At 43.1% G+C, this 72,089-nt stretch overlaps 2 protein-coding genes across 3 annotated transcripts in view; both read left to right on the top strand.

The window, feature by feature from the left end:
- The first annotated feature begins 19,257 nt into the window (after nt 1-19,257).
- Nucleotides 19,258-47,045, top strand: ogfod1 (2-oxoglutarate and iron-dependent oxygenase domain containing 1). Its single transcript, XM_067997419.1, has 13 exons — nt 19,258-19,512; nt 21,240-21,388; nt 22,275-22,321; nt 25,604-25,704; nt 27,216-27,332; nt 31,835-31,926; nt 33,580-33,708; nt 35,710-35,823; nt 39,621-39,700; nt 40,884-41,221; nt 42,565-42,693; nt 44,636-44,694; nt 46,553-47,045. The coding sequence occupies exons 1-13, from the start codon at nt 19,359-19,361 to the stop codon at nt 46,712-46,714; spliced, it is 1,671 nt and encodes a 556-aa protein (XP_067853520.1). The 5' UTR covers nt 19,258-19,358; the 3' UTR covers nt 46,715-47,045.
- A 9,520-nt stretch (nt 47,046-56,565) lies between these two features.
- The window catches only part of LOC137333501 (natural cytotoxicity triggering receptor 3 ligand 1-like), a 22,723-nt gene continuing 7,199 nt past the window's right edge, over nt 56,566-72,089 (top strand). For both annotated transcript variants that reach the window (XM_067997678.1, XM_067997677.1), the window contains exons 1-3: nt 56,566-57,114; nt 57,442-57,747; nt 69,525-69,821. In XM_067997678.1, coding sequence (XP_067853779.1) covers nt 57,051-57,114; nt 57,442-57,747; nt 69,525-69,821 — 667 coding nt within the window. In that variant the 5' untranslated portion in view covers nt 56,566-57,050. The remainder of the gene's footprint in view (nt 57,115-57,441; nt 57,748-69,524; nt 69,822-72,089) is intronic.

The raw sequence follows: 72,089 nt of genomic DNA, 5'->3' as shown, positions 1-72,089 counted from the left end.
CTTTTATCAATTATCAAAAAGTTAAAATATCTGTCAAGATTTGACTTGGGATTGGCCAAACTCAATCTCCTTAGGGTTCATAAAACCAACAAAAGAGAGGACATATTAATGGGAATAGGAGTAGGCCATTCAACCCCTTGAGCCTGTTCCATCATTCAATTAGATCATGGATGTATCTTAACTCCATCTACCCCCCTTGGTTCCATAGCCCTTAATACCCTCGCCTATCAAAAATCTATCAATCTTAGTTTTGAAATTTTCAATTGACCTAGCCTCAACAACTTTTGGGGAGAGAGAGTTCCAGATTTCCAATACCATTTGTGTGAAGAAATGCTTCCTAACATCACCCCTGAATGTCCTAGCACTAATTATAAGGTTATGCCCCCTTGTTCTGGACTCCCCCACCAGAGGAAATACTTTCTCTCTATCTACCCTATCAAATCCTTTAATCATCTTAAACACCTCAATTAGATCACTCCTTAATCTTCTATACTCAAGGGACTACAAGCCTAGTCTATGCAACCTGTCCTCATAATTTAATCATTTAGCCCCGGTATCATTCTGGTGAATCTGCACTGCACGCCCTCCAAGGCCAAAATACCCTTCCTGAGGTCCAGTGCCCAGAACTGAATGCAGTACTCTAAATGGGGTCTAACCAATGCTTCATATAACTGTAACATAACTGCCACTCCTTTGTATTCTAGCCCCCTTGTGATAAAGGCCAACATTCCATTAGCCTTTTTAATTATTTTTTGTACCTGTCCGCTAGCTTTTAGTATTTTCTGTTCTTGGACTCCTAAATGTCTGCTCTTTCACAGTTCCTACCTTCTCACCATTTAGAAAATACTCTGATCTATCTTTCTTAGGTTCAAAGTGGATGACCTGAAACTTCCCCATATTGAACTCCACCTGCCACAGTTTTGCCCACTTACTTAATCTATCAATGTCCTTTTGCAACTTTCTGCTCCCATCTTCACTATTTACTATGCCACCTAACTTGGTGTTGTCAGCAAATTTGGATATATGCCTTTCTATTCCTTCATCTCAGTCATTTATAAATATAGTGAAAAGCTGAGGCCCCAGTACAGTTCCCTGGGGGACACCACTAGTCACATCCTGTCAATTTGAGTACATACCCATTATCCATATTCTCTGTCACGTACCTCCAAACCAATTCCCTACCCATGTCAATGGGTTGCCTCCAATTCCATGCAGTCTCATTTTTGTTAACAGTCTCTTTTGTTAAAACTTATCTAATGCCTTCTGGAAGTCCATATAGACAACATCCATACACACTCCCTTATCTGCCAAATTAGTTACCTCCTCAAAAAATTCAACTAGGCTTGTTAGACATGATTTACCCTTTTCAAATGCATGTTGGCTCTCCATGATCAGCTGATATTTATCCAAGTGCTCAGTCACTCTGTCCCTAATAACAGATTCTAGTAACTTTCCCACAACAGACCTTAGACTAATAGGCCTATAATTTCATAATTTATCTCTCCTACACATCTTAAATAATGGAGTGGCATTGGCTATTTTCCAATCCAAGGGGACAATTCCTGAATCAGGAGAGTTTTGGAAGATCATGATTAATCCATCTACAATTAACTCACCTACTTCTTTTAATCTATCAGACTGGGCTGGATTCATACCCAGGTTCCAGAGGTGAGAGGACAGTACTGAAATCTAGTACATTGTCCAGTCCCTGCTAAAAAATAATCTTATATTACACTATTTGTTGTACAACAAAGGTACCTGAACAGGACTGGATTGATAATTAATTCTTTGGCATAAGATGGAAACTGATATTCTACTTCTCCTTGACAGCACTGAACCACATACGAACATATATACATAGATATGAACATAAGAATTAAGAGCAGGAGTAGGCCATTCGGCCCCTCGTGCCTGATCTGCCAATTGATAAGATCATGGCTGATCTGATTGTGACCTCAACCCTACTTTCCTGTCCACCTACTATAACCTTTGACTCCCTTGTTAATCAGGAATCTATCTAACTCAGCCTTAAAAATATTCAATGACCCTGCCTCCACCGCTCTCCGGGGAAGGGAGTTCCACAGACTCACGACCCTCTGAGAGAAAAAATTTCTCCTCATCTCTGTCTTACATTGGAGGCCCCTTATTTTTAAACAGTAGCCCCTAGTTCTAGTCTCTCCCACAAGGGGAAACATCCTCACAGCATCTACCCCTTCTAAATCCCCTCGGGATCTTATATACTTCAATAAGATCACCTCTCATTCTTCTAAACTCCAATATACACAGGCCCAATTTGTCCAACCTTTCCTCATAAGATAACCCCCTCATTCCAGGAATCAGTCGAGAGAACCTTCTCTGAACCGCCTCGAAAGCAATTATGTCCTTTCTTAAATAAGGAGACCAAAACGGCACACAGTATTCTAGATGTGGTCTCACCAACGCCCTGTACAACTGTAGCAAAACATCTCTACTTTTATATTCCATTCCCCTTGCAATAAATGACAACATTCCATTTGCCTTCCTAATCACTTGCTGTACCTTAATACTAACATTTTGTGATTCATGTATGAGAACACTCAGATCCCTCTATACTTCAGAGTTCTGCAATCTCTCTCCATTTAAATATAAACAACTTTTCTATTCATCCTGCCAAAGTGGACAAGTTCACATTTTCCCACATTATATTCCATCTGCCAAATTTTTGCCCACTCACTTAACCTATCTATATCCTTTTGCAGACTCCTTGTGTCCTCTTCACAACTTACTTTCTTACCTACCTTTGTGTCATCAGAAAATTTAGCAACCATACATTCGGTCCCTTCATCCAAGTCATTGATATAGATTGTAAATTGTTGAGGCCCCAGCACTGATCCCTGTGGCACTCCACTTGTTACATCTTGCCAACCTGAAAATGACCCATTTATACCTATTCTCTGTTTCCTGTTAGCTAACCAATCCTTTATCCTTGCTAATATGTTACCCCATACATCATGAGCTCTTATTTTGTGTAGTAACCTTTGATGTGGCACCTTGTCAAATGCCTTCTGTAAATCCAAGAATACCACATCCACAGGATCCCCTTTATCCATGTTGCTTGTTACTTCCTCAAAGAACTTTAATAAATTATTCAACATGATTTCCCTTTCACAAAGCCGTATTGACGCTGCCTGATTGCATTGAGATTTTCTAAGTGTCCTGCTATAACCTCCTTAATAATAGATTCTAGCATTTTCCCTATGACAAATGTTAAGCTAACTGGGCTGTAGTTTCCTGCTTTCTGATTCCCTCCTTTCTTGAATAGAGGAGTTACATTCCCTATTTTCCAATCTGATGGGACCCTTCCAGAATCTGGGGAATTTTGGAAAATTAATACCAATGCATCTACTATCTCTGCAGCCACTTCTTTTAAGACCCTAGGATGAAGTCCATCAGGACCTGGGGACTTGTTAGCTTTTAGTTCTAATATCTTTTTCAGAACTCTTTCCCTGGTGATTGTAAATGTTTTAGGTTCCTCCCTCCCTTGATTCACAATTATTTCTGGCTTTTACTTGTACCCTCTACAGTGAAGACCGACATAAAATATCTGTTCAATTCATCCACCATTTCCTTATTCTCCATTATTAATTCCCCCGACTCACTCTCTAGAGGACCAACGTTCACTTTACTTACTCTTTTCCTTTTTAAATACCTGTAGAAACTCTTACTATCTGTTTTTATATTTCTAGCTAGCTTTCTCTCGTACTCTAATTTATCCATCCTTATTATTCTTTTAGTCTTTCTTTGCTGTGTTTTATATTCTGTCCAATCTTCTGACCTGCCGCTAATCTTCATGGAATTGTATGCTTTATCTTTCAATTTGATACTATCTTTAACTTCCTTAGTTAGCCACGGATGGTACGTCCATTCCCTAGATTCTTTCTTTCTCACTGGAATGTATCTTTGCTGAGTGTTATGAAATATCTCATCAGTAACAGCACTAGACTAAGGTTATAATGAGTAGTATAGAGGGAATTTAGTTGCTCGGCACTGCCACGTCGCTGATGTCTTAAAGCGATAACATTTTCTGAGAATTATGACTTCACAGAGGGACACCGGCAACACTATGATATCATTAAACATTGTTCCCATTGGTCTGCCTTCAGATACCTACAGATAAGTTCAGTGATCCTGTGATCCCAGCAGTTAGATGCTCTTGAAGGGAGCGCAGGTTGGAGATTTGAGCATGGCTGTCGGTTGGGAGCACAGCATCAGTGAATTTACCCGATAGTTAAGTGTAAAACAAAGTCTAGGGGGAGTACCATTTTTTTAAAAAGTACTTCACATTCTTATATTGAAAATTTATTTGTCATTCTTTAAAATACATCAGTTTTGTTACTGGCACAAAACCCTTGAGAATGGTCTCTCTCTCCGATAGGCTGCTTCAGTGACTTTCGTTGTAGGCAGTGTCCAATGACTGAACAACAGGGGGCACAACTTTAAATCAGGCTAAGTGCTGCTCTGAGCAGAATGACCCAGAAACCACACTACAGGTTTGGAGTGCAGCTTTCTCACCTGCAATGAGGTTTCCTGCAGTCCTGAGGCTCTAAGCAGCTGAGGCCAGGCTTGCACTCACCTGAGATGCCCTCATTGTTAAACAGAGCTATGGACACTCCCTGTATATGTTTACCATGGCAAATTATTTACTCGGCAACGGTGGGAACAAACCCATTGGCAGATCTTAGGAGCGAAGGCAGGAAAAGTTGAAAATAGAAGAAGGATAAGATTGTAAAGTTCATATCTAAATTTCTTTTAGGGTTCATTGTTAATGAAGATTAAATGAAAAAGTAGGTTTATTAAGATTTAAAAGAACTTGGGCGTGAATTTCCAAGTATTGAGTTGCGCCACTGTTACGCCAATAAAAACAGTGGTCTGGAGAAGTATTTACATGTGGGTTTCCCCGGTAAGCTCATTTGCATAATTGGAGTAGTAATTGGCGTATATCTAGTGTAAAACGAGTGTAATTTGCTGCAGTGCATGGAAGCTGGAGTGCAGCCTTTAAAAAGACAGTTCAGCTCACACACTTCAGCATCAGGCTGGGGGACAACCAGGTAAGGAAGGAGCAGTGCTTGGCTCACTCACCTGACTCTCAGATAACTTCACTGCATGTCTCATTAATCTTTTTATTATACTTTTCAAAAATATATCTCCCACAGGGCCATTTGCACCAAGCAAGGCAGCAGCCATAGCACCAAGCCAGAGATGGTAGCACAGTGGTCATTTCACTGGACTAATAATCTGGAGACACGAGTTCAAATCCTACCATGGTAGCCGGGGAATTTAAATTCAGTTAATTAAATAAAATCTGCAATAAAAAGCTAGTATCTGTAATGGTGACCATGAAACTACTGGATTGTTGTAAAAACCCATCTGGTTCACTAATGTCCTTCCTGGTCTGGCCTATATGTGACTCCAGACCCACAGCAATGTGATTGATTTTTAACTGCCCTCTGAAATGGCCCAGAAAGCCACTCAGTTGTACAATCCCGCTACAAAAAGACATAAGAATAAAACCGGACGGACCACTAGGCACCGGACACGACAAAGGCAAACCAAGCCCAGTCGACCCTGCAAAGTCCTCCTCACTAACATCTGGGGACTTGTGCCAAAATTGGGAGAACTGTCCCACAGACCAGTCAAGCAACAGCCTGACATAACCATACTCACAGAATCATACCTTTCAGCCAACATCCCAGACTCCTCTATCACCATCCCTGGTTATGTCCAGACCCACCAGGGGTAGCGGCACAGTGATATACAGTCAGGAGGGAGTGGGCCTGGGAGTCCTCAACATTGACTCCGGACCCCATGAAATCTCAGGGCATCAGGTCAAACATGGGATTGATAGGAGTGGCCACCACGCAGTCCCCGTGGAGACGAAGTCCCGTCTTCGCACTGAGGACACCATCCATCATGCTGTGTGGTACTACCACTGTGCTAAATGGGATAGATTCAGAACAGATCTAGCAGCTCAAAACTGGGCATCCATGAGGCGCTGTGGGCCATCAGCAGCAGCAGAATTGTATTCCACCACAATCTGTAACATCATGGCCCGGCATATTCCTCACTCTACCATTACCAACAAGCCAGGGAATCAACCCTGGTTCAATGAGGAGTGTAGAAGAGCATGCCAGGAGCAGCAGCAGGTGCACCTAAAAATGAGGTGCCAACCTGGTGAAGCTACAACAGAGGACTACATGCATGTGAAACAGCGGAAGCAACATGCTATAGATAGAGCTAAGTGATCCCACAACCAACGGATCAGATCAAAGCTCTGCAGTCCTGCCACATCCAGTCGTGAATGGTGGTGGACAATTAAACAACTAACGGGAGGAGAAGGCTCTACAAACATCCCCATCCTCAATGATGGCGGAGTCCATCACGTGAGTGCAAAAGACAAAGCTGAAGTGTTTGCAACCATCTACAGCCAGAAGTGCCGAGTAGATGATCCACCTCAGCCTCCTCCTGATATCCCCACCATCACGGAAGCCAGTCTCCAGCCAATTCGATTCACTCCGCATGATATCAAGAAACGGCTGAGTGCACTGGATACAATAAAAGCTATGGGCCCCGACAACATCCCTGCTGTAGTGCTGAAGACTTGTGCTCCAGAACTAGCCGTGCCTCTAGCCAAGCTGTTCCAGTACAGCTACAACACTGGCACCTACCCAACAATGTGGAAAATTGCCCAGGTATGTCCTGTCCACAAAAAGCAGGGCAAATCCAATCCGGCCAATTACCGCCCCATCAGTCTACTCTCAATCATCAGCAAAGTGACGGAAGATGTTGTCGACAGTGCTATCAAGCAGCACTTACACACCAATAACCTACTCATCGATGCTCAGTTTGGGTTCCGCCAGGACCACTCGGCTTCAGACCTCATTACAGCCTTGGTTCAAAAATGGACAAAAGAGCTGAATTCCAAAGGTGAGGTGGGAGTGACTGCCCTTGACATCAAGGTAGCATTTGACTGAGTGTGGCATCAAGGAGCCTTAGTATAATTGAAGCAAATGGGAATCAGGGAAAAACTCTCTATTGGCTGGAGTCATATCTAGCACAAAAGAAGATGGCAGTGGTTGTTGGAGGCCAATTATCTCAGCCCCGGGACATTGCTGCATGAGTTCCTCAGTGCAGTGTCCTAGGCTCAACCATCTTCAGCTGCTTCATCAATGACCTTCCCTCCATTATTAGGTCAGAAGTGGGGATGTTCGTTGATGATTGCATAGTGTTCAGTTCCTTTTGCAACCTCTCAGATAATGAAGCAATCCGTGCCCACATGCAGCAAGACCTGATCAATATCCAGGCTTGGGCTGATAAGTGGCCAGTTACATTCGTGCCACACAATTGCCAGGCAATGACCATCTCCAACAAGAGAGAGTCTAACTGCCTCCCTTTGACATTCAACGGCATTACCATCGCTGAATCCCCTACCATCAACATCCTGGGGGTCACCATTGACCAGAAACTTAACTGGACTAGCCACATAACTACTGTGGCTACAACAGCGGGCCAGAGGCTGGGTATCCTGCAGTGAGTGATTCAACTCCTGACACCCCTAAGCCTCTCTACAAGGCACAAGTCAGGAGTGTGATGGAATACTCTCCACTTGCCTGGATGAGTGCAGCTCCAACAACACTCAAGAAGCTCGACAACACAAAGCAGGCCGATTGATTGGCACCCCATCGACCAGCTTAAACATTCATTCCCTCCACCAATGGCACACCGTGGCTGCAGTGTGTACCATTCACAGGATGCACTGCAGCAACTCGCCAAGGCTTCTTCGACAGCACCTCCAAAAACCCGCGACCTCTACCACCTAGAAGGACAAGGGCAGCAGGCACATGGGAACACCACCACCTGCACGTTCCCCTCTAAGTCACACACCATCCCGACTTGGAAATATATCGCCGTTCCTTCATCGTCGCTGGGTCAAAATCCGAAGGCAGTGAATTTCTTGAGTGTATTCGGGACAGGTTTATAGAACAATATGTTCTTGAACCAACAAGAGAACAGGCCATCTTAGATTTAATAATGAGTAATGAGCCTGAATTAGTCAATAATCTAATGGTAAGGGAGCACCTAACTAACAGTGATGATAGTATATAATATATAATGTGATAGTATTTGATATTAGATTCAAGAGGGTGAAGGGTGAGTCACAAAATGAGGTTTTAAATTTAGCTAAGACTGACTTTGGAGGGATGAGGCAGAAATTGACCCAATAGACTGGGTAGATCTACTAACGGATCAAACTATGGATGAGCAGTGGGTGGTGTTCAAAAAAGTATTTGGTAGACGACATGTACATAACCCTAAAGGGCAAGGGTACTACTTGTGCAATTACACAACCTTAGTTAACAAGGGAAGTGAGAGATAGTATAAAACTAAAGGAAAGGGCTTATACAAAGACAAAGAACAGTAGAGGTACTGCAGGAGTAGGTGAGGAAATTGTAGATGCATTAGTCATGATTTTCCAAAACTCACTTGATTCAGGAATTGTCACCTTGGATGGAAAATTGCCAATGTCACTCCACTATTTAAGAAGGGTAAGAGAGATAAACCAGGAAATTATAGGCCTATTAGTCTAACGTCAGTTGTGTGACAGTTACTAGGATCTGTTATTAGTGACAGAGTGACTGAGCATTTGAACAAATATGAGCTGATCAGAGAGAGCCAGCATGGATTTGTAATGGGTGAGTTATGTCTAATGAACCTAGTTGAATTTTTTGAGGAGGTAACTAATGTGGTAGATATGGTAGTGTCTATGGATGTTATTTGTATGGACTTCCAGATAGAATTCAACAAGGTTCCATGTAAGAGTCTGTTAACAAAAATGAGAGCGCATGGAATTGGAGGCAACCTATTGGCTTGGATAGGGAACTGGAGGCTAGAGGTAGCAGACAGAGAGGAGGGATAATAGGTATTTATTCAAATTGGCAGGATGTGACTAGTGGATGTGTCCTGGGGCCGCAGCTTTTCACTATATTAATAAATTACTTGGATGAAGGAATCGAGAGCCGTATATCTAAGTTTGCTGATGACACTAAGTTAGGTGGTACAGTAAATAGTGAAGATGGGAGCAGAAAGTTGCAAAGGGACATTGATCGATTAAGTGAGTAGACAAAACTGTGGCAGATGAAGTTCAATGTGGGAAAGTGTGAGGTCATCCACTTTGGAACTAAGAAATATAGATCAGAGTAATTTCTAAATGATGAGAAGCTCGGAACTGTGGATGAGCAGAGAGATTTAGGGGTCCAAGTACAGAAATCACTAAAAGCTAGTGGACAGATACAAAAAAAAAAGAAAGGCTAATGGAATGTTGGCCTTTATCTCAAGAGGGCTTAGAATACAAAAGGTGGAAATTATGTTACAGCTGTACAGAGCTCTGGTTAGACCCCATCTGGAGTACTGCATTCAGTTCTGGGTACCGCACCTCTGGAAAGATATATTGGCCTTGGAGGGGGTGCAGCATAGATTCACCACAATTATACTGGGGCTAAAAGGGTTAAATTATGAGGACAGGATGCATAGACAAGGCTTGTATTCCCTTGAATATAGAAGATTAAGGGATGATCCAATTGAAATATCATGGTATCATAGTAGGTGCAGCGCCGAAGGAGGCCAATCGGCCCATTGTGCCTGTGCCGGCTCTTTGAACGGACTGTCCAATTAGACCTATTCCCCTGCTCTTTCCCCATAGCCCTGTAATATTTTTCCCTTCGAGTATTTATCCAATTCCCTTTTGATAGTTACTATTGAATCTGCTTCCACCACCCTTTCAGACAGTGCATTCCAGATGATAACAGCTCGCTGAGTAAAAAAATATTTCCTCATGTCGCCTCAGGCTCTTTTGCCGATCATGTTAAATTTGTGCCTTCTGGTTACTGACCTCTCTGCCATGGGAAACAGTTTCTCCTTATCTACTCTGTCAAAACCATTCATGATTTTGAACAACTCTATCAAATCTCCTCATAACCTTCTCTGTTCTGAGGAAAACAACTCCAGCTTCTCCAATCTCTCCACATAACTGAAGTCCCTCATCCCTGGCACTATTCTAGTAAATCTCTCCTGCACCCTCTCTAAGGCCTTGACATCCTTCCTAAAGTGTGGTGCCCAGAATTGAACAGAATACTTCAGCTGATTTATAAAGGTTTAGCATAACTTCTTTGCTTTTGTACTCTATGCCTCTATTAATAAAGCCCAGGGTCTCATATGCTTTTTTAACAGCCTTCTCAACTTGTCCTGCCACCTTCAAAGATTTGTATACATACACCTTCAGGTCTCTCTGCTCCTGCACCCTCTTTAAAATTGTGCCAATTAGTTTATATTGCCTCTCTTCATTTTTCCTACCAAAATGCATCAATTCACACTTCTCTGCGTTAAATTTCCATGTGTCTGCCCATTTCACCAATCTGTCTATGTCCTCCCGAAACCTGTTACTATACTCTACATTGTTTGCTAATTTACTGAGTTTCGTGTCATCTGCAAACTTTGAAATTATACCCTCTATACTGAAGTCCAGATCATTAATATGTATCAAAAAGATCAGTGGCCCTAATATTGACCCCTGGGGAACACCACTGTATACTTCCCTCTGGTCTGAAAAACACCCGTTCACCACAACTTCCTACTTTCTGTCCGCTAGTCAATTTTGTATTTATGCTGCCATTGTCCCTTTAATCCTTTAATAGTTTTGCTAACAAGTCTATTATGTGGTAATTTGTCAAATGCCTTTTGAAAGTCCATACACACAACATCAATCACACTATCCTCATCAGCCCTCTCCATTACTTCATCAAAGAAATCAATCAAGTTAGTGAAACATGATTTTCCTTTAACAAATCTGTGCTGACTTTCATTTATTAGCCCATACTTTTCCAAGTGCCAATTTATTTTGTCCCGGATTATTGTCTATAAAATTTTCCCCACCACCAACGTTAGGCTGACTGGCCTGTAATTGCCGGGTTTATCCCTTTCCCATTTTTTGAACAGGGGTGTAATATTTGCAATCCTCCAGTCCTCCAGCCCTATATCTAAGGAGGATTCAAAGATTGAATCATAGAAATCATAGAATCATAGAAAATTTACGGCACAGAAGGAGGCCATTCGGCTCATCGTGTCTGTGCTGGCCTAAAATGAGCCACCCAGCCTAATCCCACTTTCCAGCACTTGGTCCGTAGCCTTGTAGGTTACGGCACTTCAAGTGCATATCCAAGTACCTTTTAAATGTGATGAAGGTTTCTGCCTCTACCACCCTTTCAGGCAGTGAGTTCCAGGCCCCCACCACCCTCTGGGTGAAAATATTTTTCTTCAGCTCCCCTCTAATCCTTCTACCAATCACTTTAAATCTATGCCCCCCTATGACCTCTCTGCTAATGGAAATAGGTCCTTCCTATCCACTCTATCTAGGCCCCTCATAATTATATACACCTCAATTAAATCACCTCTCAGCTTCCTCTGTTCCAAAGAAAACAACCCCAGCCAACCCAACCTTTCCTCATAGCTAAAATTCTCCAGTCCTGGCAACATCCTCATAGATCTCCTCTGTACCCTCTCTAGTGCAATTATATCTTTGCTGTAATGTGGTGACCAGAACTGACCGCTGTACTCAAGCTGTGGCCTAACTAGTGTTTTATACAGTTCCAACATAACCTCCCTGCCCTTATATTCTATGCCTCAGCTAATAAAGTAAAGTATCCGTATGCCCTTTTAACCACCTTATCTACCTGTCCTGCTACCTTCAGGGATCTGTGGACATGCACTCCAAGGTCCCTCACTTCCTCTACACCTCTCAGTATCTCTCCATTTATTGTATATTCCCTTGCCATGTTTGCTCTCCCCAAATACATTACCTCACACTTCTCCGGAATGAATTACATTTGCCACTTTTCTGCCCAACTGACCAGTCCATTGATATCTTCCTGCAGTCTACAGCTTTCCTCCTCACTATCAACCACATGGTCAATTTTTGTATCATCTGCAAACTTCTTAATCATGCCCCCTATGTTTAAGTCCAGATCATTAATATATACCACAAAAAGCAAGGGTCCTAATACTGAGCCCTGTGGAACCCCACTCGAAACAGCTTTCGATTCACAAAAACACCCATGAACCATTACCCTTTGCTTCCTGCCACTGAGCCAATATTGGATCCAACTTGCCACTTTCCCTTGGATCCCATGGGCTTGTACTTTTTTGACCAGTCTGCCATGTGGGACCTTGTCAAAAGCCTTGCTAAAATCCACGTAGACTACACCAAATGCACCACCCTCATTGACCCTCCTTGTTACCTCCTCAAAAAATTCAACCAAGTCAGTCAGACACGACCTTTCAGACACAACAAATCCATGCTGACTGTCCTTGATTACTCCGTGTCTTTCTAAGTGACGGTTTGTCCTGACCCCCAGAATTGATTCCAATAATTTGCCCACCACTGAGGTTAGACTGACTGGCCTGTAATTACTCAGTCTGTCCCTTTCTCCCTTTTTAAACAACGGTACAATATTAGCATCCAGGGAGGATTGGAAAATGATGGTCAGAGCCTCCACTATTTCCTCCCTTGCTTCTTTTAACAGTCTGGGATACATTTCATCCATGCCTGGTGATTTATCTACTTTTAAAGATGCTAATCCCCGAATACTTCCTCTCTCACTATGTTTATCCCATCCAATATTTCACACTCCTCCTCCTTAACTACATGTCTGCATCATCCCTCTCTTCTGTGAAGACAGACGCAAAGTATTCATTAAGAACCATACCAATGTCTTCCGCCTCCACACATAGGTTACCTTTTTGGTCTCTAATGGGCCCTACTCTTTCCTTGGTATTCCTCTTGCCGATAATGTATTTATAAAACATCTTTGGTTTTTCCTTGATTTTACTTGCCAATAATTTTTTTTGGCTGTGGCCAAAAAAAATTATTGGCAAGTAAAATCAAGGAAATTACGTCCCTTAGTAACCTAGGATGAATCCCACCTGGACCGGGTGACTTTTCTACTTTGAGTACTGCCAATCTTTTAAGTACCTCCTCTTTATCTATTTTTATCCTATCCAATATCGCTATTTACCGCCTCCTTTACTGCTACAATGGCAGCATCCTCTTCTCTAGTGAAGACAGATGTGAAGTATTCCATTCCACCAGGGCAAGATCCCTTTTTAACTCAATGAAATTTGCCCTTCTCCAGTTAAGCATTTTGACATTTGATTGTTCCTTGTCCTTTTCCATAACTATTCTAAACCTAATGATATTATGATCACTGTTCCCCAAATGCTCCCCCACTGACACATGCACCACCTGCTCCACTTCATTCTCAGAACTAGATCCGGCACTGTTTCCTTTCTGGTTGGGCTAGAAATACACTGTTCCAGAAAGTTCTCTTGGATACATTTCAGGAATTCCTCCCCCTCTTTGCCCTTTACACTGTTACTGTCCCAATCTATATTTGGATGATTGAAGTCCCCCATTACCACTATATATAATCCTTGCATCTTTCTGTAATTTGCCTGCAAATGTTCTCCTCTATCTCCTCCCCACTATTTGGTGGCTTATGGTATACATCCAGTAGCATAATAGCTCCTCTATTGTCCCTTAATTCTAACCAAATAGATTCTGTCTTTGATCCCTGAACTACATCCTGTTTAAGTTGGTTAAAGGGTTTGATCGGGTAGATAGAGAGAAACTACTTCCTCTGGTGGGAGAGTCCAGAACAAGAAGGCATAACCTTAAAATTAGAGCTAGGCCATTCAGAGGTGATGTCAGAAAACACTTCTTGACACAAAGGATAGTGGAAATCTGGAACTCTCTCCCCCAAAAAGCTATTGAGACTGGGGGTCAATTGAAAATTTCAAAACTGAGATTGATAGATTTTTGTTGGGCAAGGATATTAAGGGTTACGGAACCAATGCAGATAAATGGAGTCAAGATACAGATCAGGCATAATCTAATTGAATGGCGAAACATGCTTGAGGGGCTGAATGGCCTACCCCTGTTCCTACTTTCCTATGTTCCTATGAAACCAGCCGCAAGCAACAAAAAAAACACGAGCTCAAATGCTCAAAGTTCAGTTAGTGAAGTAAAAAACATTTAGAATGCAACTGTCATTAATATGGAAACCTAGCTTTAAATGTGTTGTTCAAGGGACTGTTTGCACACCTCTGTTTTAAACAGCTGCTCAGTGAATTTGAGTAGTGAATGATCAAAGTGAGCTGGGTTCAGCGGGGAGACAAGAATGAGTTAAAAATTATAACATTAAATATAAATCTTATAAATTGGGAGACTGGATGAGTGCAGTGGGTTTGCGTGCTCTGTTTTCATCTCTGTTGTTTGGGTCCGAACAAAGCCAAGAAGAAGAGATTTTCCTCACATCAACCTGGGCTGAATTCATATCCAGATCTGTAAGGAAAGGGTTAATCAGACTGCTGTGAGGTCTGCTAATGTTATAATCATAAGACAGGCTTGCTTTATTTTCTGTACATGTATGTTTAACATAGATGCAGTGACCACTGAACTGTTGAACTAAGACTGATCTTCATGCAATAGTCAATTGAAACAATAAACTTGATTAAAAGCAGAGAGCTTTAATTAGTTGATAACAAGTTTTGCAGAAGGGACTACACATCCTTTTCAGAAGCAGAAGGTTGGTATGGAATGGTACAGATTTAGAATTAGAATTTTTACTTGGTAGGTAATATCTTAAAATGTCTGGAAGTCACAGACTCAGAACAGGCAGAAAGCTCCCTTTGTTAGGAAGGCCTTGAAGCTTTATTGGACGATAAGCACCTGCCTGAGAAAGACCTTTGCTCTGGGAAGTTAGGGAATGCAACAAGTTAGGGAGTACGGATGTATGGCTGCAAGGACAGGACAATCAAATTGAATGATAACTATGTAATGTAACTATGAAGCATGTAAATGATTACGTTAAAAGGTTGAAAAAAGGTATAAAAAGTGAGTGTTGGAACAAGATACTTTGGAATTTGATTAAGGTCTGATCAACCAACTACATCGAGTTCGGAACTGTAACGTGTTTGGATTCCCTGGCTAAAAACTCATAAGGCTTTGCCGTAAGTGCTGCTGATAAGTATATGTTTAATTATTGTTAATAATAATTATTATTGTACGCTTAATAAATCTATGACATCTGACATTTAATGCTATGAACCCTATTAGTTTGAGGAGTAAATTATAAGTAAGAACACCCCATCTCCAATGGGTCCTAGAGGTGAGAGGACACTCTGTAACCTAATACACTGCCCAGTCTCTAGTGAAAATAATCTTATGTTGCAACAGTCATTGAACAGGATTGGATGAACAACTTATTCTTTGGCATTCGATATAAGCTGATAGAAACATAGAAAACAGGAGCAAGAGTAGGCCATTCGGCCCTTCGGGCCTGCTCCGCCATTCAAAATGATCATGGCTGATCGTCTAACTCAGTACCCTGTTCCCGCTTTTTCCACATATCCCTTGACCTCTTTAGCATTAAGAAATATATCTATCTCCTTCTTGAATACATCTAATGACTTGGCCTCCACAGCCTTCTGTGGTAGAGAATTCCACAGGTTCACTATCCTCTGAGTGAAGAAATTTCTCCTCATCTCAGTTCTAAATGGCATACCCCGCATCCTGAGACTGTGACCCCTGGTTCTGGACTCCCCAGCCATCGGGAACATCCTCCCTGCATCTAGTCTGTCTAGTCCTGTTAGAATTTCATATGTTTTGATGAGATCACCGCTCATTCTTCTAAACTCTAGTGAATATAGGCCTAGTCGGCCTAATCTTTCCTCATACGTCAGTCCTGCCTTCCCAGGAATCAGTCTGGTAAACCTTCATTGCACTCCCTCCATGGCAAGGACATCCTTCTTCAGATAAGGAGACCAAAACTGCACACAATACTCCAGATGTGGTCCCATCAAGGCCCTGTATAACTGCAGGAAGACATCCCTGCTCCTGTACTCAAATCTCTTGCAATGAAGGCCAACATACCATTCGCCTTCCTAACTGCTTGCTGCACCTGAATGCTCACTTTCAGCGACTGGTGTACAAGGACACCCAGGTTTCGTTGCACTCCCCTTTTCCCAATCTATCACTGTTCAGATAATAATCTGCCTTTCTGTTTTTACAACCAAAGTGGATAACCTCATATTTATCCACATTATACTGCATCTGCCATGTTCTTGCCCACTCACCCAACTTGTCTAAATCACATTGGAGCCTCTTTGCATCCTCCTCACAGCTCACATTCCACCCCAGCTTTGTGTCGTCTGCAAACTAGTTCCCTCATCCAAATCATTGATATATATTGTGAATAGCTGGGGCCCAAGCACTGATCCCTGTGGTACCCCACTAGTCACTGCCTGCCACCCGGAAAAAGACCCGTTTATTCCTACTCTGTTTCCCATCTGTCAACCAATTCTCAATCCATGCCGGTATAGTCCCCCCAATCCCATGTGCTTTAATTTTGCACACTAACCTCTTGTATGGGACCTAATCAAAAGCCTTCTGAAAATCCAAATACACAACATCCACTGGTTCTCCCCTATCTATTCTACTAGTTACATCCTCAAAAAACTCCAGTAGATTTGTTAAGCATGATTTCCCTTTCATAAACCCATGCTGACTTTGTCCAATCCTGTTAATGCCCTCCAAGTGTTCCGTTATCACATCTTTTATAATAGACTCTAGCATTTTCCCCACTACTGATGTTAGGCTAACTGGTCTGTAATTCCCTGTTTTTTCTCTCCCTCCTGTTTTGAATAGTGGGGTTACATTTGCCACCCTCCAATCTGTAGGAACTGTTCCAGAGTCTGTAGAATTTTGGAAGATGATCACCAATGCATCCACTATTTCCAGGGCCACTTCCTTTAGTACTCTGGGATGTAGATTATCAGGCCCTGGGGATTTGTCAGCCTTTAGCCCCATTAATTTTCCTAGCACTATTTTTTTACTAATACTGGTTTCCGTCAGTTCCTCCCTCTCACTAGACCCTTGGTTCCCTAACATTTCTGGCAGGTTATTTGTGTCCTCCTTTGTGAAGACAGAACCAAAGTATATGTTTAATTGTTCTGCCATTTCTTTGTTACCCATTATAATTTCCCCCATTTCTGACTGTAAGGGACCGACATTTGTCTTCACTAATCTTTTTCTCTTGACATATTTACAGAAGGTTTTACAGTCAGTTTTTATGTTCCTGGCTAGTTTACTCTCATACTCTATTTTCCCCTCTTAATCAATCTCTTTGTCCTCCTTTGCTGAATTTGATATTCTACTTCTCCCTTCACAGCATTGAACTCATGTAGATTGCATTGTGCTCATCTTTCCCTTTCTGTAACAGCACTCAGCTAAACCAAACTATAATGAGTAGCATGCAGGGAAGTTAGTTGCTAGACTCTATAATATCGGTGATGTCATGAAGAATATGCGCTTGCAACACTGAAAAAAAATCATTCTCATTAAAGATTGTTCACAATTGGTCTGGCTTCACACATATTTTACAAGTAATGTGCATTTAAAAAAATTATTAACAATTATTTACTATAGTTTTGTGCTTAGTGTGACTCTTAAAGGATTTTGTTTGCAGTGGCTAAAAATTGCATATAATAGCATGTAATAGATGTAAGAACAAGCTGTAGTTAGAGCCAACTGCAACAAGGAAAGATGTTTCATAAATTTGAACCTTTCAGTTGCTCGGAGTAATTGTATTGGTGTGCAGTTCACAGATTTCCATAGCCTAATGAATCTGTTCACCCTGGCTTATTAAGTGACTTAACTCTGTATTTGAGCTTTTGCATGAAAGGAATGGAGTTCTAGGTTATGACACTATCAGGAGCAGTGCTTCACGAGCAGAAATATTAGTGTATGAAGCTGTGCTGTTGGTATTTTCATGGATGGTTTATGAAGAGTTTTTGGAGTGACAGAGGATTGATGTTCTTTTGTTCCCAAAATGCCAGCCATGGCAACTCTTGTGATGCTGCTCTTAAGATAATAACAAGGACAAATATTGATAAAAGCAGCTGCAATTCCGTTTGCAACCACTGGGAGTACACTTTCTCATTGCTCAAGTTTCTGATTGAGCAGTATTGTAGTGATTGCAGTTGCCATTGCCCACTCCTGGCAGTGCTGCTGTTCGTGCACTCCACCACTGGCAGCGTTGCTGTTCGTGCACTCCACCACTGGCAGCGCTGCTGTTCATGCACTCCACCCCTGGCAGCATTGCTGCGCGTGCACGTCACCACTGGCAGCGTTGCTGCTCGTGCACTCCACCACTGGAAGCGCTGTTGTTCGTGCACTCCACCACTGGAAGCGCTGTTGTTCGTGCACTCCACCACTGGCAGCTCTGTTGTTCGTGCAGTCCACCCCTGGCAGCGCTGTTGTTCGTGCACTCCACCACTGGAAGCGCTGTTGTTCGTGCACTCCACCACTGGCAGCGCTGTTGTTCGTGCACTCCACCACTGGCAGCGCTGTTGTTCGTGCACTCCACCACTGGAAGCGCTGTTGTTCGTGCAGTCCACCCCTGGCAGCGCTGTTGTTCGTGCACTCCACCACTGGAAGCGCTGTTGTTCGTGCACCACTGGCAGCGCTGTTGTTCGTGCACTCCACCACTGGCAGCGCTGTTGTTCGTGCAGTCCACCCCCTGGCAGCGCTGTTGTTCGTGCACTCCACCACTGGAAGCGCTGTTGTTCGTGCACTCCACCACTGGCAGCTCTGTTGTTCGTGCAGTCCACCCCTGGCAGCGCTGTTGTTCGTGCACTCCACCACTGGAAGCGCTGTTGTTCGTGCAGTCCACCCCTGGCAGCGCTGTTGTTCGTGCACTCCACCACTGGAAGCGCTGTTGTTCGTGCACCACTGGCAGCGCTGTTGTTCGTGCACTCCACCACTGGCAGCGCTGTTGTTCGTGCACTCCACCACTGGTAGCGCTGTTGTTCGTGCACTCCACCACTGGCAGCGCTGTTGTTCGTGCACTCCACCACTGGCAGCGTTGCTGCTCGTGCACTCCACCATTGGCAGCGCTGTTGTTCGTGCACTCCACCACTGGCAGCGCTGTTGTTCGTGCAGTCCACCCCCTGGCAGCGCTGTTGTTCGTGCACTCCACCACTGGCAGCGCTGTTGTTCGTGCACTCCACCACTGGCAGCGTTGCTGCTCGTGCACTCCACCCCTGGATGCGCTGCCCAAGTGGCTGAAGTTCCCATTCGACCTTTGGGTGGCGCTGTAACGGGAGTCGCCCGTGCCCTGTGGCGCGCCAGGTGCTGCCGGGAGATGTAGTTCTCCGGCGAGGGAGCGTGTGGTGGTGACCCGCAGGATTGGAACAGGTGTCCCGGGAGAGGGATGAGCTCTAAGAGGCTGCGGAGTGATCCGGAGAGTGGGGCCGGGAGGAAGAGACAGCTGAAGAGGCAGGAGCTCGCGGAACTCAACCCCCTGCTGCTGGAAGCGAAGGAGCGAGTGAGCGAGGCCTGGAGCCGGGGGCTCGAGTACTCACATGGTGAGGGGAAGCAAGGGTATGGGGCTAGGAGCAGGAGCAAGGGCTGCAGCTCTCGGATGGCGAAGAGAGGCAAGAGGCTCAGCAGAGATGCCACTGCCGAGGAAACAATTTGGGTCAGTGGGACCGCTGTTGATATCATTCAGAAGGTCATGGGTTCAAGTCCCACTCTCAGATTTGAGCACCTAACCTAGGCTGACACTTCAGTGCAGTGTTGAGGGAGCGCTGCAATGCTGGAGTGCCATGTTTTGGATGAGACATGAGACATGAAACCGAAGCCCCATCTATCTGTTTAGGTGGAGGTAAAAGATGTGACTATACTGTTTGAAGAAGAGCAGGGAGTTCTCCCAGTGTCCTTGCCCACATTTATCCCTCGATCAATATCACTAAAAACATATTAACTAGTGTTTCATCTCTTTGCTGTTTTTTTTAATTCATTCATGGGATGTGGGCATCACTGGCGAGGCCAGCATTTATTGCCCATCCCTAATTGCCCTTGAGCCGCCGCCTTGAACCGCTGCAGTCCGTGTGGTGACGGTTCTCCCACAGTGCTGTTAGGAAGGGAGTTCCAGGATTTTGACCCAGCGACGATGAAGGATCGGCGATATATTTCCAAGTCGGGATGGTGTATGACTTGGAGGGGAACATGCAGGTGGTGTTGTTCCCATGTACCTGCTGCTCTTGTCCTTCTAGGTGGTAGAGGTCGTGGGTTTGGAAGGTGCTATCGAAGAAGCCTTGGTGAGTTTGTGGGAGCTTGCTGTGGAAAATTCAACTGCTGTGTTTGCCTAGATAACAATAGTGACTACGTTGTGAAGGTCTTTGGGATAATTGGGCAAAGTTGTTGAATCATAATTCAAGATAAAATTAGTGAGCATTTAGAAATATATGGGTTAATCAAGGACAGTCAGCATGATTTGCTAAAGGAAAGTTGTGTTTGACAAATTTAATAGGGTTTTATTTTGCAGAGATGACTGGATAGATAAAGGAATGCATTATGGTGTGTGTGTGGATTTTCAGAAGGCATTTAATAGGTCTCACAAAAAGGCTTGTTAGAAAAATTCAGGTGTTTGGCATAAGAGGAAGTATTATCATGTCTGGAAATCTAGCAGCATGGAATCAAAGTTGGTTGATCGATAGAAAACCAAGAGTTAGGGTAAATGGATGTTGCCCACCAATGCCTGCTTTGAAGGTTAGTAGTGCCTGCACAACTAAGGTTGCAGTATGAATTTGGGGTCCAATCTGACTTTGGAGAGGGAGCAGCCATGCAGCACTTGGGTTAGACAATGCGGTGTAACTCCTGTTTCGTGTCAAACCTGTATTCGTAAAGTGCTCGGGAAGTCTATCAGACCTCTTGAACATTTTTTAAACTTAACCACATTTGATTTGATTTAAATGCAAAGAATGCACAATCTGAACATTCAAACATTAATGGCCAGGAGGGGAGCTCTACACATGCTGAGCTCTTACCTGGCCTGGAGAATTCAAGTCCAAACCAGGCAACACAAATAAGAGAGTGCTTGGCTGGAACTGATATTGCAGCTGTTGGTACTGGTAGCAGTGTATTGATATTTCCTCTTTGTAGTTTTTAGCAACCTTTGACAATTTAACTTCCTTTTCACTTTTGCAAAGATGCTGAATGGTTACAAAAATGTTCCCATGTCTGTAATTTGTTGCAGCAAAAGTGCTCCTCGCCAAGGTATTTAACTGTGTCTTTCCTTCTCCCTTTACAGACCAGGGCCTGCTGGTGGGCACTCGGCCATTTACACACTGTGTGATATCGAATTTTATCCAGAGTCAACCATTCCTGGAGGGGCTTCAGAATGAGCTTCTGCAGCTGAACTTCTGTGAAAAATCCAACGATCTCTATAAATTCAAACAGGTGTGAAACAGATTGTGGAGGGAACAAATGAAAGGGATGGGTGGAGAGAGATACCAAAGTGAAGTTGATAGAGACAGGAACTGTTGCTATGTGCACATCAATGAAATTAAGCTGTGAAGTTGCTGGTTACATTGTTTACAGACTGTACTGAATGAAAGGACCTCATGTATCATGGTACAACAGACACATAGCAGTAGCGTAGACTGAGGAGATCTCTGTACAGCAGAATGGACCAGATACATTGGAGTAATGTAGGCAAGATGATCACTGTGCAGCAGAGTAGAATGGGCACACTGGAGTGATAGAGTGAGATGAAAGAAAGAACTTGCATTTATGTAGCAACTTTCACAACCTCAGGATGCTCCAAAGCGCTTTGCAGCCAATTGAATACTTTTGAAATGTAGTCACTGTAGTGCAGGAAAGTCTCTGTACAGCAGAAATCCTGGAATGATGTCAGGTGAGGTGACCCTTGTGCAGCAGTGTGGAAGTGACTTGCTAGAGTGATTTAGGACAAGTGAATTACTTGTCCAGTTTATCCACTTATATCACTGCTGTCATTTTTATTCTCTTAACACAGACCACAAGACGTGGTCATTTTTCAACATCTGATGAATATATTCAACAGAGAGTGGAGGGAATAAAACACAGCCAGCCTCCATGTGATGCCTGAATAGGCTGTCTATAGCACTGGTGAGACGTGATTCTGAATGTAAATTTCAGTTTGAACCGATAGAATGAGGTTCTAGATATGAATATTCAGAGCTGATTGAGGTTATACATTGTAGGTAATCAGGTGGAGCTAATAACAATTCTAGGTTTAAATATTCAGATGGAACTGACACATTGAGGTTCTAGATGTAAAGATTGTGTTTTTGTTTCCTGACAGTCTGACGACCTCAGGAAGAGGAAAGAATATCATATCTCAGCACTAAGGTGAGTTACTATGAACCCATCTTCTCTGAGCTTGCTCAGGGCACAATTTGAACCGGATTATTGTGTTGTGTTTTCAGCCATGGTTCGCTTGTTAGCTGCAGCACTGGTTTTCAGTTGTGAGTAGCCTCCAGCCTGCTTTGTATATGTTGTGAAAACTAGTCAGAGGGTGAAGCTAAGACCCTGGAGACCAAGCTACTGCTGCACATTTGGATGAAATGTAGTAGGAATAAACCAGTTGGAAAATTCACTGGCAGAAAATAAATTATTTTTAGCAAAACTTTTTTAAAAAGCAAATTAAACGTGGCCAAGCCATCTCACTGTGCAGAAGCATATTTATTGTTGCTTTCATTCTGTTTGTGAATTCTGCAAGCTGCTGTTTACTCCTGCGTAAACTCTGGGAATCTCGTGTAAAAGTTTTTTCTCTTGCCCTTTTTAAAAAAAAGTTTTCTAGTGTACTAGACATTATTCTCTGGCTGCGATTGACCAATTTAACCCTTCACCCTCATGCTGGCCTGTATAACCCTTGCCCTTCATGCTGCTAACGATTGTGTTCCTGTTCCAGCCCCTTACACGTTTTCTCATGGACCCTCAATCACATTTCCTTTCTGCAATTGCATGAACGGTATTACGTTGGAGATACTGCATCATGGTTTCACATTGGCACTGTGTCACAAATGTATTAAATTCACTGACGGCCTCTCCGACTTACTGCATTGTGCTCCCTCTCCAACACTTTCAGTGAGTACCCTGTCCATAAGACATGGGACTGCAAGAAAAGTTAAGAATAATACAAGGCCATTTGATCCACTGAAACTCATCCCTCTAGCACCCAACTATGTTTTGAATGGCCCTAAAGTTTGTATGTCATTGTCTTTGCCTGGCAGACTACAAAAACATTAGAAAATATTCAGGAATGATCTTTCCCCAATATGTTCTCTGACATGTCATCTCCAACATCTCTGACAGGGTGAGGAAACCTATCTGACAATTCAATGATGGATCCTCTTCTTAATGTTTTCCCTTGTGGACCCTCTCTTGACACTTTCAGTGACAAGATTTGCCCACCTCTTGGCCCCTTTCTGATACGTTCTGCAGGAAGGAGGTGCAGCATGTGATGGGACATAAACCGTTGGTTAACTTTAGGGTGACAGATTTCAAAGGCAGATGGTACACTACAGTCAGCTTAAGACCAACTGTATTTTTTTGGTTTTACAGCAAGATGAGGGAATTGCTGATCATGTAGTAGAGTTCAAAAGCAAAATACTGCGGATGCTGGAAATCTAAAATAAAAACAGAAAATGCTGGAGAAGCTCAGCAAGTCAGGTTGCACTTGTGGAGAAAGAAACAGAGTTAACGTTTCAGGTCGAAGACCTTTCGTCAGAAGTGGAAGATGTTAAGCGTTAAAGTTTTTGAACCAGTACAGAGCCAGGGAAAGGAGGGGTGGGGAGGGGAGGAAAGAACAAAAGAGGAGGTCTGTGATAGGGTAGAGGGCACGAGTGATTAAATGACAAAAGGGAGGATGGTGCAAGGCAAGGAGGGTGGTAATGGGACAGGTTAAGAAACAAAAATTTGATCAGGAGTAGCTGTAAATGGAAGCAGCAGAGCCATTACCAGCACTAGCTGACCGAAAAAATGGGAGCAGTGGTTATGATCTGAAGTTATTGAAATCACTGTTGAGTCCGGAAGGTTGTAAAGTGCTGAAATGAAAGATGAGGTGCTGTTCCTTGAGCTTCCTTTGAGCTTCATTGGAACAGTGTAAGAGGCCGAGGACAGAGCGGTCTCCCAGAACCATGATAGGGACCCCCTTATCCTCACCTTCCACCCCACCAGCCTCCACACGCAATGTATCATCCTCCGCCATTTCTGCCACCTCCAACGTGATCCCACCATCAAACATATCTTCCCCTCCCCTCCCCTTTCACCATTTCGAAGGGACCGCTCCTTCCACGACACCCTAGTCCACTCTTGCATCGCCCCCAATACCTGCTCTCTTCCCCACGGCATCTTCCCGTGTGAGCACAGGAGATGCACCACCTGCCCCTTCACCTCCTCCCTTCCAGAGCTCCAAATAATCCTTCCAGGTGAAACAGCAATTTACTTGTACTTCTTTCAAATTAGTATCCTGTATCCGCTGCACACAATGCGGTCTCCTCTACACTGGGGAGACCAAACGCAGACTGGGCGATTGCTTTGCTGAACACCTCTGCTTTGTCCGCAGGTGTGACCCTGACCTGTCGGCCGCTTGTCATTTTAATTCCCTTTCCCACTCCTACTCTGACCTCTCTGCCCTCGGCCTCGTACACTATCCCAATGAAGCTCAATGTAAGCTCGAGGAACAGCACCTCATCTTTCGATTAGGCACTTTACAACCTTCCGGACTCAGCATTGATTTCAATAACTTCAGACCATAACAACTGCTCCCATTTTTTCGGTCAGCTACTGCTGGTAATGGTTCTACTGCTGCCATTCACAGCTACTCCTGATCAATCTTTTGTTTCTTAACCTGTCCCATTACCACCTTCCTTGCCTTGCACAATCATCCCTTTTGACATTTAATCACTCGTGCCCTCCACTCTATCACAGACCTTCCATTTTGTTCTGTCCTCTCCTCCCCCCGCCTTTCCCTGGCTTTGTACTTGCTCAAAAACTTTAACTCTTTTAACATCTTCCAGTTCTGATAAAAGGTCTTCGACCTGGAACGTTAACTCCCTTTCTTTCTCCACAGATGCTGCCTGATTTGCCGAGCTTCTCCAGAATTTTCTGTTTTTATGTAGTACAGTTCCCTGACCAGCAGAGAGTGACGTTGCACATTTTCAATCAATTTCTGAATAGTTCATTGCTAAAACTTCAATTGCATAGATTGGATCCATAAAAGTGATTGATCAGCCCAACTGACTACCTCCTTAAAGGGGAGTGGATCATTTGATTGTTTTGCACTCTTTTCACCCAGGGTTTGTTGTAATATATGTGCTATAAAATGTTTATCCTTTACTTGGGGGGGCTGCTAGGCAGGAGCTTGGCTAAACTTATCATCTGTTGCACAGTGTCCCGCTTTGAAAAAAGCACCTACAACCCTTCACTGAACTGTCAGTATTGGTGTGAACCCAGGTCTTTATTAGGTACCTGTTGAAGTAATATACTACATTTTCAAGCGGTATCTGCAGTTCTCCTGTGGAATTTTTCTCTCCCCAGTCTGTGTTTAAATTTTGTGAAACTTGTGATCTAATTCAGGTCTAGCTAAGATAGAGTCACTCAGCTGTTTCTCTCTCTGTCTTTCTCCAGGAAGGTACTCTTTGAAGACTTTCGTACATGGCTGTCAGATATTGCTGGTGTAAAACTGGAAACTACAGTGGATTTATCCTGCGCTAAGTATGAATACACAGGTATATAACACTAAGTACGTAGTGTGGTACACATTGGGGATATTGAATGCATGGCATTTTACTGGAGATACTGCATGTGTTATATCACACTGGCGGTATTGCACATGTAATATCATACTGGCATCTGTTGTATTACAGTGGGAATATTGCACATGTAATATCATACTGGCACTGTTGCATTACACTGGGGATATTGCATATGTGGCATTTCACTGGCATTGTGGTATGCACAGGGACATTGCACAAGTAGCTTTACATTGGCGATATTGCACATTTGGTGTGCTGTAGCTGTGGTACACACTAGAGATAATGCATGATAGTATTATGGTACACCCTGGGAATATTGCAGTCAATTAATTTGAGACTGCTATAAGGATGGGTCTTTAAGGTTATCTTAATGGTCCAATATGACACAAACCTCAGCAAAAATATATTTTGTTTCCTAGTTTTATATTTGTTTTGGATGCTGTGTTTAATGTACTGGATGAGTTGAGAGAAATGCTCAGTCCACATCTGATGCTGTTTTTATGTGTAGTTAACAGAGCCACACAGAATCAGATTTCACAATATTGACCAGAGAGATTGATTTGCAGTGCCTTACTGTGTCCCTCACAAATGTCTCAAAATGCTTTACACACAATGACTTACTTTGACGTGCAGTGATTTGCTATGTAAAAAGCAGCAGCTATTTTACATATAGCAGTGAGATGAATGATTAGTTAATTTGTTTTTGGTGTTGGATGAGGGGGCATTGCTGACCAGGATACTAAGGATACTCCCTGCTTTATTGCCACTACACCCACAACAAACAGAAGTTTGAAATTTCATCAGAAGGATGCACCTTCAACAATGCAGCACTCTTGCAGTGTCCACCTGGATTGTGTGCGCAAGTGTTGGAATGATACTTGGGCTTATAATCTGATTCACAGGTGAGAGTGCTGCTAACTAAGCCAAGCTGATGTTGGTATGGATTAGGAAATCCGTCTTTTTCGGGGGGAATCCTGAGATGACTGATCAGGAAGCATTTTTCCCCCCCACTCCTGAAAACGGTGACAGTTCCATGGCTGTTGACAGTTGTATAATGCTTCGCACCAAATGCCATTCCTCACGAGTTTGGACGCTGAGTATTAAAGGGTATTTGACCATGGAGTCATCACAGCTGAGCACAATCTTGTTGCCTGTACACTTTGCAGCAGGGGCCATTGAATAGGCCAATTTGGAATGTTCCTATTGCTGCCATTGCTAGGCTCAGCTAACTCCATACAGACCAGTGATGGAATCAGCAATCTGCGTGATCTGTGTAGCTTGGTGGTACAGGATGTTGGATGTTTATTCACTAAGCCATCAGCAGAGCCCCAGAGGAACACTTTTTAAAAAGAAATCCTGACTTCAAACTTAAAAAAAACTGAATATATCAGTAAAAGTTGTTAAACTGAAAGAAATGCTCAAGCATCATTAAGCATTGTTTAGGTAACAACTGCACTGAAATTTTGAACCCGATGCTGTTGCAGATGTGTTGCTCTGTCATGATGACGAGTTAGAAGGGCGGAAAATAGCGTTCATCTTGTATCTTGTTCCTGAGTGGGGAACAAGTAACGGCGGCACATTGGACCTTTATGATTCAGATGGTGAGTAGGATTCACTAAACATTTTCAATCTTTACAGCTTTAGCCCTGACTCATTAGTGCTCTCCACCCCCCACCCCCCACCACAAGAGGTGTCTGTCTGACATCCATCATAGTTATAGGCATTAGTTTTGTGTTGAACTCAAAGTTACAGTTGACATTGTGAATACCCTGGCAAACTGCTGTGTACTGGGCATGATCATTGTGTTTATCACAATGCACGTGTGTACATACTAGCACTGTGATTAATGCAATGAAACATTCCCTGTTGACAGGCAGAGTGACAAATGAATTTGAAAATGTGTTAATTTTGAATCTGTTTTTTAATATCCAAGCTCAGTTTCAGTAATGTACCAACGTGCAATTGCACTGATGATCTCTCTGCTTCGCTCGGGGTTCCTATGAGTCAGGGAGCTAGAACCCGGAAAAAGGGGGTATGGATGGACAACAATAACAACAACTTGCATTCATATAGTGCCTTTAACATAGTAAAACGTCCCAAGACACATCACAGGAGCGTTATCAACCAAGATTTGACACTGAGCCATATAAGGAGATATTAGGACAGGTGGTCAAAAAGGTAGGTTTTAAGGAGCATCTTAAAGGGGGAGAGAGAGGTAGAGCGGCGGAGAGGTTTAGGGAGAGAATTACAGAACTTAGGGATAGGCAGCTGAGGGCATGGCCGCCAATGGTGGAGCGATGAAAATCGGAGATGTGCAAGAGGCAAGAATTAGAGGAGCACAGAGATTTAGGTGGGTTGTAGGGCTAGAGGAGGTTACAGAGATAGGGAGGGGCAAGGCCATGGAAGAATTTGAAAACAAGGATGAGAATTTTAAAATCGAGGCTTTGCTGGGCTGGGAGCCAATGTAGGCCATTTAGCACAGGGGTGATGGGTGAACGGAACTTAGTGCGAGTTAGGGTACAGGCAGCAGTGTTTAGAGGGTGAAAGGTGTGAGGCTGGCCAGGGGAGCACTGGACAATGTACATGAGTGTACACATTCCTAGTTACAGCTTGCACAGAGTTAAAATAGTTGTAATGAGGATGGTGCGATCATCACTATTTTCTTCGAGGGTGGCTTCTTTGTCTACCACCTACCCCTTAGGGAGCATTCTCCTATGGACAGGGCAACAAACTCCCTAAATTTCTTACCTCATGTGGCATGATTTGATACCCAAGTTTTTGTATAACAAATGGTGACTGTGGAAAGAGCGGTATCTGAGCGGTGACAAATCACCTACCACAACAAGTCATTGAATCTGTTTATGGGCTAGCTGTGGGATGCTGCGGCTTTAAGGCTGCCTTGATATCAGGGTCTTGAATGAATGTAAAGTAGTTATTGTTGATATGGGTTTACGTTCTCGGGCGATAGGATTCAGAGTATTTACGGACTGTTGAGGCTACAACAGGGCAAACAGAACTTGTGGTCTTGGGCCAGTTTCTAATGGTGGAATTCAGAATTAAAATTACTATTGTGTTGGACCAAATTAAAATGAGGAAACAACAAACAGGTTAGCTTATGTAAGCAAGGGAATCTTGTGCAGAGATATTAGAATGCCGCAGTCTATTATTGTAGAGTTGGGCCAATGTTAGAAGCCTTTTTTTAGGTCTGAGATAATGTAACAAACCCAGCTGAGGCGTCGAAGATGAAGATCTCCGCTTTTGAATGTAGGACTGGATGGTGTAATGGGTTAGAACTCTTGAATCTCAATTCTGCATTGTGGCTGAAAGTATCCACTGCCGGATGCAGAACTGGATCTTGCAGTTAGAATCATAGAATCTTACAGTACAGAAGGAGGCCATTCAGCCTTTCATGCCTGTGCTGGCTCTTCGAAAGAGCTATCCAATTTATTCCCACACCCCAGCCTTTGCCCCATAACTCTGCAAATTGGTCCTCTTCAAGTACGTGTCCAATTGCCTTTTGATAGTTCCTGAGGAATCTGACTCCTCCACTCTTTCAGGTAACGCGTTCCAGAACTTAACAAATTTCTGTGTGATAAAAATTCTCCTCATTTCCCCCCTAGTTCATTTGCCAATTATTTTAAATCAATGACCTCTGGTTACCGACCCATTTGCCAGAGGAAACAGTTTCTCCCTACTTGCTCTACCAAAACCCCCCCCATAATTTTGAATACCTCTATTAGTTCTCCCCTTAACCTTCTCTGCTCTAAGGAGAACAATCCCAGCTTCTCCAATCTCTCCGCATAACTGAAGTCCCTCAACACTGGTATCATCCTGGTAAACCACCTCTGTACCCTCTCCAAAGCCTTGACATCCTTCCTAAAGTGTGGTGCCCAGAATTGTACGCAATGCTCTAGCTGAGGCCTAACCAGTGATTTGTAAAGGTTTAGCATGACTTCCTTGTTTTTGTATTCAGTGCTGCTATTTACAAAGCTAAGTATTCCATACATTTTCTTAACCTTATCAACTTGCCCTGCCACCTTCAAACATTTCTGAATATGCACCCCCAGGTCCCTCTGCTCTTGCATCCCCCTCAAAATAGTATCATTTAGATTATACTGCCTCTCCATGTTGTTCCTCCCAAAGTTCATCACTTCACACTTATCTGCATTAAATTGCATCTGCCATGTGACTGCCCATTTCACCAGTCTGTTTATGTCCTCCTGAAGTCTGCTACTATTCTGCTCACTATTTACTACGTTGCCAAGCTTTGTATCCTCCGCAAATTTCGAAATTGTACTCCCAGGTCATTTATATATAACAAGAAAACCAATGGACCTAATAACCCCTGAGGGACCCCACTGCATACTTCTCTCATCAGAAAAACATCCGTTCACCACAACTCTCTCCCTCCTATCCCTTAGCCAATTATGTACCCAAGTTACCACCGTCCATTTAATACCATGTGCTTCTGTTTTCCGAATAAGCCGATTATGTGGTACTTTATCAAATGCCTTTTGAAAGTCCATATATACTCACCTCCTGACTCCCCAAAGCCTTTCCACCATTTACAAGGCACAAGTCAGGTTTGTGATGGAATACTCTCCACTTGCTTGGATGAATGCAGCTCCAACAACACTCAAGAAGCTCGACACCATCCAGGACAAAGCAGCCCGCTTGATTGGCACCCCATCCATCACCCTAACATTCAATCCCTTCACTGCCGGCGCACAGTGGCTGCAGTGTGTACCATCCATAGGATGCACTGCAGCAACTCGCCAAGGCTTCTTCGACAGCACCCCCCAAACCTGCGGCCTCTACCACCTAGATGGACAAGGGCAGCAGGCACATGGGAAGAACACCACCTGCACGTTCCCCTCCAAGTCACACACCATCCCGACTTGTAAGTATATTGCTGTTCCTTCAACGTTGCTGGATCAAAATCCTGGAACTCGCTTCCTAACAGCACTGTGGGAAAACCTTCACCACACGGACTGCAGCGGTTCAAGAAGGCGGCTCACCAGCACCTTCTCAAGGGCAATTAGGGATGGGCGATAAATGCTGGCCTTGCCAGCAAGGCCCACATCTCATGAATGAATTAAAAAAAATACAAGATCTTCTGCACTATCTTTATCCTCTGTTACTTCATCGAAGAATTCAATCAGGTTAGTTAGACACAATTTGCCTTTAACAAGTCTGTGCTAGCTATCCCTGATTAATCCTTGCTTCTCCAAGTGAGAATTAATTTTGTCCTTGACAATGGTCTCTAGTAGTTTTCCTACCACTTACTTTAGACTGATGGGCCTGTAGTTACCAGGTTTATCCCCCTCCCCTTTTTTGAACAGGGGTGTAACATTTGCAATCCTCCAGTCCTCTGGCACCACTCCCTCATCCAAGGAGGATTGAAAGATTGTGGTCAGAGCTTCAGCTATCTCCACTCTTGCTTCCCTCAGCAACCGAGGATGCATCCCATCTGGACCGGGTGACCTGTTAACTTTGACCGATGCCAATCTAATTAGCACCTCCTCTCTCTTTTTATCTTATCCAATATCTCTACTCCCCCCATCTCTACTGCAACATTAACGTCATCCTCTTTTGTGACGACAGTTGAGAAGTATTAATTCGGTACCTCAGTTATACCCTCTGCCTCCAAGAAGATTTTTTTTTTGTCCCTAACCATTCCTTTAACTATCCTTTTAGTTTTTAGATGTTTATAATAGATTTTTGGGTTCCCTTTTATGTTACCTGCTAATCTTTTCTCATACTGTCTCTTTGCCCTTCTTATATCCTTTTTCAATTTCCCCCTACACGCACTGTATTTTGCCTGGTTTTCGACTGTATTCTGTAGCTGATGTTCGTTATAAACCTCTTTTTATCTGTTTTATTTTAACTTCTATTTCCTTTGTCATCCAGTTGATTAGATTTCTTTTGTTTCTCTTCCAGTGTCTAGTTTCAAGGTCAGGACAGGCTGGAGGATAGAAGTTTTGATCTGACATTCTAAAGTGGAATGAACACAAAATGATATTGCAATTTATAACTAGCATTAAATAAAAATACCCTCCAAGCTGTCTTATGATTACGCAACTGAATTCATTGTCTTTTACAGAACATTATCAGCCTCAGCAGATTGCCAAGTCTCTGACTCCTTCGTGGAACACATTAGTTTTCTTTGAGGTTTCCCCCACGTCTCACCATCAGGTACAGATGTGACAAAGTTCAGGACAAGCTGGGCAGTAACTTAACATGGACAATGAAGTTATGCCTAAATAATATAGAGTGTATTTCTGAACCTTTGTTCTGGTTTCCATTGACTTGGCCAGGGGGTTTCGTGCCAAGTGTTCCTGCGCTGCTATGTTTATTTTAGTATGTCCATAATATTAGGACAATGGGTTTCCCACTTCGAATTCCCCTTTACTTATGTAAAAAGAGCAGGAACAGAGGTCAGGCTATACCTGTGGCAGACTGCGTTCATCCATATTTACAGACAGAAGCCCATCCCCTGCCTGGCAATGACTGTGTGGAACTCACTACGTAGGTTCCTGGTCCGCAGAGAGCCAGATACAGAGCTGCACCATCTGTTGCAAGGAAGCTGTAGATAATGTGTACCATAAAGGGTGGCACTGTCAGTGGTTAGCTGTGTCCCAAATGCTCTGCTTCTTTCCAGGCATGCGCAATGCTGTCCCGGGGGAATGGTACCCTAGAGTGGAAAGCAGGCTCGTCCTCTTTACTTTTAGCTCACTTTGCACTGCCTCCACTTCACTAGCTGTCAAATGGGGGTTGGAGTGTTGCCCCACTCCATCTCTTGGCCAGGCATTCAGTTTCCTGCCTCCATATTTTACTGTCAGCCCCCAGTGGGTTTTGCCAGCCATTTTTGTAACCTTAACAATGTTTGTAAATGCTGAAATATACATTAAAAGTACTGGCAATCTTTGTAAAGGCAGTATCCAGCCACTTAACCCTTTAAGGCTGCTTGCAGAAGATTTCTCCCCCTGCCCCCTGGCGAACTCCCAATTATCAGGCCCATTGTTGACTGGAAGCTTGCCCACTATTTAAATGGTGTTGAAAAATCAGGTGGGACCAGTAATGGTTGGGCGGGTGTTTTTAATACACCACCTGACTAGCACCTTATTGGAGACTCAATCACAAAATTCACCATTTGATGTTGAAAGTGTGAAGTGTAGCTTTTGCCACTGGCCTGGTTTACGTGCCATATAGTAGGGTACATCAGGCATTGCTGTTGTTTGAATTTCATTCCGAGGGATGGTTTGCTATTTATAAGGAAATTCGCAGTGTAGAATTTGCCAAAGTGTTAAGTTTTTCAATGAATAAACGAAGTCAGCTTTATCATTAGCTTCATTGATTCTTAAACGATCTTTCATGGCCTAGATAGTACTACATTCTGGAAGTTGGTTTGGCTACTTAAATTGCTGTGCAGTAAAGCTAAATGTATGGTGTAAAACTACCCCATAAAACTAGATGAACCAGAACAAGTGTACTCCATGGGGATTAATCAAACATTATCAAACTTGCAACCTTCAACTCCCGCGCCCCACTTGTGGGCTAACGTGATACATCTGTCTCAACCAGTTGGAGCTATTGTATTTATCGTTTACTAAACAGAAAAGTATCAGAACAATACACTTCTTTGTGCTTTTTTATTCTTATGGCCAGAAGTGGGGGGGAATGCAGAAAAAGTTGCTCATGATCTGGGAATGCTAAAAAAAACCCCACTTTATTGAAATGTGATTTAATGAAGCAGTAAGTAGCTTGTTCTCATTGCAGTGTGTAACATGTCTGGCTGGGTTTTAGCATTTGATGCTTAACGCTGCGCTGCATGCTTTACCTGTCCAGGTGTCTGAAATTCTGGTGGAGGGAAAGTGTCGTCTGTCTGTCAGTGGCTGGTTCCACGGGTCATTGTTGGAGAGGCCACCTCGTTACATCGAACCTCTTTCTCCTCGATGCCCACATATTGCAAGCGATGTAAGTTCAGATCCCAGCATCTCGGTTACAATCAGCACGCCAAAGTTTCACTCTGATTAAATTAATATGCTTTTGGAGAGGGAACTTAGTGCTGCTGTGGATTATCATACTGCCCTTTCATCTCTGAGACTTGGGTTCCAATCCAGTCCATGGTAGATGAGGATGATAAAGTCGTCTCTTCCTTTCAGCTGTACAATACATGCAATGAGCTTGGGACATAAACCATTGTATAAATGCTTCCATCGTTTGGCACAAATTGGCACTCGTTAGAAAGACCACAAAAGCGGCTGGCGTTGGAAATGGAAATAATCACACTGATGCAGTAGGGGTCTTCTGGGGCTGAGGTATGTTGTTGGCAGAGTATCGGAAGCTTCACTCTGTGTCTAACTGTTATACCTGATCTGAGAGTGCTTGATGGTGACAATGGTTATCCAAAGCACTCCATTTCCAACACTGACGTCCCTCGCTTAAATTAATGCAAAAGTCACCAAAAAATTAGGAACATAGGGGCAGGAGTAGGCCATTCAGCCCCTCCAGCATGCTCTGCCATTCAGTTAGATTATGGTTCCATATCCCTTGATACCCTTGGCTAATAAAAGTCTATCTATCGCAGTCTTGAAAGCTCCTAGCATGCACAGTCCTTTGGGGGAGAGAGTTCCAGGTTCCTGCTACCCTTTGTGTGAAAAAATGCTTACCGATTTCGCTCCTGATTGGTCTAGCTCTAATTTTAAGATTATGTCCCCTCGTTCGTGATTCCCTCAGCAGAGGAAGCAGCTGTTCCGCATCCAATCCATTTAACATTTTAAACACCTCGATCCGATCACCCCTCAATCTTCTATACTCAAGGGAATACAAGCTGAGTTTATTTCTCCCTCTAAGCCCCGGTATGATTCTGGTGTATTATGGTACATATTATCATTTTTGAGTTTGAGATGCAGGCTGATCCTGAGATAGTAGAAATGTTTCACTCTCACCTGAAGGACGCTTATCGATTACTTTTATAAATTGAAGATTCATTGGAGAACCTCTTCTGCATAAGGCTATATTAAATCATTTGTTTTACTATTTTATTTTACACCTTTTCACTAACCAGCAGGTTGGAATTTTTGTGCCACACACCATTCCCCAACTAAGAAGCCTCTAACTACTGTGCCCAAGCCATTAGCCTACTCACAGGCCTCTGCCCATACTGCCCTGTAAACTGCGACCAGCAGCTGCGAGTGCAACATGGTGCATTACCCTAATTCCACCTCAAAAAGCCACTGCATCATTATTTCAGCAACAGCCTACAGTCTAATTATCCGCTAATTTTAAGTTTTTGACACCAAACTCCCATTTTGCTGTGTTATTTATATCGCTTAAGTCAAACTGTTGGATAATTCAATTTTTTTTTTAAGTGGAAAAAAATGACTGAAATTGTAGGCTGTGTGCTATAGTGGCAGAAACAACATCCAGCAACAGTGCAGTACTGGAACAGAACAGGAAGCTGACGTGGTGGGGTAGGAACATGGAACAGGAGTAGGCCATTCAGCCCTTCGTGCCTGCTCCCCCATTTGATAAGATCATGGCTGATCTGTGATCTAGCTCCATATACCTGCCTTTGGCCCATATCCCTTAATACCTTTGGTTGCCAAAAAGCTATCTATCTCAGATTTAAATTTAGCAATTGAGCTAGTATCAATTGCCATTTGCAGAAGAGAGTTCCAAACTTCTACCACCCTTTGTGTGTAGAAATGTTTTCTAATCTCACTCCTGAAAGGTCTGGCTCTAATTTTTAGACTGTGCCCCCTACTCCCAAAATCCCCAACCAGCGGAAATAGTTTCTCTCTGTCCACCCTATCTGTTCCCCTTAATATCTTTTAAACTTCGATCAGATCTCAGGGTGATCTCAGTATGGCAGCGTGACATCGAGCGGGTGAAATATGTTTCCTTTTATTATGTTTGTTTGTTTACTTACATTTGTTTCAGGTGAAATATATGTTTCCTTTTATTATGTTTCAGGAACAAATTCTTTATGACTGGATCAATCCGATTTACCTGGATATGTCAGCTCAGGTCCACATCCAGGAGGAATTCGAGGAGAGATCAGAGATGTTTCTAAAGGATTTTTTCAAGGTGAGAGCTCAGTAGGGGATTAATTCAGTTGAAAGACAAGAGCCCTTTAGAAAATGCTTATAGAGCATGAACAGGATAATGGATGTGATTCAGTGACATCGGCCCTTGGAGTGATTCCATTTCATTGTTTCAGTGTGAGATGTCTTTTTTCATTCACTGCTGATTTATTTTAATGATGCTTATCATAAACAGATGTCTTGCATGATGGTGGAATTTGCTCTTGGCAGGGGAGGAGGGGGTTGTTATTTTTTTGACGAAAAGCTGACACTGGAGTCAGGCTTTTAAATAAAGAGACACGGACATCGACAGCTAGCCTGGCTTTTGGAAACCGACTGCACAGGCAGCAAAAGGCTGTGAAAGTCAAGAGAATGAAGGGAGAAGAGGTTCTGTCCCAGGATTGTAGGGCAGAATACAGAGGGGTTTTTCTGTTTAGATTAAAGTAAGACGATGCACCAAAGTTGAATAGCGTTCATTTTTTAATATCATTGTGAAGCCGAGTTGTATCAATTAAAGTAAGCGACCTATTCCTCCGTACATTTCACCTACTGAAGCATGCAGAGCAGTTTAAGGATTAAAACTAATAATTGCCTCATCTACTTTAACTTGGTCTGCCTTCAGAGAGATTGAAGAAACACAAATGCAAAAGTGATACATACATGTCTGGATTGCAAGAGGATTCTATTGTTACAATCCTGGGTCTCACTACCATACCAGATAAGGGCAGCAGGTGCGTGGGAACACCATCATCTCTAAGGTCACACACCATCCCAACTTGGAGATATATTGCTGTTCCTTCATCAGTGGGTTAAAATCCTGGAACTCCCTACCTAACTGCATTGTGGGAGTAACTTCATCATACAGACTGCAGCGGTTCAAGAAGGCGGCTCACCACCAGCTTTTCAAGGGCAACTAGGCATGGCTGGCTTTGCCAACGATGCCCATGTTCCAAAAATGAATTTTAAAAAAAGTAGATATCGGGCAGTATGAGTCAACTCCCATAAAAGTAAGAGGCACAGACCACTCACATGAGCGATTGGCGCCACTGAACCGAAAAGTATCTGTGACCGAACCAAATTTCTAACAAGCTGAAAGAATAGCAGACTTCTTTAAACTAGCATCTTTGTTATACATATAGCGAATTACTGAATGTGCTGGTTAATATTTTGACTCTGTTTTTGTTTCTGTGATTCGGTTTGTTATAATTTCATTTATACAGCGCCTTTCATGAACGCAGGATGTCCCAAGGCAATTCACAGCCAGTGAAGTACTTTTGAAGTGTAGTCACTGTTGTTATGTAGGGAAACATAGCAGCCAATTTGCACACAGCAAGCTCCCACAAACAACAATGAGATGATGACCCGATAATCTCTTTTAATAATGTTGGTTAAGGGATAAATGTTAGCCAGGACACCAAAAGAATTCCTCTTCTCTTTGAACAAGTGCATTGGGATCTTTTGCCCCCACCTGAGAGGACAGACAGCGCCTCGGTTAAATGTCTAATCCAAAAGACGGAACCTCCGATAGTGCAGCACTCCCTCAGTACTGCACTGAAGTGTCAGCCTAGATTATGGGTTCAAATCTCACAACCTTCTGAATCAGAGGTGAGAATGTTACCACTGAGCCAAGGCTGACATAAGAACATAAGAAATAGAAACAGGTGTAGGCCATACAGCCCCTTGCGCTGCCCTGCCATTCAATAATATCATGGCTGATCATCGACCTCAACTCCACTTTTCTGCCCGATCCCCATATCCCTTGGTTCCCTTACGGCCCAAAAATCTATTGATCTCAGTCTTGATATACTCATCGACTGAGCATTCACAGCCGTCTGGGGTAGAGAATTCCAAAGATTCACCACCCTCTGAGTGAAGAAATTCTTCTTCATCTCAGTCCTAAATCGCACAACCCTTATCCTGAGACTATGCCCCCCTAGTTCTAGACTCTCCAGCTAGGGGAAACAGTCTATCCGTATTTACCCTGTCAAGCCCTCTAAGAATATTATACGTTTCAGTGAGATCACCTCTCATTCTTCTAAACTCCAGAGAATATAGGCCCATTCTACTCAATCTTTCCTCATAGGACAACCCTCTCATCCCAGGACTCAATCTAGTGAACCTTTGTTGGACCTCCTCTAAGGCAAGTATATCCTTCCTGAGATAAGGAGACCAAAACCGTCCACAGTACTCCAGGTGTGGTCTCACCCAAAGTCCTGTACAATTGTAGCAAGATTTCCTTACTCTTGCACTCTAACCCCCTTGCAATAAAGGCCAACATACCATTTGCCTTCCTAATTGTTTGCTGTACCTGCATACCAACATTTAATAGTTTCTCATCATTTATAAATATTCTGTTTTTCTGTTCTTCCTACCAAAGTGAATAATCTCACATTTCCCCACATTATATGCCGACTGCCACCTTCTTGCCCACTCACTTAACCTGTCTATATCCCTTTGCAGACTCTGTGTCCTTCTCACAGCTTACTTCCCCACCTAGCTTTGTATTGTCAGTAAACTTGGATACATTACACTCGGTCCCTTCATATAAGTCATTAATATAAACAGCTGAGGCCCAAGCACTGATCCTTGCGGCACCCCACTAGTTACAGCCAGCCAACCCAAAAATGACCCGTTTATTCCTACTCTCTGTTTTGTGTCCATTAACCAATCTTTTATCCATGCTAATATATTACCCCCAACCCCATGAGCCCTTATCTAGCGTAACAACTTTTTGTGTGGCACCTTATCAAATGCCTTTTGAAAATCCAAATACTCTACATTCACTGGCTCCCCTTTATCTACCCTGCTAGTTACATCCTCAAAAACCTCACATAGATTTGTCAAACATGATTTCCCTTTCATAAAACTCTACCTAATCATATTATGATTTTCTAAGTGCACTTTTACCACTTCCTTAATCATGGATTCCAGCATTTTCCTGATGTCAGGCTAACTGGCCTGTAGTTCCCTGTTTTCTCTCTCCCTCCTTTCTTGAATAGCGGGGTCACATTTGCTTCCTTCCAATCCACTGGGACCATTCCAGAATCTAGGGAATTTTGACACCGTAAATAAAGCTGGGCAATAGTTCAAGCTACATAAAACGGTTGAGTATTGTGAATATCTTCGACCTTTTGAAGTGACAGGAGATGGAGCGGGCATCCTATGTGTTCTTCAGTAAGCAGTTTACCATGATCATTGTTAGTCCAGGGCTATGCTGACTTGATGCAGCAGAGACTAGTTTCAGTTTGTAAGATGTTTTCTGCTTGTGGAAAGTTGTGAGATGCTTAAATGAGGGAAAAGGTGCTGGTAAAAACCCAAACTGTAGCATTGGCTTAATACTAAAAGGTTAGAAATGTCTGCTTGAATCTTAGCGTGAAATAGAGAAATCCATCAACTATCTTGGAGCTAGTGGTGCCTCTCTCATGCAGAGATATTAAACATTAGTGTCTGGGTTGCAGTAGTTTCTCATACACCAGTTTACATGTAGAACTTGGCTCTGAGACATAAACTATATTGCATTGGGAGCACATAATTGCCTTTTACCTGCTGTATATTGTAAATAGTGAAGAATTGACATTAAGACACATACTATGTGGTCCCATATTGGAGTGACTTGTATTTTGCCTGATGTGTACTGTACATGCAAGGAAGCTGATACCAAGAAATACATGAGCCATGCAGTATTGGATGGAGTAAATGGTGTTTATTTACCAGCAATGTACCGTACAAATGGAAATGCCGCTACCGTGTTGGCACCCCTGAATGTGAACGTAATGTCCACATTTTCCTTCACTTATGCAGAAAGAAAAGTTTCAGATGGTGTGTGAGGCTTTACATAGCCCGGAGATTAAATGGAAGAGAAGAGGACCTGCCAACAAGAGGTAGGTCGATCAGAACTCTGCCAACATTGGCTCTCGTGGATATTAAGGCTGCAGAGTGATTAAAGGCACAATTAACTGATAGTTTGCTTTCCCAATAAGCACCTGCAGAGCAAATGCAGCAGGGCATTTCTGTAACCCTGTATCATACTAGAAATAAAGGAGGTCTAAATCTGGAACAGAAGAGAACGGCAATGTCACAGCACTGCCTCGATTTAGGGAAAAAAACTGTTATCGTTTGCACTGCACTATATAAGTTCAAAAATGTTAAACCTTTATGAAATTTCTCTATCTTTCCCTTTTTCCTCCATGTACTTAAAAGGTGGGCTTTGCAACCTGCTCAGAGGCTCCACCAGCAGGTTGCTAGGCTTATATAATAGGCCTGCCATTTATCTTTTTTCTCATTTTTCATTCCCCGCAACAGTATGGTTGATGAGCTCTGCACAGTTGTACAGTTGAGCATCTTTCCCTTTGCTCAGTGGTACTATGCATTGTTGCTATAACACATTGTGCTTCCCTCCAAAAACATTTTGTTTGTTCAGCAGACCCCTTGAGAAGCAAAGACAAGCTTTTGATTATAGCAGTTGGGTTGGGGTGGGGGCAATTATCTATCTATCTCTCCATCTATCTAAAGAAAAAACCCTATCCCTGTGTGAGTATATGTCTGCGTCATGACCTGTTATAGAGCCCTTTGAGACTTACCATTTGGTCCATGATAACCGTGTTGTTGTTGTATTATCAGTTATGTGATTAGCAGGGGACCCATCAGATTGAAAACAAAATGTCCATGTTTGATCGCATACCAACATCCCTAATCCCACCCGACACTGCAACCAGCCTTTCCCTGCCCTCTCCCAGCCTGATTCTGCAGTCAGCCTCCCTCCTTGCCATAGCCTCCTGCTCATGGTCTGCCTGCTATCTTACACCCATCCTCACTGGACCTCAACTGAAGGCACAGCCACAGCCTGCATCCTTTGACAATCCTGCTGATGTTGAGATACGTGACTGGTCCTTTTAGTACTGAGAAATGTGAGAAGCCCAGTTGGTGTTCAGGTATGTTGCAGACTTTTGAGATATGACGGGAACCACTGAAATAAATAACAAGCCTTGTTAGTATTGAGGTATCTGGTCCTTTTATTTCTCAGATATGTGACCGGCCCTGTAATATTACCTCTTTGTTTTATAGATGCTATGATCGAGCAGAGGAAGATGGCCTCCCTGACATTCTTGCCAAGTGTATGGAGCTGTTTTGTTCTGAGGCCATGTTCCTCCTTCTATCCAATTTTACTGGCTTAAAACTGCATTTCCTCGCAGCGTCGAATGATGAGGATGATGATGAGGAGGAGGAGGAGAAGGAGGAGGAGGAGGAAGGTGAAGTGGAGGCTTCTGATGTCAATGAACACGCAAGCTCTAGCACTGAAAAAGACATCAAATCTGATTCAACAGATCACGAAGGCGATGGGAGCAGCGAGGGAGAAAAGGTTGGAACAAAGGAAAATGAGGCGCCAGGAGAAAGTCCAAGAAGTAAGCTTTACTGAAAAATATTTCAAAATCTAGCAGGTTAATAAGTGCTATTGGGGTTTCAGAACTGATTATATATGAGGCCATTTTGGAAATGAGGCCAGTAAAATAATCATATTAAAGCTCTGCTTTTAGAAGCTACTGTTGTTGTTTGGAAATATTTTACCCCCAGACTCCTGAGGATAATTTAAACTGTGCAGGATATATGGCAAGAGGGTCAAAATAAAGGAATATTCATCAATCTCAGCTGATGAGATTGCTGATGGCTGTGATTTGAAAGACATTTACTCGCGTGTACTGCATGCGTGGAATTCAGTACTGTGAGTTTCAATGAATGGTTTAATTTACATTCGATAAGCTGTTCCAGTGGCCTAAATGGATAACTGCATGTCCTGGTGCAGTATTAAACCATAAAGAACAGTCCTGATTAGATGATGTTTGTGAAACTGGGGAGGCCATTGAGGTCATTGGGGGAAATTTCAACCTAACTCGCCTATCGGGAAATTGACAGAATCGGCTGTAACGCTGGTTTACACCCCATCCGATACTACTCTCCGCTGACTTCAATGGAGAGTAAAATCGGGTGGGGTGTAAAACCAGCATTACACCCGGTCTGTTAGTTTCTCGACTGTTGGGTTAGGTTAAAATTGCCCCTATTGTTTCAGAAATCAATCCGTGACTAGATGAAGGCATGGAGCAGCATTTAGTAACATCGGGTGAGGTAAGGGCATAAATGGGCAGTGTTCTGGAGGCAGGAGAAAACGGTCTTGGCAACAGATTGAACAAAACACTGAGATTACGCACCACTGGGTTCGGTCTGAATTTGCAGCCAGGGAGGTTGATAGAGTCGGCGGCATGCAGATGCTGGCCAGAGCCGAACTAGGTGACATCAGTCTTGGTGTTGAGCTGCAGGAAATTACAGCTTCTCTCGGACTTGTTGCAACAGGCAGTCATACAGCACAGCAAAATCTCTGGAGTCAGTGCTGGTGGTACACAGAGTTATGTGTTGTTGGCATATGTGTGGAATCTGAGCTCGTGCTGCCACTTGATATTACTGTGGGGGTAGCACGCAGATGAAGAGTGGGAGAAGAAACCTGGTGCATTCCCAATGAGCTGGAGGGTGTTGCTGTAAGCCACTCATGTACGTTTCAGTAGCATTGACACTGGACTGAGACCAGATCACCTATGTGTCGACTGGTGAATGTCCCAGGGATGTCCTTTATTTAAAAGGGGAAAAGATATTATAAATTAAAATAACAGCTTGAGTCAATGTTTGGCTCTTCGCTTACTCAACAACAATGGGTTAAAGACTGTGAACATGCTTTCATTACATCTGTCCTTCTCAGATCCTGGTGTTCCTGTTTGCCGAGGGGAATTACGACACTGGAGAAACGGATACTACACGCTTATCCATGATACCAACGTGGAAAATTCAGAGTTTGCCTTGGACCTGCAGTTGTGCTGCGGGTGTGAAGGTAAATGTTGCTGGTTTTAGCCTACAACACCTGTACTACTAACCTGCTTGTGGAGTTGGGATCACTAGGGACCCTCCTTAGAAAAACCATACAGGTATGCAGCCAGATAATTATGTTACGGCACTCGGCTTCTCAACTAGGACATCTGAATTTCAGCCACGTTCTTTGCTGCCATTTGCACTCGCGTTTGCCACAGAGAATGAGTTTCACCACTCTCGGATGAACTGTCTCTGGAAGAGAGTGAACGCTAACTGCGTAGGTGGGTGGGCATCCTCTGGTGGATTGACTAACAATTGACGTGGGCTGAAGATGCAGATTGACCCACTCTTGATCAAGCAGGATCTTGTAAATGTGGTGGGAGATGGAAGAAAGTGGGCAAAAATGGAGACGAATTGAAATAAAGAGGAAACAATAGTCTATTCCACTTCTGTTGAGATATTGCTGTTCCACGTGGATTTTATTATATATCAGTGCACCAGATACCCATCTTAAAAAGTAGCATTGTGTTATTTTTTGAGTTTGCCCAGCATATTTACCTGGGTTTAGTGTCACTGGCTGCTACTATATGCAGACTTTGCAGACTTTGCATCCTGTATGAACGAGATGTGCCAGTACTTGTACAATATCTAGATGAACATGGTGAGATCTAGGGGCTGAACTCCATATAGATCACGTGTTACATGAGCTCCTTGACTTTGATAGGTGGGAGAATATAGCGGACTGTGGCTCAGGTTTTAAAACAACAGAAAATTTTATTTAACATAAAGAGGAAAATGAACAGCTCACAGTACAAACAGTATATTTACTGTAATTATAATCCCTAATTCTCCTCAATGTCAAAGCAACAAATATGCTTCTCCCGCTAACCCTTAATATAAAAACTAATATGACACAAATTTAAGACTAATGTCAGGAAAGTCTTCCTCGTGCAGTGATCAACGTTTGTAATAGAAGTTGAGACGTTTAAGAGTATAATCGTTATTAATAATATTATTATAATAGTTATTTGTGATAATGCAAACTAGCAGAGTGTTCCCCTATCAGGTCTCCTTTTAAAAATCAAACTGCTGCACAGAATTATGATTTAACATTATTTTTAACATTTTATTTTTAACATTCTTTTTTTCTGTTCATTTCAGTTTGATTTTAAATATATTTGTTTAAATTGCAAATACTGATGTTATCGGGAGCACTGATTTTACAGGGTCACAGAACCCAGCAGAATGGGTGAGATGAATTAACAGCAGTAGAGGTAATATCATTAACAGTGTTCTGGCTAAGAGGAGTTACTGAGATCAACTGTGTGATGCAGACACAGTTAATGCAAATCATCCCTGGAGAGTTTAGAATCTGTCTCTAATAATTGTCTAGCACCATTATAGTTGGCCTGGGTGATTCCTTCAAGCCAAGACCCTCAATTTATCAACAGCACTTGGGCTAACACCATTCCAATGGTTTTTAAGGTGGTTTTCTTCTTGCTTCCTCCTTCCTACTCCACCCAAACACTTGGCAATCTTTGGACTATTTTTATTTATGGAGGGTTTGTAATGCAGTCTATAATTCACATATTAGCAACTGAGCAGCTTGACTGTGTGGACCTGCTGCCCTAAGGAGTTCAGGTTGGACATTGGCCCCGAGAAAGTTGGGTTGGATTCTGCCCCAAGGAAGGTTGAGTTTGAATTGGTTGCCATCACTGGGTGATTTGCTTAGTTGGGCCACAGTGTAGCGGTGGAGAGCTGTCTATTGAAATGAGGGGGGCAATAATTCTCCGAGCCCGGCCTGGCCTACAGAAGCCATCATCCTGTCCAATGATCGTGGGATGCCAATATTGAAAACCCTGTCCTGCCATTGTGGGGACAAGGAACACATGGCAACGGAAGGCACCAGAAAGAGATCTGATTAGGAATTGAAAAGTCAACATGTGTCATTGTCTCTGTTTCAGGCTGGGACGAGGAGTTTGGTGGTATTACTTCATACATCGCTAAAGCAGAAGATGAAGAGGTATATTTTGAGTTCATTCAAGTTCAATTCAGCGAAGAAAGAAAGTACTAGCGCCTTTCACGATCTCGGGACGGCCCAAAGCGCTTTACAACCAAAGAAGTAATTTGTAAGTGTAGTCACTGTTGTAAGGTAGGAAACCTGGTAGCCAATTTGCGCACGGCAATGTCCCACAAAGGGCAATGAGATAATGGCCAGGTAATCAGTTTTAGTGATATTGGTTGAGGGATAAATATTGGCTTTGGTATAGTGCCATGGGTTCTTTTACCGGAGAGGGCAGAAGGGGCCCCAGTTTTTTTTTATTCGTTCATGGGATGTGGGCGTCGCTGGCGAGGCCAGCATTTATTGCCCATCCCTAATTGCCCTTGAGAAGTTGGTGGTGAGCTGCCTTCTTGAACCGCTGCAGTCCGTGTGGTGAGGGTTCTCCCACAGTGCTGTTAGGAAGGGAGTTCCAGGATTTTGACCCAGCGACGATGAAGGAACGGCGATATATTTCCAAGTCAGGATGGTGTGTGACTTGGAGGGGAACATGCAGGTGATGTTGTTCCCATGTGCCTGCTGCCCTTGTCCTTCTAGGTGGTAGAGGTTGCGGGTTTGGGAGGTGCTGTCGAAGAAGCCTTGGCGAGTTGCTGCAGTGCATCTTGTGCATGGTACACACTGTCTCATCCGAAAGACGTCACTTTCGACAGTGCGGCACTCTCTCAGTACTGCACTGAAATGCTGGCCTGGATCATGTTCTCAGGTCTCGAGTGAGACTTGAAGAAGGTTAAGGGGTGACCTCAATGGAGATATATAAAGTATCAAATGCTAAAGCGAACCCAGAATATTAGTGTAAGGTAAGTCAGCGCAGTAAGATTAGACCGCATCAATTTAAATGAGTGAAAAGTAAATTTAAAACAGGTGTTAGAAAAAAGAGTCTTGCTCAAAAGGTGATGAATAATTTGCCATATAATTACCATAAAAACATTGGAGCATTCAAAATGCAGTTGGATGCTAGCCTGGGTAATTTGGAGCCCTAGAAGTATGAGCTTTAAGGGCTAAGTGGCCTTTTCTTAACCTTGGCTTTACTTGTGTTAGATCCTGACAGATAGGAAAATAATAATCTCAAGCAGCCTGGTTATCCAAGTGGAATATCAATTGTCTTTCAGCCAGAAGCTCATGAGTTTGGGGTGCAGAAATACCCAGCATTGTAACTTGCCTGTTTCATTTGAATGAGTCTTGTCAGATAACAGCTGGCATTCCAAAAGCAGACCTGTGTGCAGCCATGGCATTCTGCATCTCGGGAAGTTAAAACTGACATTCTCTTCCCATCTGAGTCAGGGTCTGTGAGCCGGTCAATCAGAGAGCAGCATTGGCAATGACCACTGGGGAAAAAACCATTGCCCCTTGTGGAAAATGTGCACTTGCATGAAGATCTTGGGGGGGAAAAAAATGTTTAAAAACATTAATGGAACAATAACCTTTGGGGTTGGAAGAGCGGTGCCCTTAAATGCACCAGATCCCTAATTGGTGCCTGCAGTAGGGTGGCAAGATTCCAAATGTGATTCCCCATACAGTGAACTGTTAGTTTTAGCCAAGTCACTTAGAAGGGGACCATGTCATCCTAAGGAGGCACTGAGTGAAGGCCAAGTACGGAGAAGGAGCAAAATGCGGATAGTGAATCATCCAGGAAGGCCTCTGTGCACTGACCAGCAAAATATTAGCTCCTAGCAAAACAGCGAAGGCCTGGGAGTTGGTCATATGCCTACCATCTTGACCAGAGATAAAATGTAAGTAGGGAGTCTCGGAGAGGAGGAAAAGAAGAACTGAAGTGTTAACTTACTATAATAAAAACACTTTAATGGTTTGTGTTGTGTTTCAGTTACTTACCCTTTGCCCAGAAGACAACTCATTGGCCTTGATCTACCGAGATAAGGAAACACTGAAGTTTGTGAAACACATTAACCAGCGAAGCATCAGTCAGTGTAAGAGGACGCGTGAGGGAACCGGGTTCTGGGACTTTTCCTTTGTGTATTATGAGTGATGACACGTCTGTCTTCTGTGACTAAAACTTTGCATTTGATATGGGGTGAAATATGAAAATACTGAATGACGTGGTTTTATTGATAGAGGCTTTTTGTAGTATGTACACCAGTGCCGCATAAGATCCGATATATGTTGGTGGCAGTTAGATCGCCACTGCACTTATTGTCTTTGCCAGAACTTCCTTCATTTGAAGAAAGACTCATTTTGCCTGGGAAAGGGTGGTGTTAAAGTCCCAATTGCCTCATCAGTCTGTTGTAATAGTCATTGAAATATTTTTTGAACAGTTGTGATTTTTAAAAAAAATTAAACATTTTTTAAAAAATTGTGAATTACACCTCCTTCAATTTCCATTGTCTCTCTGGGATTGGCCCTTCTTTACAATCATCTATTTCCAGCTTGCAAGCCATAAAATTCTTGTGATGGTGTCCTCTAAATTTCAAGGATTTTCCAGACTGAATGTTGCAGTGGGGTTGTTGCTCATTGCAGCAGGTGTAGTGATGCTGCTTTACTTTTGTAGTGATGTAATCTTGGGATGATTTTTTTTTGGTGTATTTCCTCCTTGTGTTTCCTCCAGTTTAACAGATTATATTATTCTCTCCATCTCTGAATCTCCCTCTGCCATGCACCACTCCTTGGTTGAGAGAGCTGTTGCCAGTATTCTGCCAATGCTGCTCTGAAACGGGCTGCTGGAAAGTACACAGGTAGCTGAAGCAACAACTGCTTCTTTGCCTTTCCCTCCATCACAAAATTAGGCTCTAATTAATGTGAAATTGATAGTCTCACTCAGAGAAGCAACAAAGATGATTGTCATAGGAAATATACAAGTGTCAAGCACCTTGGGACTTTTTGTGACATTAAAGGCCCTGGGTAGTCACCAATGTGCAAGAGGGGCTGCTGTTCTGAACATTCTCTGCACCTAACCATGTTGCAGAATATATATCTGCCTGGCCCAGGATGTTTGATGCTGGCTCTCGGTGCACAAAATAGGGAAAGCTTTTCACTCCCTCTTCACTTACATCCTTCGTAGTGACAAGCATACCAAATTAGCTAACTAAATGCTGTGGAAACCAGTTCGATATACATCACACGACTTTGGACAGCAATGCTCTGAGCAGAGAATGAAGTTGATACAGATTGAGAATGGATTCAAGATAAAGGAGATAAGGACAGCCCTAGGGACAGAATAACAACCAAGAGAAGTCATGAAAATTAACAACTTGGTTGATTAAGTTACACACGTTGACAAGCACATGCTAAGTAAATAGATACTGTCGAAGCTTTGGTCCTTTAATTTTGCCCTGAGGTACGTCACTTTGCATAATTTGGATAAAGGAGTAACTCTGAGTGGAAGGTGAGGACAGGTTAGGTCGCCTACTGTCTATTTCCAAGGTTGGACAGAAGCTAGGAATGGATGAATGCTGAGATTTCTCCCTAACAATCGCTCATTTGCATAACGAATAACAGTGAGGACAGGTAAGTTTTCCTTTACTGCATTGTTTTCTCCCACTTGCCCTCTTCCATTAATCAATAAAAAGCTACCTGATTTATTTCATCAAAGGCAAAGGTATGAGATTTAAGGCAGAAAGTTTTGCTCAGTTCAGAAATTGGTACTGCGGAGACATTTGACCTGAAGACGTCCAAGTAAGTGATATGTTTTTCTATAACTAATACGTGTGTGAAATGAGTAAACAGAATTTGCTTCTGGAGTTTAGTGCTGGTGCGAGTTCAATCTAATGGTAATTACATTTTGAGGTTAGTCAGTTAGGCATGGAGAGGTGGGGGCCTCATGATGTGTATGGGGTATGATATGTGAGCATCATGGATCCTCAATGTATCCTGGGGCAACACATCTTTGCACTAAGTGTTGTAAAATTGAGTTGCTGGAGCAGAGGATTTCTGTGCGTGGAGATCAATTGGCCACATTCCACAGCATTAGGGAGGATAGGAGTATCTGGATTATACTTGCCAGAATGTAGTCCCCCAACAAGCAGTGGTAGGTGAGAATGTAGGGATAGTATAGGAAGAGAGAAGTGAGACACCATCCTCAGTTGGTAATCTCTGGACACGGCTGGACAGGCCAAGAAGAGGTCAATTAGGAAGGTCAACACGTTTCTGCTGGGCTGATCCAGGAGGGAAGGGTTCACATTCTTCAGGTATTGGTGTCAGTTTTGGAACAATTGAAAGCTGTACAGAAGGGACCTGAGCTTAAATCCTAGAATGGTTACAGCACGGAAGGAGGCCATTCAACCCGTCGAGCCCATGCCGGCGCTCTGCAAGAGCAATCCAGCTAGTCCTACTCCCCCGCCCTTTCCCCGTAGCCCTGCAAATTTTTTCCTTTCACGTACTTATCCAGTTCCCTTTTGAATGCCACAATTGAATCTGCCTCCACCACCCCTTCAGGCAGTGCATTCCAGATCACAACCACTCGCTGTGTTAAAAAAAAAAGTTTTTCCTCATGTCACCTTTGGTTCTTTTGCCAATCACCTTAAATCTATGTCCTCTGGTCCTTAACCTTTCTGCCAATGGGAACGGTTTCTCTCTATCTACTCTGTCTAGACCCTTCATGATTTTGAATACCCCTATCAAATCTCCTATCAACCTTCTCTGCTCTAAGGAAAACAACCCCAGCTTCTCCAATCTATCCATGTAACTGAATGTCCTTCATCCCTGGAACCATTCTAGTAAATCTCTTCTGCATACTCTCAAAGGCCTTCACATCCTTCTGAAAATGTGGTGCCCAGAACTGGACACAATACTCCAGTTGTAGCCAAATCAGTGTCTTATAAAGGTTCATCATAACTTCCTTGCTTTTGTACTCTGTGGCCTCTATTTATAAAGCCTAGGATCCTGTATGCTTTTGTAACCGCTTTCTCAACCTGTCCTGCCACCTTCAAAGACTAGTGCACATGTACCCCCAGATCTCTCTGTTCCTGCACCCCTTTTAGAATTGTACCCTTTATATTGCCTCTGCTCGTTTTTAGGACCAAAATGTTTCATTTTGCACTTTTCTGTATTAAATTTCATCTGTAACGTGTCCACCCATTCCACCAGCCTGTCTATATCCTCTTGAAGTCTATCACTAGACTCCTCACTGTTCACTACACTTCCAAGTTTTGTGTCATCTGCAAATTTTGAAATTGTGCCCTGTACACCCAAGTCCAAGTCATTAATTTATATCAAGAAAAGCAGTGGTCCCAGTACCGATGAGAATCCCTACGTGGTCAGTTTTCGGTAAAATATTAAGATGCCTACGTGGCAAAGAAGCAGAATGCAAAATGGTTAGAAAGGGTTAATTAGTTAGTAACTGAGATTGATACAAGTGGCCTGGCCCTCCTGCTGGGCCATATGTTTGCTTAGTCAGCAGGCCTGCATTGTCTTATCAATGATAGGTCTTTGATGTGAGTCAAGGACTGGTCTGAATGTCTCCATGTTTATGGCAGATCAATATAGGGAACGAGCTTAGCCAAAGTTGAAAGACATTCCAGGTTGGGAGATAAGGAACAGAAGGAACAGGGAAGAACATTCTAAGTTGGAAAGTGAGGAAGTTATCCCCTTTGATGTCTAACAGCAGCATGATCAGCACATGGACGATTTATGATTGGCCGGAAATAATGTAACCTCGCATGGCAACCTATGCCCGGCTTATGATTGGTGTTGACCCTCGTTAAGTATGTTCCAACCCTATTCATCTGTATAAAAACGTGTGGATTTCTGTATGTTTTTGTTCTTGCTCTGCCAGCATAGAGGGACTCTATCAGGAGTCCAAATCAATGCTGCAGACTAAGAACCCTGCTATTAAAGATGTGTTGAACTTTAAAATGTATTCGACTTCAGTTATTACTGAACCAGACTGAGGGGAAAGAATCCGGATCGTCACCGACCCCTGGGGAACACCACTGTATACCTCCCTCCAGTCCGAAAAACAACCGTTCACCACTACTCTGTTTCCTGTCACTTAGCCAATTTTGTTTCCATGCTGCCACGGCCCCTTTTATTCCATGGGCTTCAACTTTGATGACAAGCCTATTATGCAGCACTTTATCAAACGTCTTTTGGAAGTCCATATAGACCACATCAACTGCATTGCCCTCTTCGACCCTCTCTGTTTCCTCATCAAAAAACTCAATCAAGTTAGTTAAACATGATTTGACTTTAACAAATCAGTGCTGGCTTTCCTTAATTAATCCACACTTGTCCTAGTGACTATTAACTTTGTCCTGGTTTATTGTTTCTAAAAGTTTCCACACCACCGAGGTTAAACTGGCTGGCTTGTAGTTGCCGGGTTTATCCTTACACCATTTTTTGAACAAGGGTGTAACATTTGCAATTCTCTAGTCCTCTGGCACCACCCCCGTATCTAAGGATGATTGGAAGGTTATGGCCAGCACCTTCACAATTTCCACCCTTACTTCCCTCAGCAACCTAGGATGCATCCCATCCGGACCGGGTGACTTATCTACTTTAAGTACAGCTAGCCTTTCTAATACCTCCTCTTTATCAATTTTTAGTCCATCCAGTATCTCAATTACCTCTTTTACTGCGATTTTTGCAGCATCTTCCTTGGTAAAGACAGATGCAAAGTACTCATTTAGTACCTCAGTCATGCCCTCTGCCTCCATGCGTAGATCTTTTTGGTCCCTAATCGGTCCCACCTCTCCTCTTACTACCCATTTGCTGTTTATATGCCTATAGAAGAGTTTTGGATTCCCTTTTATGTTAGCAACCAGTCTATTCTCATTCTGTCTCTTTGCCCATCTTATTTCCTTTTTCACTTTCCCTCTGTACTAAAAGCTTTGGCTTTAGTTGCCCTACCTTTCCCCCTTGTGGGAATGTACCTAGACTGTACCTGAACCATCACTTCTTTAAAGGCCGCCCATTGTTCAATTACAGTTTTGCCTGCCAATCTTTAATTCCAATTTACCTGGGCCAGATCTGTTTTCATCCCACTGAAATTAGCCCTCCTCTATTTGAGTATTTTTACTCTAGATTGTTACTTGTCCTTTTCCATAGCTAATCTAAACCTTATGATACTATGATCACTGTTCCCTAAATGTTCCCCCACTGACTCTTGCTCCACTTGGCCCCCTCATTCCCCAGAACCAGATCCAGCAATGCCTCCTTCCTTGTTGGGCCGGAAACGTACTAGTCAAGAAAATTCTCCTGAACATATTTCAAAAATTCCTCCCCCTCTTTGCCCTTTACACTATTACTATCCCAGTCTATATTAGGAGAGTTGAAGTCCCCCATTGTCACTACTCCAGTGCTCATGCACCTCTGTAATTTCCCTGTAAATTTGCTCCCCTATATCCTTCCAACTAGTTGGTGGCCTATAGAATACACCCAGTAGTGTAATGGCACTTCTATTGTTTCTTAACTGTAACCAAATAGATTCTGTCCTTGACCCCTCCAGGACATCCTCTCTCTCTCCAGCACTGCAACATTCTCCTTAATCAATCCTGCCACCCCCACCCCCTCCCCCTTTCTTTCTTCCCCTATCTTTCCTGAACACCTTGTATCCAGGAATATTTAGTACCCAATCGTGCCCTTTTTTGAACCAGGTCTCCATTATTGCCACAACATCATATTCCCATGTGGCTAATTGCGCCTGCAGCTCACTAACCTTGTTTACTACGCTTCGTGTGTTTACGCACATGCACTGTAAACCTATCTTAGACCTTCTTGTATTCTCTCTTAGTCTGATTCCACATTATACTGTACTATTTCTTACACTAGTGTTATCTTTCTCACCCAATCCTTTGTGCACCTTGTTTCTCCTTTCCAATGCTACATCCTGGTGTCTATCCCCCTGCCAAATTGGTTTAACCCCCACCCCCACCACTGCACTAGCAAACCTCCCTGCGAGGACATTGGTCCCAGCTCTGTTGAGGTGTAACCCATCTGGCCTGTACAGGTCCCACCTCCCCCAGAACTGATCCCAATGCCCCAGAAATCTAAAGCCCTCCCTCCTGCACCATCTCTCCAGCCATGCATTCATCTTCTCTATCCTCCTATTTCTATACTCACTAGCGCGTGGCACCGGGAGTAATCCAGAGATTACTACTTTTGAGGTCCTGCTTACTAATCTCTTTCCTAGCTCCCTAAAATCTGCCTGCAGGACCTCATCTCTCTTTCTACCTATGTCGTTGGTACCGATATGGACCACGACCTCTGGCTGTTCAACCTCCCCCTTCAGAATGTTCTGCAGCCGCTCAGTGACATCCTTGACCCTGGCACCAGGGAGGCAACATACCATCCTGGAATCACATCTGCAGCCGCAGAAACACCTGTTCCCCTAACTATTGAATCCCCTATCACTATTGCTCTCCTGACCTTTCTCCTCCCTCCTGTATAGCAATATTCTTGTGGGGAGAGTGGGGGAGGATTTAAACTGGTATGGCATTGGGTAGGGAAGGTCTAGGCTTGAGATTAGAGAGGGAGAGCATTATTAATAAAGCTAGAGTGTCTCTTTGGCTCATTGGTTGCCCTCATTTCACTCGTGGACTTGAGCACGTAATCTAGGCTGATACTACAGTACAGTACAGGAAGCACTGTGTTTTCAGAGGTACTGTCTTTTGGATGAGATGTTAAATTGAGGCTCTGTCTGCCTGTTCAGGTGGACCTGAAAGATCCCATGGCACAATTCAAAGAAGGGAAGGGAAGTTCTCCTGGTGTGTCGGCCAACATTTATTCTCCAGCCAACCAACACCACCAAAAACAGATTATCTGGTCATTTATCTCATTATCTCAGGACCCTGCTGTGTGCACATTGCCATATTTGCCTACGTAACAACAGTAACTAGACTTCCAAAAGTAATTACTTGTGCAGTGTTTAGAGATGTCATGAGGACACTATTCTTTGCACTTTTGTACACTCTTTTTGCTTTAGTTTTATGTTATCTCTTATCTCGTTTGTCGACCATGGCTGTTTTATTTGGCAAGTAGAGCTCTTACCCCTTAGGGATATATATTGGTCCTGTATTAAGCTAAATACTTTTTTGAACACCTCCCACAGTTCATCTGTAGTTTTACCTGATCAGTTTTGACCAGTTTGCTGTTGTCAGTCTCTGTCTCATCCCTTTAAAGTTAGCCTTCCAAAATCTAAAATCTTGGTAACTGTTTCTCCTTTTCAAACATAACATTGAATTCGATCATATTATGATCACTGTTAAATAAATGTTCTGTTACTGTTAGATTATTAACTAAGTCTGGCTCATATACTCATTACTAAATCTAGTATGGCATGCCCTCTTGTTGGTTCTAGAACATATTGCTCCAGAAAACTATTTTGAATGCACTCAAGAAATTCAATACCTTTCTGACTCGAGCTACTCTGCTCTTCCCAATCTAATCTCTGAGTACATTCTGCCACTTCATTGCTGCTATCAGGAGGCCTGTAGACAACTCCCATTACAGTTTTAAGTCCTCTCTTGTTCCTCAATTCTAAGCATAGAGTCTCTGCTGATTGCTCTCCCTTACTTATACCCTTCCTTACTAATGTGATAGTATCTTTAATCAATAAGGCTACCCCTCCTCCTCTTCTAGTTTCCCTATCCTTTCTAAGGACCTTATAACCTGGAATAGTTAACTCGCAATCATGACCAGCTTGCCACCATGTCATACCCTCTAATCTGTATTTGAGCCTTAATTCACTCAATTTATTTCTTATACTCTGTGCATTAGTATATAAAACACTTATTTGGGGAAGAGACCCTGACCTGTCCTTCTGCCCTGATGCTGTCTTTCTCACAATATTTAACTTAACATATTTCTTATGTCATTTCTGCTGCTTTAGTTTACATAACTACTTTAGTTATTTGCGTATTCCCTTCACTTGGAGTATCTCTTTCACTGTTCTTGACCTGAACTCTGGTCTTATCCCTTTTTGTTATCTTTAAACTATAATTTTTACTATTGTTTCTGACCAAGATGTCTTTTCCCCCACCCCCACTTCCCATTTATTAATTTAAAGTCCTTTTTACCACCCTACTTATCCTTTCCACTAGGACCTTGGTGCAGCTCGTCCCAACGGTACAACTCTCCCCTGCCCCGGTACTAGTGCCAGTGTCCCATAAAATCGAACCCCTCCTTCCTACACCACTCATTTAGCCACACGTTCCCCTCCATGATCTGTTTGTCCCTGTGCCAATTAACATGTGGCTTGGGTAATCCTGAGATTACCATCCTTGAGGTTCAGCTTTTTAATTTAGCTCCTAACTCCTGATGCTTCCTCAGCAGGACCTCCTCCCTTTTCCTCCCTATGTCATCGGTCCCGACATGGACCACGACAACTGGATCTTTGCCCTCTGTTTCCAAATTCCTTTCCAGCCATATCGAGATATCCCTTTCCCTGGCACCAGGTAGGTAACACACCCTTCGGGACTCTCGATCGTAGCTGCAGAGGATGCTATCAATGCCCCGAGTTATTGAATCCTCTATAACTATTACATTTCTATTCTGCTCCTTCCCCCTTTGGACAGCCCTCTGCTCCATGGTGCCCAGATCAGCATTGTGGCGGTCCTCCCTGCAGTCTTTCTCTTTATTCTCACAGGTATGAAGTACATTGTACATGTTGGATAGGACCAGTGTCTGCGGGACCTCTTCCTCTATCTCCCTTTGCACCCCCCCCCCCCCCTGACAGTCACACTCTCTCCTTCCTGTACCTGTGCTTTCCTCTGAGCTGTGACTACTTTGGAGAAAACTATCCAGAAACTCCTCCTCCTCCCTTATATGTCGGAGTGTCTCTAACTCGCATTCCAGCTCAAGGACCCTGAGCTGGAGTGTCTTAAGGCAAGGCATTTCCTGCAGATGTGACTCCGGGACAATCTGACTGTCCACAAACTCCCAAACTCCCACATATTACAGTCTGGCACAAAGCTTGCACTGTCATTTCTAGTTTCTTTTTATAATCAATTTATTTATTTATTTGTTTGTTAGTAGTAATTTAACTCTAGGTATAATAGAATTACTTGAGATCTAGATTGTATTTAGTAGATGGATTTTAGTAGATGATTTCAGATTAATTTGTAACTAGTCCTGTTTTTTGTTTATTAACTTCTTTATTTTAGTATCCCCTTAACTCCTATTTATTATTTATTCATAAGATTTTTATTTAATGCAATTCGGATACCTTTAATGTTGGTGTCCTCTATTTAGTTCATTTTAATTTTAATTTTATTCCCTTAGATCTAATTAATTACGGATTATTTATTTATATATTTACTATTTATTGTTGCATCTTGGTTTAAATTATTTAGCGCCTCCTTCCCCCTCTGCACCAAATTCCCGTCATCACCCTGTTTAGCAAGCCACTCCGTTTAGCAGATTCACCCAACTCTCCCCAAACTCTGTGCTTAAAGCTCTCTAATCCTGCTTAGTTTTGCTTTGCCTCCCCTTTTCTCACTCAGTCCTTTAAAGCGATTTCTCTTCTGGTAGTGCCCCAACTGTCCAATTTTCTTCCCCTTTCAGTTTATTGACCGACCTGTTGTGTATTTCGAGCGATTTCCATCCTTTATACCAAAACGATAAGAACCTCCGGCCACAGGTACGGCACTAAAACAGTTAGGTATTAACTCTTAGTAGCTGAAAATGTTGGGAGAAGCTCAGCAAGTCAGGCAGCATTTTAATCCACAGATACTGCCTGACTTGCTGAGCTGCTCCAGCATTTTCTGTTTTGATTTCAGATTTCCAGCATCCGTAGCATTTTGCTTTTGAACTCTTAATGAGTGCCCATGAAATGTCCCTATTGTGGGGACCACTTCTCCTTAAATGAACAAATTAGATGCAGGGCTCCTTTGGCTTGGGATGTGGGGAGGAGCTCGCGTCTTCTGCCAGGTCCACCTTTATCACCAGCACTCTGCGCTGTTTGGAGGGTGGTTTAGTCCGCAGATAAGGGTAAGAGTTACAGAGCATTAAGGAGGCGGGTAATTTGAGGGGCATCTTGTGCGTTTGGCTTTTCTGGAGCTGTGAATTTTACAGCCAACGCCCGTGGATGTGTAGGGGCTGAAGATTGCGCCTCGAGGGAGGAAACGAGTTGAGCAACATAACTCGCTCGCTCTCCCCTCTACGTGACGTGACCTTTCATTTCTGCTTCAGATAAAAGTTTTGTTCGTTCGAGTAGGTCTGCAGAGAAAAAAAAGCCTCGATTTATATTTCCAGCACTCAACATGGTCTGCAGATCTCACCTACCAAAACCCAGTTATTGTAACCGCAACCACGTGTGATCTTCGGTCTCAATTCGAACGAATTGCACATCACATTAACTGGAAAAACAATTACTCCCCCCCTCCCCCCAAAACCAACGCAGTGTCTGGTGCCCAGCGGGTACTCAGTTCCAAATGTCAGCGCTCAGTATGTTTGGAAGACCCCAACTTTACCCCATATTCATCCTGGCCGTTACAGGTAAGAGTCTTCATTTAACACGGGATTAAACCTCTACATAGAAAAAAAAACTTGTAATCCAACAAAAATCATAATTTATGTATATTTTAATTTATATCGTTATTTATAACCGAGATAGTTCCATTGTGTTCTTTGGAGGGTAATATTTTCTCTAATCGCTATGTATTAAGGACAGAGGCTATTTCTAGCGAAATAATAAATGCCGTTCGCCAACACTTAGCGACTGGAGGGGATGTTGCTGCCCCGTTTTCCTCCAGAAGTTTTATTCCAATTGTTCTCCCCTGTCTTAAATAAATGCCTGGTGTTTTTGTTTATTTTTTGTAATAGTTGCCGATCTCCAAGTGACGCAGACCCCTGATGTAAGCGATGTAATGACAGGAGAGAACGTGACGTTTCATTGCATATTCCCCCTGTTCAGAAATATAAACAACGTCAAAGTCTACTGGTGGAAAGATGCCGAACGGGAATTCTTAAACTCGAGACAAGATCCCAGAAAAAGCTACCGGATTGAGTCTAAAGCAAGCGCCACGTTGCGCCTTTGGAAAGTGAAAATCGGAGACGCTGGTGTCTATTATTGCAGAGTGGAAGGTGAATTTATTGGAAATGGAACCGGCGTAAAGCTTAGTGTAAGAGGTGAGTGACCTGGGGAACGGGGCCCTTACATCTGTTTCTCCAAATATTAGACAGCGGGACACTGGGATGGAATAGCGGGCCAGTGAGATTAAACAGTGGGATAGCGGGCCAGTGAGATAGGACACTGAGAAGGAGTGAGAGAACGAGAGGGACGGATAAAGCGAATTGCCATTAATTTCTCATTTGCGACTCTTCATTATGGTATACTTAAACAATAACCAGTGCACGGCAGACCGTTGTTTCGGTGACTGGAGAGCTGACTGGGTGCAGCTGTATCCAGCATCACTGTCACTGTGGCCACGGGAGTCGGGGCTTTTGTTGCGCAAGAAAGTCTGGTGAAGGTTGAGAGAAGAAAGCCGAGTGCTGAGTATTGCACAAACCGCCTCATACCTCGGCATTCGTCTATTGTTCTGGGGTTACCGCAGGCTCCTGCCTGAACAGCTTTTTCGAAATCATTTACTGCAGAAGATGACAGTCTTTTTAAAAAGTATATTCCATAATTTGCTCTGGTACGGTTACAAGATGTCGATGTGAAATGTAACCGAAGCGTTTCCCATTATCCATAACATCCAGTCCAATGATCTCGGATCTTTCACTTTTCATTAATACCCCTTAAAAACAGCTAGTCGTTTGTTTCCGAATGGAAAATCGCAGGCTGGGCAGCGCAGAAGCGGAAACCCGCCTGGACGTCCGCCGATTGAAATATTTCAACTCTTACCAGGAAAAATGTAGTCGTTTCACGCAAGGGAAACTGCAATGTTTCCTGCAGATTTTAAAGCAAACCGTACCCGTCCGCTTTGATTTAGTTACAATATCCTGCAATGTAGCGCTCGGCTGGAGGGAGTAAACTGGGAATTTCAAGGCTCTTGTCCAGAATAAATTTCATGTTTTCAGAAACTGCCACCGGGACTGAAGCCAATATCAAATAAACAAAAGAAAAACAATGTCCTGAATAACATGGACACCTAAGCCCAGGGGAGTGTCAACGATTCATACTAAATGAGGCCGGGGTAGGATTTCTCTCTCCCGGTTGGCGTAGGCACAAATGGAGCCAACGAGCAAAACTTTCCTGAACCCGGGATGTCATTCCACACAGGGAGCTGAAGAATTCTGCAAGGAAAGGGGTTTGGTAACCGAATTATGGCATTCCACCGGCTGCAGTTATTGCACGATACTTACCATCAAACGGTGCTGTAAATCAAACATGAAAAATATTACCGGGACCTATTAATTGGTAGCCATGATATGGAGATGCCGCTGATGGACAGGGGTTGACAATTGTAAACAATTTTACAACACCAAGTTATAGTCCAACCAATTTATTTTAAATTCCACAAGCTTTCGGAGGCTTCGTCCTTCCTCAGGTGAACGGTGTGGACACCGTTCCCCACCGTTCACCTGAGGAAGGAGGAAGCCTCCGAAAGCTTGTGGAATTTAAAATAAATTTGTTGGACTATAACTTGGTGTTGTAAAATTGTTTACAATTATTAATTGGTAGTCTGTATTGACTGTACGGCCAGCTCTTTTCCTGCCTTCATTTAATTAAAAAAAATGTTGAATAGGCGTACAACAGGCGGCAGGTCCAATATCGCCCAAAGTTAAAATTACTCCCCCCTCCCCCCTCCCCCATGCATTCAGAGCTAAGTTTCTCTAAGTAGTTTTACATCTCTCAGGATTTTTATTTCCATTGTCGTCACCCGTTTTACATTATGGCACAAAGTCTAAATTACCCCCAGTGTCCCTTTACTATTGTTGAAATTATAAACAATGTGCAACTCATGCTGGAGGCTGTCCAAAGCCACCTGTAAATGGGTCACTTAATTATGTATTGTAGAGGCTGGCGGGCCACATATAAAGAATTACAATGCCAAAAACCGAAGTTCCAGGATTAACTTGATAATTTTAAACCTGAGATTGATAGATTTTTGTTAACCAAAGGTATTAAGGGATATGGGGCTAAGGCAGGTATGTGGAGTTAGGTCACAGATCAGACATGACCTTATTGAATGGCAGAACAGGCTCGAGGGGCTAAACTCCTGTTCCTGTGTTCTTAAACACGAGAGCAATTCCTCCTCAAACTAATTTACAACAACTGTTTTTAGATGTGCTGGTGCTGTTACTTCATGAGTGGTCTTCAAGAGGGTGAGTCTCCCTCCAGGGAAAGGATTGCCAGGGCTTGTTCACTACACGCACCCCTCTAGTCGAAGTGAAACACTCATTGGATTAGTCCCAAATCTAAATCACGAACCCGCTGATCCCTGAAAAGTAATGGGAAATATTATTTGAATCAGAATATTTAGTGCATAAATGTTGAAACTTTTAACCATTCAACTTCATGTCAAATGTATGTTCTTCCAAAACTGTTAACGGACAATTCCATCCATGATGTCAATGGGTCCAAACCCAACCTATGACTTCACATTAGCATTTCAAACTTTGACGTGTTCCAGTGGCACAGCTCTAATGAATAGCGATGCCATCTAATGATTGGGTTAAAAAAAAAATCAAGGTCTAATTTTGGGATATTGCATCTTTAATCACCGTTTGAATCAGAACCACATTAGAGACGAGGGCTGGGATATATTTTGTTAGGGTTTTACAAACTATGTCCCATAATTTATGATCTCAGCCTATCCTGGTTAGCTCCCAACCATCGTTTCTCACTAGGCTGAGGGTTCCATTATTAGATGGGCTATTGGTGTAACTTAAAATTACTCTCCCAGGCCTGAGGTTCAACAGCCCTCATTGTAAATGCAAAGAATGTGACGACTTTTATCTTCAAACAGTCATTTTCTTAAGTATTCCTGTTTTATGGTGCTGTCTTTCAGATGAAACTTTAAACTGAGGCCCCATCTGCCCACTTGGGTGGAAGATCCCATGCCACTATTTGAAGAAGAGTAGGGGCATTGTCCCAGTGTCCTATCCTGCCCTAACCCCTCAACCAACATCTCACACTTTATTGGCTGCAAAGTGCTTTGGAACAACATGAAAGATGCTAAATAAATGCATGTTCTGCTTCTACATGGGGAAGGGAGTTCCACAAACTCACGACCTGAGAGAGAAAATTTCTCACCATCTCCGTCTTAAATGGGAGACCCCTTATTTTTAAACTGTGACCCCCTAGTTCTAGTCTCTCCCACAAGGGGAAACATCCTTACAGTTTCTACCCCTTCAAGTCCCCTCAGGAACTTATATGTTTCAATAAGATTACCTCTCATTCTTCTAAACTCCAGAGTATACAGGCTCAACTTGTCCAACCTTTCCTCATAAGATAACCCCCTCATCCCAGGAATCGGTTGAGTGAACCTTCTCTGAACTGCCTTTAAAGCAATTATGTCCTTTCTTAAATAAGGAGACCAAAACTGCACACAGTATTCTCGATGTGGTCTCACCAATGCCCTGTACAACTGTAGCAAAACATCTCTACTTTTATATTCCATTCCCCTTGCGATAAATGACAACATTCCATTTGCCTTCCTAATCACTTGCGAATTATTCTTGTAAATCTCTTCTGCACCCTCTCTAAGGCCTTCACATCTTTCCTGAAGTGCGGTGCCCAGAACTGGACTCAATACTCCAGTTGTGGCCGAACCAATGTTTTATAAAGGTTCATCATGACTTCCGTACTTTTGAACTCAATGCCTCTATTTATAAAACCCAGGATCCCAAATGTTTTTTTAACCACTTTCTCAACCTGCCCTGCCACCTTCAATGATTTGTGTACATATACCCCCAGATCTCTCTGTTCCTGTAACTCTCTTAGAGTTGAGCCCTCTAGTTTATATTGCCTCTCCTCGTTCTTCCTACTGAAATTATCACTTTGCATTTTTCTGTGTCAAATTTCATCTGCCACGTGTCCACCCAAGCCACCAGCCTGTCTGTATCCTCTTGAAATCTATCACTATCCTCCTCACTGTTTACTAACTTTCCAAGTTTTTTGTCATCTGCAGATTTTGAAATTGTGCCCTGTACACCCAAGTCCAAGTCATTAATATATAGTTCATTCGCAAATATTTTGGCAGTTTAGCTCCAGAGAAAATATAACATCACAAAGCTCAGCAATTTTTTTTGTGATTCTTCCCATTTCAGGCACCCAGTGTTAGCATCAAGCACTCCCAGGTCAGGTACAGCATAACCAAATGCACAGTATAGTTCTCTCCACTCTGCTCCAACCCCAGCCTCGGGAGAGCACCTCATAGAGCAGCAGTGTGGATTTTTTCCCATCTTTCATAGCAGCTATTCAGTATCACAGCTTTCAGGACAGCTTTGTGTTGTAGGTCCATGCCCACTAGCGACTCTTTCATTTCACATAGGACCTTTACAGCTGGCAGAAAGATGATACTTTTATCCCATCAGTCTGGTTGGGATTTGAACCCAGGTCCCAGAGGCAAAAACCCAGTGTCTAAACCACTATAGCACCCATTTCCCCACTTGTTGCAGGCAGTTGATACAGTGATAGGCACGTTGTTTGTGAAACCAGTTATACTAGTAATTGGTTAAATATGAAGGAGCCAATCATAAATATCTGGGGATAATTTTACCTTTGGGCGATGTCGAATTAGCTGCTCATTTATACACCACGCCCGCATTTCGTTTTCATTGAAGTCAACGGCAGGGAAAATCCTGCAGGACTATAACGGGCGAGCAATTCGATATCGCCAATTTTATACTAGCGCCCAAAGTTAAAATTACCCCCCAGTCTTTCAAACTAATTATTGCAGACTAACGTTTCAATTTAAATAATGGACAACACAGTCCAGTCTCTGAGAGGGGAGAGGTTTCCTCTGTGTGCTATAGGTAGCGGAATGGTAAATTAATTATTTATAAATGTATTGATCATATCATTACACATCGTGAACAAAGAACATTTCCCGCTTCACCCCAACATTTTTGAACATAAAAGAAAAATCAACGGTTCCTGGGTTCCGAGAAACACTGTTTTGCCTGCTTTGAGAAACTGCCACCGGAACTGAAGCCAATAGAAACTAAATGGAAGAAAATCCGTGTACTGAATAACGTGGACACTCGAGCCCACGGGAGGGTCAGTGATTCATTCTAAATGACGCCGGGATAGGATGTGTCTCTCCCGGTCGGCGTAGACACGGGTGCAGATCTCCTCTGGTTGTATATCTCTAGCGAAATTGTTGACACTGTCTTTCTATCAGTTTTCTCCAAATAGCCACCGATCAAATCTTCCCAAACCCGGGATGTCATTCCACACAGGGAGCAGAAGAATTCTGCAAGGAAAGGGTTTGTTAACCGAATTATGGCATTCCACCGGCTGCAGTTATTGCACGATACTTACCATCAAACGGTGCTGTAAATCAAACATGAAAATATTCCCGCGACCTATGAATTGGTACAGTCTGAATTGAGTGTACCGCCAGCTCTTTCCCTGCCTACGTTTATTTTTAAAAAAATGTTGAATAGGTGTATAATAGACGGCTGGTCCCAATTTCGGCCAAAGTTAAAATTAACCCCTATGCATTCAGAGATAAATTTCTCTTAAGTATTCGGACTTCTGAAGAAAGTGGGGGTAACTTTTACACGGTGCCATAGTGTAAAACCAGTGGTAGCGAATCGGCAGCCCGTTTTACATCTCCCCATTTTTATTTCCATTGGCTTCACCCGTTTTACACCATCGTACAATGTCAAAATTACCTCCAATGGCCCTTAAACTATTGTTGAAATTATAAACGTTACAACAAATTGCAATTCATGGCAGCGGCTGTCCAACTCCCTGTGTTAATGGGTCACTTAATTATACATCGTATAGACCCGCGGGCCACATATATAGAATTACAATAACAAGCACCGAAGTTCCAGGATTAAACACGAGAGCAATTTCTACCCAAATTGAATTACAAAACCTGTTTTTCAGTGTGCTGGTGCTGCGGCTGTTATTTCAGGAGTGGCCTTCAAGAGGGCGATTCTCCCTCCCGAGGGCTCGTTCACGACACTCGGCCCGCCGGCCCTAACGCACCCCTCTGGTTCAAGTGAAACACTCATTGGATTAGTCCCAAATTTTAAATAACAGATCCCAGATCCCCGATCCCTGAAAAGTAATGGGAAATAGTATTCCAATCAGAACGTTTAGTGTTTAAATGTTAAATCATATTTAACCTGTGGAATTCTCTACCACAGAAGGCAATGGAGGCCAAGTCATTAGATGTATTCAAGAAAGAGATAGATATATTTCTTAATGCTATAGGGATCAAGGGATATGGGGAAAAAGTGGGAATAGGGTATTGAGTTAGACAATCAGCCACGATGATTTTGAATGGTGGAGCAGGCCCGAAGGGCCGAATGGCCTATTCTTGCTCCTATTTTCTATGTTTCTATAACCATTCAACCTCATGTTAACAAACAATTCCACCCAACAGGTCCAAACCCAACCATTGACTTAACATTAGCTTTTCAAACCTTAATGTGCTCCAGTGGAACAGCTCTAATGAATAGCGGTGCCAACTAATAATTGGGTAAAAAAATTCAAGGTCTAGTTTTGGGATGTTGGATCTTTAATTATCGTTTGAATCAGGACCACATTAGGGACCAGGGCTGGGATATATTTTGTTAGTTATAAAACTATATCCTGTAATTTATGATCTTAGCCTATCCTGGTTAGCTCCCAATCATCGTTTCTCACTAGGCTGAGGGTTTCATTATTAGATGGGCTGTTGGTGTAGCTTAAAAGTACTGTCACTGGCCTGAGGTTCAACAGCCCCCGTTGTAAATGTATTCCTGTTTTATAGTGACTTTCAAAATGTCTGAAGATGTATAGAATTGACAGACTCAGCAATCAACCCGACAGCCTATCCACTGTCCATAGCACCAAACTATTGTTTAATTAAAGGATGCTTCAGATTGTTGACAGTAATTTATTTACAGCTTAGAATTACTTAGATATTATAAAAGGGAAAGAGGCTGGTTCGCCCACCCAGTCGATGTTGGTCTTTATTCTCCATAAAAGCAGTAGTCCGTATCCGGAATACCCACCCTGTTCCCATATCCTTTTATTCCCCCTTTGTTCACCCACCTTTCTAACCTATTAAATGTTAACATGATCTCTGCTTCAATCACTAACTCTCGTAGAGCATCCTACTGCCTCACAAGCCTATTTGTCAAAAAAATGCGTTTTCTGCTCCCTATTCTAAATTTTTCACAATTAACCTTATATGTATATCCCCTGGTTCCAGACTAATTTATTATAATTTCATGGATTTGCTTTAATTCTAGATGCAGATGTTCTTGTTTATTAGCCTGGGCTCAGTAGTAGCACTCTTGGCTCTGAGTCAGAAGTTTGTGGGTTTAAGCTCCACTGCAGGGACTTGAGTACACAATCTAGGCTCGAACTTCAGTGCAGTACCGAGGGAGTGCTGCAACATCTATAATGGGCGACCAATTTGACATTGCCAATTTTACACTATCGGCCAAAGTTAAAATTACCCCCCAGGACTTTACAACTAATTATTGCAGACTAACGTTTCAATTTATATAATGGAAAACACAGTCCAGCCTTTCATTATATGGACTGAGTAAGGTAGTGGAGAAAGTAAATACTGGAGGGGAGAGGTTTCCTCTGTGTGCTATAGATGGCGGAATGATAAATACATTCTTTGTAAATGAATTGATCATATGATTACATATCATGATCAAAGAACATTTCTCACTCCCCCACCCAAATTTTTGAGCACTTTGAAGAAAAAGCAAAGGTTCTTGGGTCTTTAGCACTAGAAACACTTAATATAAAATGAAAAGAAATCCCGTAAAGATGCTTTATTGTACCGAAGACTGGAGAGGAATTCTACTCAACCTGTAGAAGAGGCATACTGTTTGTATACTATACAATACTCCTACCTTGTTAAATCAGGCACCATTCACATTTTCAAAGAGGAAAGTAAAAGCTGAATGAATGCTTTGGCAGTGAACCTTTTCATGAATTGTAAGAGATTTACAGGTATAATTCCCCACAGTGAAGCTGGAATAATCAGGGCATTGGAACCAGGAGTATAGGCTATGTTAAAAGACGGCATAATACAGTAAAATTCATAATACCAATGCAGTACTTTTCCTGCCAGGAGGACATATTGGGAATTCAGGCCAGACGATTTCCTGTCCATTCATTTAAATTGGCAGAAAATCCTGTGAGCAGCAGAGCTCCACCCCCAAATTCCTGATGTGCACTCCCGGTGTGCGAAGCTTCCTGCTGGGAGTCCGAATTCGTACAATCTACTCCACGATCTAAGCTACAATAATCAAATGTATTGCACACGTGCAATGAAGAGTATGGGCAAAAGAAAACATATTTGAGAGATATAAGAACGTTATAGAATTCTAATCACTTGCTGCTACACTGGCACCAAGGCCTGTGACATGGGGTAGCAGAAATATATAAAGGAGCGATTTTATTGGGGTGGGGTTAACTCCTGGACTAGAAGCTGGCAGGCTGCCTGTCTGGGAGACTGTGTGGGAGGCCTGGCTGATATTAGCTGACCAGCTGCCCGCCTGAAATGGGTGTAAAGAGGCAGGTGGTCAGCTACCGGCAGGCGGAGATCGGGCGGCCCAGAGGCTTCCCACTGTCACTCAGAAGTTTGGGGGAGGGCTTCTGCAGGGTCTCATGGATGGGAATGCGGGGTTCGAGACAACAGAGGGCCAAGCTTTTCTTGTCGGGCCCATAGCAGCGCTCCTGCTCTTCCTAGCCCACATAGATAAGTTTAAAACTGACCTCTTAGGGCCTCCACTTCTTCCCCGATGGGTTTTATTGATAAAGCAGCTGAAGATGGGTTGGGCCTAGGACACTGCCCTGAGGAACTCCTGTAGCAATGTCCTGGGGCTGAGATGATTGGCCTCCAACAACCACTACCATCTTCCTTTGTTCTAGGTATGACTCCAGCCACTGGAGAGTTTTCCCCCTGATTCCCATTGACTTCAATTTTATTAGGGTTCTTTGGTGCCGCACTTGGTCAAATGCTGCATAGATGTCAAAGGCAGTCAATCTCACCTCACCTCTGGAATTCAGCTCTTTTGTTCATGTTTGGACCAAGGCTGCAATGAGGTCTGGAGCCAAGTGGTCCTGGCGGAACCCAAACTGAGCATCGGTGAGCAGGTTATTGGTGAGTAAGTGCCGCTCGATAGCACTGTCGACGATACCATCCATCACTTTGCTGATGATTGAGAGTAGACTGATACATTAATGAGGCTGCCATCTGAGTTAGGGTGCACCTCAGCCACCGGCAGAAAGAGCTGGGTAAAACCTGCTGAGGGGTGTGGATGGAGCAGTAAATGGAGCCGCCCAGTTTCTGCTGGATGGAGAGAGTTAAAATTCCCCCTGTTGTCTTGCTTTAAGGTCACTTACCCCAGCTTTGTGTAAATGGTAAAATTAAAATGAATTCAAATTTTTGTATTTTAATTATGTTTGCACTTCTCCCAGTCACAAAGTGATACAAAGCAGAAAGATAAATTAAAATGAAACGGTAAAACTTCAGAAAAGTAGTGTGAATTCCACTTTAAAGATTGCACGCTGCTCAGTGTTAAAAGACATGGAGGGCGGGCAATTATTGTGGTCCTTATGTGTAGCACCATGTAAATGAGTCATAAAGATTTCCGCTGGTTGGTATTTCCAGTGAAATTATAAATAGTATGTTTACAATTTCACTAGAAAATCTGATCAAAGGAAATCGTCGGCTGTGAAATTATACTGTGGGATACTAGTGTAGAAATGCTTAACGCATTTATTTGGAATAGACTTACCATGAATGCATTTACAATGTTGCAACTCAGAGCACCCAGCAATGCTCTTCCCCCATGATCTCCCAACAGCTAAATCTGATTTAGTAAATAGTTAATGCACAGAGTGAACCGAATATTCTGCTTAATTTCTCAACTGTGACTGTGAACCCTTGCCAACTGTTTGGAGAAAGAGAAATGGTATCAATGACATTGTCTATGTTCCAGAAAATCTGTACCACCTATCAGTGGTTGAAGCAAGTAGCGTTGACACATTTAAGGAAAGGCTTGGTGCATACATGGAAGAAGTGAATAGAGAGATATGTGGCATGATGGGAAGAGGTCATTAGAGTGTAGAGTATAAACACTGGCATACACCCAGTTGGGCTGATTGTCCTATTTCTGTGTTGCAGATTCTAGTCCTGGGTCCTTTACTGTGACCTTATCTGCACCAACATGCACCAAATGTTGAAATTGTCAATTATTATTCTGGTTAAAAATATTCTGGGAAAAAAGGTCTCAACTAATTCAAATTATTTGAAGCTCTCAACTACTTGAATCTTTCAAGACTGAGGTTGATAGATTTTTGATAGGTAAGGGTATCAAGGGATATGGAGCAAAGGCAGATAAATGGAGTTGAGGTACAGATCAGCCATGATCTAATTGACTGGTGGAGCTGGCTCGAGGAGCTGAATGGCCTACTCTTGTTCCTATGCTAAATGTCATGTTATACACAAGTAGATTACATCATTTACCGTTATCATCCAGCTCTCCCTCCCTTATTTGTATACCAGTAATAGTGCTCAAATGTCCAATGTATTAGCCTGGACAGGTCTCGATATTAACCCCCTAACGAAGGATGGGAGAACGTTGGCAGGGGGGAGGGGGTAAAAATTAATAAAACGGGTAACGCGTCCGCAACCTGCTGTGTACATGCCGATTGCCATTTTTATGGCAGCTGGTAGCAGGCCGGGCGAGTGTCCCACTTCTACTTCATTAACATATTTCAATCAGGCTCCCACAGTGCAATTGAGAGCCTGATTTAAATGTAACCGTTGCTGGTTGGGTTTCCCAGAGCTTGGGAAACCCGGCACTGAAATGGAGGTGGGAGCTGTTGGCTCCACAAGGTAAGTGCCTCCTACAACATTCCTTGTGGGCCAGGGGGAGCAGGAGTGCTCCCGACGGCTCCTCAAGGAAGCCTTCGGCCTCCCCTCTGCCGATCACGGCCTCCCTCTCCCCCCGCCGCGATCAGCGACCACCGCCCACACCAACCCCGCTCTCTTGCTCTCTCCATCCCGATTGCCGCTCTCTTTCCCCCCCCCCACCCCCCCCCACCAGCCTCGATCTGTACCTCCCTCCTTCCCGATTGATGGGGACCGTCCCCAAGGGTCCCTGGCTGCGGCCTCCAGCCTGTCAATTTGGCCGGCTGCCGGATGGGAAATGGAAGAAAAACATTATAATGAGGTCCTGCCGTTAAACTCGGCAGGACTTCTGCATCCCTGGCCTTGCCGAGTTTTCCCTGTGCTACCCCGCTCCCCTGCACCCTCCCCACCTCCCCGTAAATATCTATGGGAACATTACAATTAAGCCCAATGATATCCTGAATGGACAGTTACAGGCAGACACTTCCAATAGGCCCTAGTGGTGAGCAATGTGAAGCATGGGCTGATTTATTTTTCCCTCCCTATCTTTGGAATGCTGAGCCGAATTGTAGCCATCGAAGATGACATTGGCTAATCCAGCACACACCAGAGATTGAACCAACAAACAATGCATTCACCCAATGAGTCCTATATGACAGTGTGTATGAACACACCAAGTTGCTCTTTCTTTATTGCTTAAGTCAGAATGTTCTATATTTGGGCATCCAGACTCTGAAAATTAATTGAAAATTGAAGAAATTCATGATCGCACCAACAAGCAGTCTCTCTGAACTGTAGAACAGTTAAATATCAATAGGTAAAGCATTACTGCAATATTGTAAATGAAACCCATATTTGTATCTAACATAGAAATCAACAAATTTATTTATTTTAAAAATTTTTCTATAGCTTCTCCAGATCCTCTGAAGATTTCGTCAACGCTGTTTGCAAATGGTTCTCGAATGTGTTTGTGTAAAACATCTGGGTTCTACCCTGCTAAGTACACCATTGCTTGGCATAAAAATGGTCAAGAAGTTGTGACTAAAGTAGACACATTCACTGAGCAGAATGCCGAGGGACTATATGAAGTTTCCAGTTATTTGGAAGAGACACAGCCTGTTCAGAGTGGGACTATTTATATCTGTGAGGTATTTCACTCTACCCTCAAGGTTCCAACCAGGGTCAACTACACTGTCAGCATTGCAGGTAGGAACAACACCTTGTTTGGCGTGAAATCGTTGTATGCCGCAGTTACACTGGATTTGGTAGGACAAGTTTGGTAGCACTGTAATAATGCCAACCAGGCAGTGCAGTGCTGCTGATTTTGCAGGAATTGAGAGCTCGGTGGTGGTGGTTTAGGCTGATAGTGCTGTGTACCAATTGCAGCTGCTGAGCTCAGCAACATGATTTTACCCTACTTTTGAAGCTTACTTTTACTCAATTTTTCCCCTTCTTTCTCTCCTTTCCTGGGTGCACTGACTCTTGTTGAGGCAATGTTGCACAGGTGTTGGCAGCCCTCTGCTACCTCACTTAATTGCCTATTCTTCATGTATGATCAGGATGTGGAGACCATGGCAACCAAACCGACTCCTGATCTCATCCCAGGCACACACAAACACATACACACCCACATGCACACATACACACACATATACACCTATGTACACATATACACCTGCACACGTACACATATGTACAGATACACACGTGTACACATAGACATGTATACACACACGTATAAACATACACATATATGCACACACGTGTACACGCACACACAAATACATGTGCATGTTACCCCAGTCTGCCCCTAGTCTGTAAAAATCCCACTGCACTTTTCGAAGAAGATCAGGGGAATTTCCCCAGTGTCCTGGCCAAAATTTATCCCTCAACCAACTTCACTAAAATAGATTATCCGGTCATTTATTTCATTGCTATTTGTGGGATCTTGCTATGTGTGAATTGGCTGCTGTGCTTCCTATATTACAACAGCGACTACACTTCAAAAAGTACTTAATTGGCTGTAAAGCACTTTGGGACGTCCTAAGGCTGTGAAAGGTGCTGTATAAATGCATGTTCTTTCTTTAAGCAGCAAAAAATGTACGACATAATCCAAATTAGCCATGTGACTTCCATTTAAAAAGTTAAGGGTTCAACATTTGACTACTGTAATGTGTGCTAACCAAGATAAAACACATCGTAGTAAGAGTTCAAGTGATGAATGCATTTGTAAAGATTTCCTCTGTTCAGCATTTCTAGTGAAATTGTAGTTGTGTTCTTTATCAATGTGTTTACAATTTCATTGGAAAAAGCAGCAAAAATCTTCACAAAAACATTTATGAAGTTGTTGCTACATGTAGCAAACGGATAAAGTCCCCCCCCCCCCACCACTGTTTCAATTTACAACGTTTTATTACTGCTTTATTTTCTAAATATTTTTAAAATGTGTATATATAGGGGGAATTTTATTTCGAGCTTAATCAAGGTGAGTGCTGTGGAAAAGAACATTTTCCTTGTTCCAGCATCAAACATTCCCAAGTCAAATGTGATGTGGGTAAGATGCAAGACTCTGATAAAGGACTCTTAACTCCAACTTCAGAAGAGCACCATCTATGACACTTGGATATGCGCTTGAAGTGCTGTAACCTACAAGGCTACGGACCAAGAGCTGCAAAGTGGGATTAGGCTGCATAGCTCTTTTTCAGCCGGCACAGACACAATGGGCCGAATGGCCTCCTTCTGTGCCGTAAATTTCTATGATTCTGTGATTCTATGATTCCAGTCATTTTTTCACTCCCATCAGCCAACTCTGTGGATTCTCTAATTGAGATAGCCTATTTATTGCTAATTTGGACTGAATTGTGAACAGTTTTGACCCACACCAACCAGGAACTGGATTGAGATTCTCAAATTCATTACACAGAAGGCTTATGAGGTGTAATTGTATGAGCTTGGCACCCCTGGCACAAACCTATATGTCCCAGGAACATTAATTGGAATATTGGGTGTGAATCATAGAATCATAGAAAGGTTACAGCATGGAAGGAGGCATTCGGCCCATTCGGTCCATGCTGGCTCTATGCAAAAGCAATTCAGCTAGTCCCACTCCCCTGCCCTATCCCCATAGCCCTGCAGATTTTTTCCTTTCAAGTACTTATCCAGTTCCCTTTTGAAGGCTATGATTGAATCTGCCTCCATCACCCCCTCGGGCAGTGCATTCCAGATCCTAACCACTCGCTGTGTAAAAAAGTTTTTCCTCATATCACCTTTGGTTTGTTTGTCAATCACCTTAAATCTATGTCCTCTGGCTCTTGACCCTTCCGCCAATGGGAACAGTTTCTCTCTATCTACTCTGTTTAGACTCTTCATGATTTTGAATACCTCTATCAAACCTCTCAACCTTCTCTGTTCCAAGGAAAACAACCCCAGCTTCTCCAGTCTATCAACGTAACTAAAGTCCCTCATCCCTGGAAT

The sequence above is a fragment of the Heptranchias perlo genome, chromosome 16, assembly GCF_035084215.1.
Source record: "Heptranchias perlo isolate sHepPer1 chromosome 16, sHepPer1.hap1, whole genome shotgun sequence".
NCBI classification, from domain to species: domain Eukaryota; kingdom Metazoa; phylum Chordata; class Chondrichthyes; order Hexanchiformes; family Hexanchidae; genus Heptranchias; species Heptranchias perlo.
Note: the sequence above shows the minus strand (reverse complement) of the source record. Positions and strands in the feature narration are given on the sequence as shown.

What these genes read in the sequence shown, in the direction of transcription:
- ogfod1 (XM_067997419.1), top strand. Translation starts at nt 19,359, where the DNA reads ATGAGCTCTAAGAGGCTGCGGAGTGATCCGGAGAGTGGGGCCGGGAGG. An exon ending in CCCCCACGTCTCACCATCAG is followed by an intron (nt 31,927 to 33,579) that starts GTACAGATGTGA and finishes TTACCTGTCCAG; the next exon opens with GTGTCTGAAATTCTGGTGGA. An exon ending in TTCTAAAGGATTTTTTCAAG is followed by an intron (nt 35,824 to 39,620) that starts GTGAGAGCTCAG and finishes TCACTTATGCAG; the next exon opens with AAAGAAAAGTTTCAGATGGT.